General features: G+C 37.7%; 7 protein-coding genes across 15 annotated transcripts in view; 4 read left to right on the forward strand and 3 right to left on the reverse strand.

The window, feature by feature from the left end:
- Positions 1-7,656: 7,656 nt before the first annotated feature.
- LOC103422296 (serpin-ZX-like) lies at positions 7,657-9,666 on the reverse strand. Its single transcript, XM_008360347.4, has one exon. It carries the CDS (start codon positions 9,395-9,397, stop codon positions 7,901-7,903), a length of 1,497 nt encoding a protein of 498 aa, XP_008358569.1. The 5' UTR covers positions 9,398-9,666; the 3' UTR covers positions 7,657-7,900.
- Positions 9,667-16,058: 6,392 nt separating this feature from the next.
- On the forward strand, positions 16,059-17,036 carry LOC108171908 (uncharacterized mitochondrial protein AtMg00810-like). Its single transcript, XM_017328685.1, has one exon. The coding sequence runs from the start codon at positions 16,059-16,061 to the stop codon at positions 17,034-17,036; it is 978 nt and encodes a 325-aa protein (XP_017184174.1).
- A 4,365-nt stretch (positions 17,037-21,401) lies between these two features.
- On the forward strand, positions 21,402-26,512 carry LOC103422295 (UDP-N-acetylglucosamine diphosphorylase 1-like). Its single transcript, XM_008360346.4, has 15 exons — positions 21,402-21,768; positions 22,002-22,056; positions 22,138-22,289; positions 23,380-23,419; positions 23,559-23,651; positions 23,726-23,838; positions 23,957-24,031; positions 24,283-24,322; positions 24,421-24,503; positions 24,722-24,799; positions 25,279-25,422; positions 25,591-25,658; positions 25,763-25,877; positions 25,971-26,127; positions 26,239-26,512. Exons 1-15 carry the CDS (start codon positions 21,619-21,621, stop codon positions 26,334-26,336), a joined length of 1,461 nt encoding a protein of 486 aa, XP_008358568.2. The 5' UTR covers positions 21,402-21,618; the 3' UTR covers positions 26,337-26,512.
- Positions 26,513-27,212: 700 nt separating this feature from the next.
- LOC103422293 (urease accessory protein D) lies at positions 27,213-29,912 on the reverse strand. Of its 4 annotated transcripts, XM_008360338.4 has the most exons (9): positions 29,779-29,912; positions 29,584-29,649; positions 29,393-29,467; positions 29,221-29,292; positions 29,095-29,139; positions 28,696-28,929; positions 28,187-28,269; positions 27,868-28,036; positions 27,213-27,592 (listed from the first exon to the last, which is right to left on the reverse strand). In XM_008360338.4, exons 1-9 carry the CDS (start codon positions 29,878-29,880, stop codon positions 27,479-27,481), a joined length of 960 nt encoding a protein of 319 aa, XP_008358560.1. In that variant the 5' UTR covers positions 29,881-29,912; the 3' UTR covers positions 27,213-27,478. The 4 variants fall into 4 exon arrangements, with proteins under 4 accessions (XP_008358560.1, XP_008358562.1, XP_008358561.1 ...); XM_008360340.4 differs by lacking the exon at positions 29,221-29,292; XM_008360339.4 differs by lacking the exon at positions 29,584-29,649 and having other exon boundaries at positions 29,779-29,911.
- A 26-nt stretch (positions 29,913-29,938) lies between these two features.
- On the forward strand, positions 29,939-31,693 carry LOC103422294 (uncharacterized). Of its 3 annotated transcripts, none has more exons than XM_008360343.4 (2): positions 29,939-30,150; positions 30,689-31,693. In XM_008360343.4, the coding sequence occupies exon 2, from the start codon at positions 30,799-30,801 to the stop codon at positions 31,441-31,443; it is 645 nt and encodes a 214-aa protein (XP_008358565.1). In that variant the 5' UTR covers positions 29,939-30,150; positions 30,689-30,798; the 3' UTR covers positions 31,444-31,693. The 3 variants fall into 3 exon arrangements, with proteins under 3 accessions (XP_008358565.1, XP_008358566.1, XP_008358567.1); XM_008360344.4 differs by having other exon boundaries at positions 30,700-31,693; XM_008360345.4 differs by having other exon boundaries at positions 30,060-30,145; positions 30,700-31,693.
- A 14,307-nt stretch (positions 31,694-46,000) lies between these two features.
- LOC103446012 (protein CHROMATIN REMODELING 4-like) lies at positions 46,001-57,281 on the reverse strand. Of its 3 annotated transcripts, none has more exons than XM_008385073.4 (12): positions 56,942-57,281; positions 56,243-56,355; positions 55,850-56,077; positions 55,001-55,102; positions 54,073-54,882; positions 53,746-53,853; positions 50,746-53,616; positions 50,037-50,185; positions 49,730-49,844; positions 49,282-49,361; positions 48,283-48,901; positions 46,001-48,170 (listed from the first exon to the last, which is right to left on the reverse strand). In XM_008385073.4, the coding sequence occupies exons 3-12, from the start codon at positions 56,066-56,068 to the stop codon at positions 46,173-46,175; spliced, it is 7,071 nt and encodes a 2,356-aa protein (XP_008383295.1). In that variant the 5' UTR covers positions 56,069-56,077; positions 56,243-56,355; positions 56,942-57,281; the 3' UTR covers positions 46,001-46,172. The 3 variants fall into 3 exon arrangements, with proteins under 3 accessions (XP_008383295.1, XP_008383293.1, XP_008383294.1); XM_008385071.4 differs by having other exon boundaries at positions 55,850-56,083; positions 56,942-57,140; XM_008385072.4 differs by having other exon boundaries at positions 55,850-56,154; positions 56,942-57,132.
- Positions 57,282-63,008: 5,727 nt separating this feature from the next.
- Positions 63,009-70,267, forward strand: part of LOC103446011 (uncharacterized) — a 7,644-nt gene continuing 385 nt past the window's right edge. Inside the window, exons 1-10 of one of the 2 annotated variants that reach the window (XM_070805670.1) lie at positions 63,161-63,345; positions 63,790-63,937; positions 64,422-67,559; positions 67,654-67,734; positions 68,530-68,682; positions 69,045-69,208; positions 69,298-69,445; positions 69,611-69,733; positions 69,865-69,952; positions 70,140-70,267. The exon at positions 70,140-70,267 is cut by the window's right edge and continues 385 nt beyond it. In XM_070805670.1, the coding sequence (XP_070661771.1) occupies positions 64,497-67,559; positions 67,654-67,734; positions 68,530-68,682; positions 69,045-69,208; positions 69,298-69,445; positions 69,611-69,733; positions 69,865-69,952; positions 70,140-70,267 (3,948 nt within the window). In that variant the 5' untranslated portion in view covers positions 63,161-63,345; positions 63,790-63,937; positions 64,422-64,496. Of the gene's footprint in view, positions 63,346-63,789; positions 63,938-64,421; positions 67,560-67,653; positions 67,735-68,529; positions 68,683-69,044; positions 69,209-69,297; positions 69,446-69,610; positions 69,734-69,864; positions 69,953-70,139 lie in introns of both variants that reach the window. The other variant, XM_008385070.4, reaches the window with a different exon arrangement.

The raw sequence follows: 70,267 nt of genomic DNA on the forward strand, positions 1-70,267 counted from the left end.
TTTATTTACTTTGTTGTATATTAATTCATGTTATTACTTTTCCTACAAAAAAAAGCCTTATTTTTCTTTTTAATATCAAAAAGAGTTTTAAGAGCATCTCCAAGGTACGGGAGATATAGGACTCTCCAAGGTAAGGGAGATTTAGGACTCACATCTTATTTTGTTGTTTTGGGGGGGGGGGGGGGGGGGGGGGGGCAAAGCCTTATTTTTCTTTTTTATATCAAAAAGAGTTTTAAGAGCATCTCCAAGGTATGGGAGATATAGGACTCTCCAAGGTAAGGGAGATTTAGGACTCTCCAAGGTAAGGGAGATTTAGGACTCATATCTTATTTGTTTTTTTTTTGGTGGGGGGGGAGGCTACAATTTAACGTATGGGCCAAAATATAAGAATAACATAAAAAATAGAAACAAATCTCAACTAATGTCTTTTTTTTATGTACACTGTGGGAGTGTGCTAATTATATGATTTTGTACCTATTTTATAAATCCTAGAAGATTATGTATAGAAATTCTTCGAGATATAGAAGATCTTTACTTGTACAACTTAGAGAGTAAGTTTTTTTTCTCCCTTAATAGTATAAATAAGGAAACCAATTTCTTTAAGGACAAGGAAACCTAAATCTCAACAAAATAAAATCCTTATCAGATCAATCTAATTTTCTTTTCTTTTTCTGTTTTTCCAACATCTCCTCAAAGTCATAGGATTGGCGCTATATAATGCTTACATATAAATCCTAGTAGATTATGTATAGAAATTCTTCGAGATATAGAAGATCTTTACTTGTACAACTTGGAGAGTAAGTTTTTTTTCTCCCTTAATAGTATAAATAAGGAAACCAATTTCTTTAAGGACAAGGAAACCTAAATCTCAACAAAATAAAATCCTTATCAGATCAATCTAATTTTCTTTTCTTTTTCTGTTTTTCCAACATCTCCTCAAAGTCATAGGATTGGCGCTATATAATGCCTACATATATTTTAATACAATCATCATTTCAACAGTTATTGGGTCATGGACAGCATGGGCAAATGGACAAGATAAGATTCTTCATCACGAACCTGCCCATTTTCTGAAAACCAATTGTCGACCACCAACTTCTGAATCATGCATGTTCCTCTTTTCTGAAAAAAGAAAAGCAAAAGTAAGGAATAAACACCACCAGAATGATGTAATTTATTTTTTATTTTTTCAAAGACATCTGTATAAACCCCATCAGAGGGTAAAAACAATAAAAAAATAAAAAAAAGCGGCAAAGCCCAAAATAAATAGGTTGGAATGTTGTGTAGAGATCGAAGGCCCATAAGCCCAAAACAGCACCAACCAAGTGACCACAAGTATGTCCAGTACTACAAAAAAAATTATTCGGCACCCCACCACTATTATCACCAACCAGGTGGCCAAAAGTACGCCCAGTGCTACAAAAAATTATTCGATAGCCTGCCGCTATTACCACCAACCAGGTGATTAAAAGTACGCCCAGTACTCCAAAATTATTCGGCAACCTGGCGCTATTACCACCAACCAGGTGATCAAAAGTACACCCAGTACTTCAAATTATACATGAGCATTACTTATATCAATCATACATAAACATTCATAAGCATCACTCATTCAATCATACATAAACATTCATGAGCATCACTCATGTCAACATCCATGAGCATCACTCATGTCAATCAACATAAACATTCATGAGCATCGCTCATGTCAATCAACTTCAAAAGCTTCATTTACAAAAGCTCTAGCTTCAAAAGCTTCATTTACAGAGCTCCAGCCTCAAAGCTTCACTTGCAAAGCTTCACCTACAAAGCTTCAGTGCAGGGTATACAAATACCGCCTCCGAACAACCGCCACTTCGGCCCATACATGGATTCAATTTGAAGTCTCCAGCCAACAGACTCTATTGACCGAAAACTTGGGGGAATACATTATACACCATATATTGGGCCTCAACTGTGCCTCATGAAAAATACTTGGGGGACTTAGCCCATTATTTATGTACTGAGGAGCGAGCCCTTATTCTATAAAAGGGACTCCCACACTTTCATTAGAGAGCACCCATTATTCATATATTGAAGAGCAAGCCCTTGTTCTATAAAATGGACTCCCTCACCTTCATTAGAGAACATCGCCACATGTTGAGCAACCGCCTCGCCGCGAGCATCAACTTTAGCCTATCATTTTTGTATTGATGAGCAAACCTTTATTCTATAAAAGGGACTCCCTCACCTTCAACGCCACAAGCCGAGCCAACCAAGGCAACATAAGCCACAAGCAGAGCAACCTCGTAACATGTACTACTTGAGCATCATTTCTCTTTAAGCACCACCTCATATCAAGTATTAGTTCAAGATGACATCTAGTTACTTCGGGCCACACATGGACTGAATTTCAAGTCTCCAGCCAAAAGACTCTCTTGACTGAAAACTTGGGGGACTACTGTTTATACCATACTTAGGGCCTTCGTATTTAGATCTCGTATAAATACTCAAAGGACTTAAAAGTAATTATGTAATAAAGGAAGGGGCAAATATGTAATAAGTGAGGAGCCATTATTCTATAAAAGGACCCCTCACCCTCACAATTAGAGAGGGCCTCACTCTCACCCTCGAAGGCCAATTCCTAGGCCCTCTCACCCTCAGAAGCTCTCTCTCTCTCCCTCAGAAATACAATAATTAGTGTGGACGTAGCTCAAACATTGGGGTGAACCACGATACATCTTGTGTTATTTACTTTCTTGCAGATTCATGGTCGAATTTACGTTGTTCCAAGACCCTTCCGGTTTTGTGCATCAATAAATGTCAAAGAATATGATGTTTCCCATGAACATTCAAAACGATGTTGCAAAGTGTCTCAATATATGTTACAAATACACATCCTGGCTTTGGCATCTTTGTTTTGGGCATCTTAACTTTGGGGGACTGGAGTTATTATCCAAGAATGAGATGGTGAGAGGCTTACCGTGCATCAGTCGCCCTGATCAAGCTTGTGGAGGATGTTTACTTGGGAAACAGTTTAGGAAAAGCTTTCCAAATGAGTCGACCACAAGAGCCCAGAAGCCACTCGAGCTCATTCACACCGATGTGTGCGATCTAATAAAACCAAGCTCTTTGGGTAAAAAGAATTATTTCCTTCTCTTCATTGATGATTTTTCAAGGAAAACCTGGGTATATTTCTTGAAGCAAAATCAAAAGTCTTTGGAGCATTCAAGAAATTCAAAGCCGCTATAGAAAATGAGAGTAGTTGCAAGATCAAAGCCATGAGATCTGATCGAGGAGGAGAATTCACTTCAAAAGAATTTCAAGAATTCTGTGAAGCTAATGGAATTTGTCGACCTTTGACAATTCCAAGATCCCCTCAACAAAATGGTGTGGCGGAAAGAAAAAATCGAACCATCGTAGACATAGCTCGAAGCATGCTCAAAAGTAAGAGATTGCCTAAAGAGTTATGGGCAGAAGCTGTAGCATGTGTTATCTACCTATCAAATCAGTCTCCAACAAGAAGTGTGTGGGGAAAGACTTCGCAAGAAGCATGGAGTGGAAGAAAACCAGGTACCTCTCATCTAAGAGTTTTTGGAAGCATTGCCTATGTACATGTACCAGACGAGAGGAAGACGAATCTCGATGACAAAAGTGAGAAGTTCATCTTCATCGGTTATGACTCAAATTCAAAAGGCTATAAGTTGTATAATCCGAACAATGGGAAGACGGTGATCAGTCGAGACGTGACGTTTGATGAAGAAGGAGAATGGGATTTTGGCCCGCATGCATGTGATCTTCACTTCTTTCCTCATTTTGAAGAAGATAATGAACAAAGGATGATGGAGCAAGCAAGAGATGTTCAACAAGAATCCACTACTCCACTTGCTTCACCAACATCAACCAATCATGGTAATTAACCAGCATCAGCATCGTCAAGTGGGAGTCTAAATGAAAGAGAAGTACCACACACAAGAAGTTTACGAGATCTCTATGAGGTAGCTGAAAGACTCGATAATCCTACATTTTTCAGTCTCTTTGCTGATTGTGAACTAGTTGACTTCCAAGAAGCAGTGCAAGATACTAAGTGGAGGAAAGCAATGGATGAAGAAATTGAAGTAATCCATAAGAATGATACATGGGAACTCGCTATTCTTCCGAAAGGACACAAAGCCATCGGAGTCAAGTGGGTGTATAAGACAAAGAAGAATGCCAACGGAGAGGTTGAAAGATGCAAGGCGAGACTAGTGGCGAAAGGCTATAGTCAAACAGCCGGAATCGACTATGATGAGGTATTTGCACCCGTTGCTCGGTTGGAAACTATATGATTACTAATTTCTTTGGCAGCTTAAAATAAATGAAAGATTCAACAAATGGATGTGAAGTCCGTTTTCCTAAATGAAGTCCTTGAAGAAGAAGTCTACATTCAGCAACCGTCAGGCTATGAAATCGAAGGGCATGAAGACAAAGTTCTGAAGTTGAAGAAAGCCCTCTATGGGTTAAAACAAGCGCCACTTCCAAGAAAACAACTTCATCAAGTGCCCTCATGAACATACTCTCTACGTCAAAGTCAAGGATGAAGATATTTTGATTGTGTGCTTATATATGGATGATCTAATCTTCACCTGAAGTAATCCAAGCATGTATGAAGAGTTCAAGAGAGTGATGACCAAAGAATTAGAGATGATCGACATCGGGCTAATGGCATACTACCTAGGCATTGAAGTAAAGCAGAACGAATAAGGCATTTTCATCTCCCAAGAAAGCTACACAAAGGAGATACTGAAAAAGTTCAAAATGGACGACTGCAAGCCCATAAGCATGCCAGTGGAGTGCGGAGTCAAACTAACCAAGCAAGACAAAGTTGAAAACGTAGATCCAACATTTTTCAAAAGTCTAGTTGGAAGCTTGCGCTACTTGACTTGCACAAGACCAGACATTCTCTATGTCGTTGGATTAGTCAGTCACTACATGGAGAATCCCACAACTACACATTTGAAGACATCCAAAAGAATTCTTCGATACCTTAAAGGTACTATTAACTTTGGCTTGTTCTATTCAAGTTCTAGTAACTAAAACTTGTTGGATATAGCGACAGTGATTGGGCAGGAGATTCCGATGACAGAAAAAAGCACTACTGGATTTGTGTTCTTCATGGGAGACACTGCATTCACATGGATGTCGAAGAAACAACCGATTGTCACCCTCTCTACCTGCGAAGCTGAATACGTAGCTACTACCTCAAGTGTCTGTCATGCAATCTGGCTGAGAAACTTGCTGAAAGAATTAAGCATGCCACAAGAAGAGCTAATAGAGATCTATGCCGACAACAAGTCTGCAATAGCTCTAGCAAAGAATCCAGTATTCCATAACAGAAGCAAACACATAGATACCCGCTATCATTACATAAGAGAGTGTATTGCAAGAAAGGATGTGCAAGTGGAATACGTGAAGTCTCAAGACCAAGTCGCCGACATATTCACCAAGCCACTCAAACAAGAAGACTTTGTCAGATTAAGAAACTCAATCGGTGTCACAAGACAAGATTAAGGGGGGATGTTGAATTCTAATCTAGTCTTGGGCCGAGTCCAGCCCATGTTGAAAAGGCAATACAAGATTCATACAAATGCTAGATAATTCTAGCAAGAAGCATGTCGGTGAATACACAGGAAATGCTAGAAAATTCTAGCACCAAAGTCGGTGCATCATGCATGCATATTAATATGCTAGACAATTCTAGCATTTTAGCTTATTAAGTCGGCAAGGATGTTTGATGAATTGTTATAGAAAACTCTAGAATAATTAAAACCTGTGGCTAGGAGGAACTTAGTCCAATTGCACCGACTTGTGAGTCGGTTATTGCTTGCCTATAAATATAGTGTGTGTGTTGCTACGTAGCAAGAAGAAGTGAGAGCAAGTAAGAGAGCAAGAAGTGCGAGAGTATTTGAGTATTTCCTCTTGTATTAAGTTTGTGAGTGAATAAAAATCTTGTGTAATACATTGAGTGTTTTTTCTCTTGCCTATCAATTACGCTGCATTACATTCTTCTTTGTGAGATAAACGTCTCCAAACTAATGAAGTCTTTTTAAGCCCCAGCAATGCCATGCCATAATCTTTCTGTCAATTGTCATAACATGTTAATTTAAAAGTTTTTTTAAACAAAATTTTGCGTAGTGTTAGTAGAGCGATAGCGATAGCGTTGTATGTTAGATAATTTGTTATTAAAAACAACTGTACTTAGTTATCTGAGTTCAAATGTTATTGGGTTCCAAAAATACTTGAAGTATGGAGCTTCTTACAGGAAGCACTTCAAGTACATTTTCAAAATTCACTTGCATTTTTATCAAGGATTGGTTTCAAAAACATTCAACAAAAGCATTTCCAACGGTTTAAAAACACTTCCCAACGAGCCCAAAATTATTGGTGTATGAACACATATAAGAGTTAGTGTATCAATCGCGCCATTGAGATTCAAAAGGGGTTGCTTGTAAAAGATATTATATCCATTTGAAATGGCAACCAGGTTCATAACAAACTTAACACCAAGCTCATGCCCCGACCCCCTTTCTCCTCCCTGGACTCCCCTACTGACCCTTATCACAAGGTCAACGTTGATGGTTCTTGGAAGGGTTCTGTTGCAGGAGTAGGGTTTATAATCCGCAATTCAAGAATTTCTTTAATTTGTAGCCAGACCAAGTGCTTGACTCGTCAGACGCCGGAAGAAATGGAGGCAGAGGTTGTTTTAACTGGTATGGAATTAGCTTAGGAGCATAATTTGGAACATGTTGTTATTGAGGATGATTCTAAGTTGGTGATGGATGCTATCAACGATAGAGGAATTACGGGGTCTTGGAGAATTTATCCCATTGTTATTCTATTCATCGGATTGCGAGTTTGTTTCGTTCAATCACTTGGAAGTGGTCTTCGAGATCTGCCAATCGAGCAGCCCATGCTGGTGCAACTTTAGCCAATTCGAGGGGTGCACTTTATGAGTTGGGCAACTATGCCTCCTCCCTTGCTGGTGATGGTCCTCTCTCGTGACAGAGTACTCTATCCTCCAAATTTGTAATCTTTTAGGGGCTTCTCCCCTCATTTTTTGGGTATGCCTATGGGGTATTTGGTGATGTTTGCTTCTTCTTTCTAGGTTCTTTGATGCTCCTGGTGTGATTAGGCAACACTTTTCTTCCCCATTGCGGGAGTGCAACTCCTGCTTGTATTTCGCTTTGCTGGTTTCAATATGTTACTCTTTTTCCTCAAGAAGAAAAAGAAAAAAGAAAAAAACTAAAAAAAACTTTTAACACCATAAGATGTTGATATCGTTCACAACATTTAGAATGCAGTTTTTACACATTCATCTTTTGTGGAATTTAAATAGAAAATTTTTTAAATTAAGGGATCCCTCTCGCTTGCCCGATTTCTTGTGCTCGAATCAAGTGAATCTTGCTTATATCAAACGAAATAAAACGAGGGATATAATGGAAGCCAAATTTCCATTCATCAACTTTACATACCTTTGCTTTTAACATGATATATGTAGCCAACGAACTGCGCAAGGTTGGTATACAAGCTTCTGTATAAAATGTTTAGTCCAGTTAATACCAAACTCTGTAGTTTTGGTATTTTATTCAGCAACTCTTTTAATTTGTTTGCACAATTAATTGAAAATGAAAAAAATAATTAAAAAACAATAAAAAAACTAGATATGATTCGATCAACTTGTCTTGGAAATCTGTCTTCATGTGCTATCAAAAGCGAACAAAGATGAACGCAAAGAACCAAGCGAAACCTCAACTTCTGTTTGTTACAAGAAATATGAATCACCCCCAAACGCAATAATCAACAGTGCAGTAGTTATGAAAGAAAACATGCTACTCTAGCATGCAGAGAAGCAAACCAAGAAGAGCGTTGCCCTAATGATAAATCATTCTTCGAGCGGATTGAGAACTTGACCAATGAACATAACCGTTTCAGTCTTTTCCTCTCTGATAAAAAACATGAACGGGTGGTCAGCCACAAAGTCTATCTTTTTGCGAGGACTTAGAGGACCATAAGAGAAATACATATCTACATAACTAGAAACAGCCGCTGCTTCTGTCCCTTCTTCATTAACTTCAATGAAGGATTTATGAAACATGGTGGCCCCATCTGGAGATGATTCCACCATCTCTGTTAAATCACCTTCACCATTGAAAGGCAACACCAATCCTAAATCCTTGAGGATATCAGATGCTTTAAAGGAAGAGGAAAACTTAAACCTTGGGACTTTGAAGTCACCAACTTCCACTTGTGTTTCGGGGCAATATCGATCTAAGAAATTGGGCTCCGTACAAACTCTCTCAACCAAACTTGGGAGCCCATCTCTTGTATTTGGAAGCAACAAGTACATTGAAAATTTCCGCCTCCTGTCTTTGCCTCGTGCGTAATGAAGCTTCAAGACTTTGAAGCCGTCAAAGGCTTTTACAAACTGGTCCTCGTCACTCGTCATGAACTGTGCCTTAACAGAAGTACCGTTGATAAGGTGGAAGTCGTACTCTTTTGTTTTCGATGCTTTGAACTTGTCCTTCCAAAGGCCTTTGAAGTATAAGGCATTTGAAATTACAAGCATGGTCTTCTTGTCAATCGACTCAGGAGGAAGAGCCTCAGTGATCGTCGCCTTTTCAGCCCATAAGTTCACTTCACGTCTCACTTCTTCAGGATTCTTGAAACTAACTTGTTTTATAGTTGCCTTGTAAGCACTGTCCACAACCTGTTTGAAAGCAGGTTTGATGAGGAGAGACTTCTTAACCCAAAGGCCATTGGCAAAACATAGGCAAGGACCGCCTCTGGCAGATCCGTTTGCGAAGACCAGAGGGACAAGATGGGAGGCCAGGGAGTTCAGTTGGTCGACGGAGTTCGACTTGAGGAAAGAGAGCATCTGGTCTTGGGTAGGACCCTTTGACCCGGCCGTTATTAGCCACAACATAACCTGGATGGATAACGGCGAGTAAACAATGTTCTTCGACTTGCCTTCTGTTACGAGCAGATGAGTAGTAATTTTGAGACTGACATCGGTTAGGTTGCTGGCTTCTTTGGGATCCATGGTGAAACTGTCGGGATCACAATCCGAGAAGGGAAATGACTCGTTGGCTTCGTCGTCTGCCCCAGCTGTAGCAGGAGCAGCGATACCACCGAAGCCGTCACCAGTTTTATCAACTGCAATAGCATCACCACAACCAGATGGTACGGAGGAGGCCAACTTTTCCCGTCCAGACGCAATAAGCTCTGTGATGTCTTTACTCTCGACTTCGGAAAGAAGAAGTTGAATCCTGTCATCATCAGCCTCAGCGCCGACAGAGCCAAGGATGTCCTTGAGATCTTCGGCAGAAGGGGAGGTCTTGCCCCCCAAAACGGCCAACAAGTATGCAGCTTCCACCTTCATCTCTGCTTGAGAGGCTCTTGATTTGCGGAGTCTGGAGAAATATGCAGCCGATCGAATTCGAAGTGGAATACTACAAATGAAAACTAGGGTTTATATTGCCACCAGGTTGGGTTCCCAGTTCTTCGGGTCAGCCCATTGGGTATAGAAGGCCCATTATCCTTATATCCATTACGTTTCAGTTGTTTAGCTGGCTAGGTTTCCGTTTCAGTATTTGGCATGAGTTGTATTTAACCTTATATTTTCCGAGTAATACTAGAGAGATTAAATTTTTTAAACCAAATATGCAAACTAAATAATGTGGTTGTAGATTATTGAATTATTAATTAAGTGTCAGTTAACGTGTTTGTTTCCTTTTGGTTACACATCATTTGGTTTGTAATTTAGTTTAAAAAATTTAATCATTCTAGCATCACTTTATTCCCATTTGCGAGGTTTATCAATGAATACTTTAGTTTTGTTTAATTTCCTCTCTATTTTTCTTCCTCAATTCTTCTGTCAACGGACAGACCTCATCACACCATGAAATATAAAAGGTAAGTCCTTTATGCATAAAGGAAACAAAAATACCCATATCCACGATCAAACCCTAAAATGCTCACTGCTGTATTCTGACGTACGTACCTATAGGAGCCGTTTGGTACATAGGATGGGACGGAACGGACTAGGACGAGATGTTCCATCTCACATTTAGTGCCCCTAAAATGGGTGGAATGCACTGTTCCACGGGACAAGTTTTGGGTAAATTTTCGTTACGCCTCACCCCCTTGGAACGACTCGTTCCACATCCGTGGAACACAAAATTATAACATTTTAAGACAAAAATACCCATCTCCCATTGTCTCTTTCCTCAGATCTCAACCTCTTCGTCTCTTTCTTCTTCCTCCTCGCTTCCATCCGAGCCCTAGTTTTCCACGGCATCTTTCAATATTTAGAAAATGGGGAAGCCATCCAAAAGGCAAGAAATCTAAGAATTTGGGGAAGGGAATGGTCACCCCCATCCAAATCGCCTTCATCGTCGACCGATACCTCTGCGACAACAACTACTTGGTAACCCTCTCTCTTTTCAAAACCGAAGCTTCGTCCCTCATTGCCAAATCACCTATTCAAGAGGTACCCACTTGGTTTTACGCGACGATTTATTCGAAATTGGTCTGAAAGATTTCTTATTTGTTTGATTTGGGATTTTCTTTTTTTTGCAGGCGCCGAAGAGTTTGCTGAGCGTGATGAACACTTACAATGCTAGCGGAAGCCCCGCAGTTTCTGCACCTGCCGCTGTGGCTCCACAATCATTCAATCTTTTGGTTTCGTTCTATCCAACGCGTTCCAAACGCTGAACGGAACAACCGTCTTGTTCCGTCTGATGCGTACCAAACATACACGGAACCTCCGTTTCATCCCGTCCCGTCTGTGTACCATGAAACATAAAAGGTAAGTCCTTTATGCATAAGGGAAACAAAAATACCCATATCCACGATCAAACCTTAAAATGCTCAAAGCTGTATTCTGACGTACGTACCTATAGAGAACATGGTTTAGGGTTTTTCTTTCTCTCTCTCCTTGTCTCTGGAGTTGATGCCACCGCAGGGCGTTTCTTGGCCCTCTTCCTCCGACCTGCTGCCGTCTGAGATTTCATATCAACCAGAAGATCCACCAATTGCAACGCGACGGATGTGGGCAATATTTTTTTTTTTTTGCCAGAATATTATAATTTCTTACAAAGTAATCTAGAGTTATTGATTCATAAATTTAGCACGAGTTTTCATTCAAGGGTGGAGTAATTGTTTTAGTGACGGAGCTTTAACTGGAAGCCATCAAGAACATGTTAATGTCCTCACTCCTCAGGCTGTTAGAATTGTGATGTAAATATAGCAACTGATGATTGTTCTGGTGACGGGGTTTTAACTGTGGAGATAACAAAGTGCGAAGAAAATTTACTCAAACTTTCTTTTTAGCATCTCAACTCAACAGATATTTGTCTCGACTCTCGAACAATAACTTTCGTGAATTTTGATGACTTCACTATGGCTACTTCGCCTGGTATCTAAATATATACTTCAATCTACTTGTAGACCATTAAAGCAAAAATCAAAAACAAAACTAGCCACCACTTTATATAGAACTGTATTATCCAAATACCTGGAGCCCTAACCATTGGTTCTCGCCAAGAATCGCTATTTAGTTTTATACAATAATATATTTACACTATGCATCCACAAGATTCATATTAACAAATGTATGGTGGAGATCGGTTTATAATTGAATGATGAAGATTGGTCTAGAAAGAGTTTGTTAGTGATAGTGTATATGGGTAGACAGGATATTGACAAGTGTCATTATGTTAGTAGTAATGTCTTAAGGAAGTTATGTGGGTGTAAAAGTATATATACTGAGTTGTAATTATTCTCATTCATTAATTCAATAGAGGAAAAACAGTTATTACAATTCTCTCTCTAGTTTTCTCTGTCTAATATCTCTCTCTCAGTTTTTAAGAGTTACTTACACATTAAGCTTCCTCTGATCGTTATCATGGTATCTTCGCCGGTGGCTACCGCCGTTGAGTGACGATCTTGGTGCTTCTGCTTGCTTTCTCAATGTCGGTTGTGGATTCTGGTTGTTGTTGCTGCGTTGTGATGTCGGTCGTCGTCGATTGTTGCGCTTCTTCATTCCTTTGATTTGGGAATTTCTAGTACACTCTATCCAATTGTTGTGGGTTGATTTGTTTTTAGTCTGTGCTGTGTGATCTTTCTTTGCCTCGGTTGCATTCTTGGTCTTCGTTAAGAATCTGGTAGTTGATTTCTGCATCTGTGGCGTTTTTTGGATCTAAAACCCTAATTTTGGGAAATTGTGTTTTGTTTTGGAGTATTGAGGTTCAGTTTCTTGTAACGTTGTCTTCTTGATTACTGAAGTATTGTGATTGGTGTTCATATTGAAGTTATTTTCTTGTTCGATTCATCATGGTGACTTCTTTGCAATTAACTCTCACACAATCTCCAATTTCATCTCTGATTCCGAGTGTTGGTAACACGGTCACTGTTAAACTCGATGATTCTAATTACGTGACATGGAATTTTCAAATGGATCTACTTTTAAATGGTAATGGAATTCTGGGGGTTTGTTGATGGTTCCATTGCTTGTCCAGCGAAGTTTGATAGTATTGCTACTGAAGGTGGTACGGTTGTGCATGATACTATCATTTCTGATGCCTACAAAGTTTGAAAGATACATGACAAGGCTTTAATGACTCTTATCACAGCCACTTTGTCACCATCTGCTTTGTCTTGCATCATTGGTTGTATTAGCTCTTGTCATATGTGGGAAACTCTGCGTGAATGATTTGCAAGTATAACCATAACTAATATTGTTCAATTAAAGATTGATATTCAGATATTAAAAAAGGACCAGAAACTATTGATCAATATTTGCAACGCATTAATGACTCTCGGGATCAATTGGCCACTGTTGGAGTTACAATTTCGGATGAGGATATTTTTATTGTTGCTTTGAGGGGTCTTCCTTTTGAATATAATACTATCAAAACTGTTATCAGGGGTAGAGAAAGTTTGGTTAACCTGAAAGAGTTTCGCTCTCAACTTAAAGCTGAGGAATCCACCTTGAATGAAGCTGCTCAACAGCTACCAATTATGTCTGCTATGCTTGCTCACAGATCTAGTTCTACGTCATTTTATGATCATGGTTCTACCTCTGGTGGTCAGTCTTCTTTCTTTCCAGAGTCATCATCTGTATCACTACAGGGTTTCTCTCTATCAATGCCTCAGATGTCTTCGATGCTCCAAATGTCTCATATGTCTCCAATGTCCATGCCAGGTTATTCTCAACCTCTGTTTTCTCCTATATCTGCTGCATATGCTTCTCAATCCACCCAGCAGTTCGGCAACTCTGGTTCATACAATAATTTCCGGAACAACAATTACAAAAGCAAAGGAAAATGGAAGAAATTTTACTCTGGTTCTCCATCTGTCCAACAATTTGGCAACTCTGGACCTCAGTCCTTCTATCCTTCATCTGGTCAACAACAGCCTTATCCCACTGCTTATAATCCATTGCAAATTTGCCAGATTTGTGATAAAAATGGACATTCGGTACTCAATTGTTTTCAGCATGGATGTCAAATCTGCCACAGGGTTGGACATGTTGCGGCTACTTGTTTTGATAGAAATAATGGTCAATCTCAGGCACATCCATATTATTCCTCATCTGGCATGATTGCTCCGCAACAGTATCATTCTCCTTAACCGTATCCGTCTCCCCAACAGTTTTCATCTCTAAACCAGTACCCGTATTCATCCCAGGTTATGATGTATCATGTCTCTTCACAGTCTTCTCCTATTGCTATGCCTGCAAGGATCAATCTGTTTCCCTATACACCTCAACAAGAATATTGGTTAGTGGATTATGAAGCCACTAATCATATGACTTCAGATATCTCCAATCTTCAAGAAGCTACACCTTATCCTTCTTCTGAAACTGTTACTGGAGCTAGTGGTGAAGGTTTAGCTATTGCTCACATTGGCAACACTTCTTTAACTACTCCATCTCATCAGTTTCAACTTAAATCTGTGTTACATGTTCCTCAATTGTCTCATCATTTGTTATCTATGAATCAGTTATGTCGAGATAACAAGTGTCGGTGCATTGTTGATGAATTTTCCATTTGTATACAGGACAAGGCCACAGGACAAATGCTTTACCAAGGACTGAGTAACAATGTCGTGTATCCTCTTCCAGTTTTAAAACCTCCCAAGTCTCTTCATTTTCATACTGCAAGCTTTCTGGGACAAAAAGTATCTATTGAGCTTTGGCATTGCAGGTTAGGACATCCTACTAATCCAGTGGTTAAAGCAGCATTAAGTAGGTCTAAGATTCCTTTCTCTTGTAATTCAAACCCCAAACCTTGTACTGCTTGCTTGCAAGGCAAGTTTACCAAATTACCTTTCCCTGTTGTTGCTTCCAAATATGTTGTTCCGTTTGAAGTAATTAATACCGATGTATGGGGTCCATCTCCTCATGTGTCTTTAGAGGGATTTAGGTATTATGTGTCTTTCATAGACGAGTGTACAAGGTATACATGGATTTTCCCATTAATGAATAAAGCTGGTGTGTTCACTGTGTTTGTTTAATTCTTAGCTTTTGTATCTACTTATTTTGATGCTAAAGTTAAAATTGTACAGAGTGATAGGGGAGTGAGTATATTAGTTCCCAGTTTCAACTGTTTCTTCAAGAAAAGGGTATTGTTCATCAAAAGTCTTGTCCCTATACTCCCAAACAAAATAGGTTAGCTGAGAGGAAGAATAGGCATATAGTTGAGACTGTTATTACTTTACTTCAACAAGCTTCCCTTTCTGCCATCTTTTGGTATCATGCTTACGCCACTGCAACCTACCTTATAAATAGGATGCCTACACCCATTTTGCATATGCAATCACCTTTTGAAGTTTTACATCACTCACCACCTACACTGAATCATTTGCGGATTTTTGGAAGTGCTTGTTATCCATCTATGAAACCTTATAGATCTAATAAATTAAACTCTAAGACCACTGAATGTTTCTTTCTCGGATATGCTGCTCATTATAAGGGATACATTTGTTTTGTTCCAACAAAAAACAAGATCATTTTATCCCGCCATGTTTTTTTTTTATGAAACCAAATTTCCAAGTGTTCATTGGTCTCTTCCCTTACATTCTCCGTCTTCTATCTCTTCGCCCCATTCACAGTCCTATGTGGTGCACCCTAATACATTTACTCACAACAACCTTATTTCCATTCCCATCCCCTGTCCTATTGTTCCTAGGGTCTCCAATGTTACTCAGTCTTGTCCTTCACCATCTCCTATAAGTGGTGGCCTTGTCTCCTCTAGTCCTGCAGCTGGTAGTTCATTATGTATTCCAGAAAATAATACTCTGGATCGTTCCGTGTGTTTTTCAGAAGACAATCCTGATACTTCAATCTCTCAGGTTCCTGACCTTCAACCTGTCACAGTTAACTCTCATTCTATGCAAACTCGGTCTAAGTCTGGTATTTTCAAAAAAAGAGCTTTTCATACTCATGTTACTTCAGAGTCTCATTCTCTGATTGAACCTCAATCCTTTAAAGTAGCTTCTAAGCTCTCTCACTGGCAAATTGCCATAGATGAGGAGATGAATGCTCTTCTACAACAACATACTTGGAGTTTGGTTCCTTTGCCTCCTCACAAGAATCTTGTGGGTTATAAGTGGGTTTACAAGATCAAGAAACATCCTGATGGATCTGTTGCCCGATATAAGGCTCGATTAGTGGCCAAAGGGTTCTCTTAAGAAACTGGTTTGGACTATTATGAGACATTTAGTCCGATTGTGAAACCCACCACTGTTCGATTGGTTTTGTCCTTGGCTGCTACTCATGGTTGGAAGTTAAAACAATTAGATGTCAAGAATGCCTTTCTTCATGGCTTTCTTGATGAAGAAGTATATATGTCCCAACCTTAAGGTTTTGTGGATCCTGATCATCCAGATTATGTTTGCAAATTGGAACGATCTTTGATGGTTTGAAACAGGCTCCTCGTGCCTAGAATGACAGGTTTACCAAGTTTCTTATTCAGTTGGGTTTCACTACTTCTTAAGCTGATCCTTCCTTATTTGTCAAGACCATTGATCGTTCGGTTATGATTCTTTTGCTATACGTGGATGATATCATTCTTACTGGTACTAGTGATGATGTTATTCAATCAATGATTTCTCAACTTACTACTGAGTTTGACATGAAGGATTTGGGCATTCTCCATTTTTTTCTCGGGTTGCAGATTGAGTATCAACCTCAAGGCTTATTTGTTCATCAATCCACATATGTGAAGGCATTGTTGCACAAAGCAAATATGTTGGATTGCAAGCCATGTCTTACTCCCTGTCATCCATATCAGAAATTACTTTCACATGGTAGTTCTTCGGTTGTTGATCCTGGTTCCTATCGAAGTCTTGTAGGAGCTTTGCAGTATCTTACTTTTACTCGCCCTGATATTGCTTTCTCAGTCAATCAGGTTTGCCAATTCATGCACTCTCATCTTGAGTCGCATTTAGCTGCAGTAAAACGCATCTTAAGATATCTGAAAGGTTCTATACACTTGGGGCTCTGCTTTCGTCCTGGTTCCTTTCACTTACGAGCCTATACAGATGCTGATTGGGCCGATGACCCTAATGATCGTCGTTCTACTACTGGTTTTGTGATTTTTCTCGGGTCTAATCCAATTTCCTGGAGCTCCAAGATGCAGCATACTGTGAGCCGGTCCTCTACTGAGGTTGAATATAGGGCCATGGCCACTACTACTGCTGAGATCGTTTGGATTCAACAGTTGTTACAGAATCTTCATATGCCGGTTCTCGACACTCTTTTGCTTCACTGTGATAACATCTCTGCAATGGCTCTTGCTACGAATCCTGTGTTTCACTCCAAGTCCAAGCATATTGAAATAGATTGTCACTTTGTGCGTGAAAGAGTTCAACGTGGTACTATTTTGTTACAGTTTGTTAATTCTGCAGATCAATATGCTGATGTTTTTACTAAAGGCCTTTGTTCTCCTCAGTTTCGTTTTAACTGTTCCAATCTCATGCTTGGTTGTTCTCAGCAAAAGTTTGAGGGAAGATGATAGTGTATATGGGTAGACAGGATGTTGACAAGTGTCATTATGTTAGTAGTAGTGTCTTAAGGAAGTTATGTGGGTGTAAAAGTATATATACTGAGTTGTAATTATTCTCATTCATTAATTCAATAGAGGAAAAACAGTTATTACAATTCTCTCTCTAGTTTTCTCTGTCTAATATCTATCTCTCAGTTACTTACACATTAAGCTTCCTCTTATCGTTATCAATTACAAGGTTAGAGTTAGTTACCTTGTAAGCTAGTATAAATTGTAAAAGCTTTTTCATTTTCTGTAATTAGTTCAACTTAGAAGATATCAATACAAGCTTTCATTTTCTTCCAAAGCCTCATCTTCTTCTCCAGTCCATTGTGATGGATAATCTTCATACTTTTTCGACGTAGTTAACAATTCGAATCTAAAATTGCTCATTTACCACTAACCTTTATTATTAAATGGCCATAATAGTTCAACACAAATATGGCAAAATTTCAAGAGGGATCAGAGAGGCCACACAAGATAAAGTAAAGGTGATAAAATTGAACTGTTATTTGTAATTCGTTTTTTATCATCTTCATACTTAAGAATTTGTATGAGTCGACTATAAGATTACTTTCCATCAAACAATTATTATTAAACTAAAAACTAGTTGGTAAGAGATCCTCTCTGGATCTCTCCCACTAAATCTACCTAATCCATTAATTCAGATCTTTGAATTTGATCCAACGGCTACAAATAAGGGGCCTCATAAAAGTTATAATAATTTTAGTTGTTCGATCACATTTCAAGAGCTCGGATTAATGGATTGGGATGGCTTTGGTGGGAGAGATCCGGAGGGATCTCTTCCCCACACTTAGTGCCAATGAAAATTGAAGATTTGTGAATGATGGTATAAGGTCAATTTGAAAGGGCGTATATTCTTGACTTTAAATGAATAAAGTTGAGATTAGATTGGACTAGGCTAATGTCCTTGATTGAAATTTGTTATGATGTCATTTCGTTACATTGCGTGTGTAACCCTTGAGAAGAACCTTGGCCAGTTAAAACTAATGATTGTATTTAAAACTAATGAAAATGATTTGAAAACTTTAAGGATAAAGTGAATAGTATTATTATTGACTTTTTAGTGTAAAAATATGATTTTTCGTTAAAATAAATAGTACCGGAAGTTTTTCGTTAAAGTTCTCATGATTTTATCACTTAAAAAATACTTAAGGATAGGGCAGTACTACAATATCTTTGAGTTGATTGGTAATAATGTGTTATTATTAAGGTAGGCATTGATGTTCAGTCGCATGTTATTTTCCCAACCACCTACTCACCTTATACTAAACTAGCAAGCAACCTTTGTTGTTGCAGTTGGTTTAGAACTCGATGGAAACTGTTTTTAAAATGATTAAATGCATTTTTGGTGATATTATTTTTAAATTTCAAAAGTACTTGAAGCGTTTTTTGCAAAAAATACTAGTTACTAAAAATTGGTTTCAAAAACACTTTCAGCAAAAGTATTTTTAGTAATTTTAAAAACACTTCCAAACGAGCCATAAGTAAAGTGAGTAACCAGATAGTATATCTATGTGATTATTATGGCAATCATCTATTACTAGTTGTAGATCTATTGCAAAAATAAGGTCTCCTCATCTCTTAGTGTATTTTAGAATAGTAAAATTGATGTTTATTAAAAAAATAAAAAAATAAAATAAAAAACTGTTTATTGCTGTTTTTATTTATTAGTTATTACTATTTAAACTATTTTAATTATTGCTACTATTATTATTATATGATGTATGATTACGTAATAAGAGCCAACGGAGGCAGGATAATCATATTTTTGGTGTATTTTCTTTTTGGGTTGAAAAGTATACGTACTATATTGATTAGTAGTAGAGGTGGATCAAATTATGGCCTATCAAGATGATCCTATTTCTTATCCATTTTTTATTCTTTATGTTATTAAAATTAATAACTCACAACTTAATGTAGTATTACGGTTTTTATTTGTTAGTAACAAATCATAAATTCTAATTTTATAAATGACGAATTCGATATGAATTTATTTTTTTATTATCCTAATAATATATTCTTGTAAAAAGGAAAATTACAAGCTTGTACAAATAATACCGAACCCGAATAGTTTATAGTAGTCAAAGAAAAGGTTGTCAAAATACAAAAAGAGAAACGAAATCAGTACACTTGGGGCCTAGGGCATTGGCCACCCCAACAATTATTTGATTGTTACCTCGCATGAAATGTCAACCACAGCTCAACACGATAGGGACAATGGAGATATTTAAATCACAATGTTTGAAAACAAAGGAAGTAATGTGCATGTGTCCAACCTTTCATTACGATCTTGCTAGTAACACTTGATTTGGTTAAACTTTTATGGTATGACGAGTGTACCATCACTTATAGTTACTATTGTACACAACAAGCACTTTTTAATATAGGTGCATCTTGATTGCAGATCTACTGTTTTTAATTTGGTGTCTCGTTTTTATGTAGTTTGACACTTGTTCTTTCATTTCATTTTAGAGTTAACATTGTTAGTTTTTCAAAAGATAAAACATGAAGAAAACACTAAATTGAGGACAACAAATCCACTAGACTTCGAGAGCTAAGGAAGATGGTAATATGTTGCGTGAGTCCTACCATTATATATATGATCTATATATATAACTACGATAAATGCTACGGAGACTTTGAAAAGTGTGACTCTTTATGAACTCTTTGTCATCTCATATTTTTTGCACAGTATTTTAATTATAATGTTGACACGATAATTAAAGTTAAAATGTGAGGTCACAGAGACTTCATAAAGAGTCTCATTTTGAGAAAGTTTCCTTAGCATAAGTATATCAACAAATGTGATAAAATGACATTATATTAAGGGATTGAAGACTCACCCATATCGTAGAATTCAACCACCTTTCTTTTTCAACATTGAAATTGAGAATGATCCTTCCTACCAAATTAGAGAATAACTAATGTTAGAGGACTCTCCACTCTAGTGTTCCCATTTAGTGCCTAATTCAATGCTACCATGTTGCGAAAGCCAAATTTTCCCATGTCATTTTCTTTACAAAACTTTTGCAAGATGGCTATGAATGAAATTTTATGCCTATCCCCCTAATTTTTCCACCAGAGTTTGGAAGGTTGGTATGTAAGCATCTTCTATAAATGTTTGGTCTATGTAATACTAGACTCTCAAGTTAATAGGGTTCCATGAGTCTTATCCACATGCACCTCAAACTTTCTTAATCGACTTGAGATGAGAGGGTTGCATATGTACAAGGGGGTGTGATATCCACACATCATTTTTTACTTCTCACACACCTTTCTAATTTTTAGTCGTCGGATCGGATGAATTGAAGAAGATCAACGAACATAAATTAATAAAGGGTGTGTAAAAAGTAAAATAGGGTATGTGGATAACACATCCATTTACAAATTACGCTTAAATTTGTTGCGTCAATCTTCTTGCTGCTTATACTTTAGTTTAGTTTAGTGCATCGCTTGTTTATATGAAGAATAGACACATTTAGTCTCAGAAACCCTTTTGCACAATTAAAAATAAGAAAAATGAAAACAATATGAGATTGGATCAACATGTGTCTTGGAGATCGGGAGATTTTCAGTATATCCGAAACACGATGTGGTACATCACTTGTCCTTATATAAGTGGTGGGATATTTGTATTGAAAAATTAACAATTTAAAAAATAAAACTTCACTCCACTTACATATGGTGCATCACTCGTATTCTGGATACAATGAAAATTTTCTGTCAAAAATCGACAATTTTCGCCAATGACTCCTAATTGAATAATGAAATTATTGTTTAGATTACAATCCATCCACCATCATCCCGCATTCATTGGCTTATAAAAAACCAAAAATTTCTTTTATAATCCTTGGAAAGACAAATCTCTATTTCATAATTTTAATTTCCATTGGTTATACCAAGAGATTCTTTCTTTCCATAGACCCAACCCATTTCCGGAACGGTTTGGTTCGGATCGCACCCACCCGGTCACAGGGGTAAAATCGGTAGAGGGACCATAGTTGAAGCTCTATCTCTAGGTCCCAGAGTACAAGAAATTTTTAGTTATGACAGAAATACGGATGATACATCATATATTTTTATGCAAGTGATGGAAAATTTTAATCTATTAACCTTTTAGCACACATAATCTACTATTTATATAAAGACACATGATGTATCATCTTGTGTGACGACCACGCTGAAAAATCTTACATGAATTTCCAACGTAAGAGTGTAAAACTAAACATCAACCAATGGGACCCACCCATCCGGGCCCCACAGCTTAAATCTTGGCAGAGTCGCAAGTACCCAATGGACCATGACCCAACTGGTACTTCCGGAATCGAGGGTATTTTCGTCATTCCGATAGAGCGGGTGGTTACTCTGCCCACTGGTAAATGATTCTTGTCTTCCTCGCCACTACTACCGTTAGCTGTCTTCTGACGCTCACTCCCTCGTTTTCTCTGTTAAGCTTGCAGAGAGGGGAGAGAGAGATAGAGAGATCTAGAGAGAGAGAGAGAGAGACTCAGAATTCTAGAGAGAGAAAATGAGTGAGCCATCGAACGATGCGTTGTTGGCGCCACCCCCGCCTCAGGCGTTGCTGGAGAGGCTCAAGGATTACGGCCAAGAAGACGCCTTTGCCCTCTGGGACGAGCTCTCCCCCGACGAACGCCAGCTTCTCGTCAATGAAATCGAGGTCCTCTATTTCTTTCACCTCCTCTGGTTTTAATTTTCTCGGCAGCCAAACAGTTAAGATTCTTAAAACAGAACTCGGCAGTGATCGAATTTGGGACCACTAACGATAATTCATCTGATTTTTCATAAATTTATTGGATTTCAATGCCAATCTGGGACAGTTGAATTGATTGCATTGTTGCTTTTGCTTCTGAATCAAGAGATTGATGCATTTTGTTTTGCATTTTTGTTTAGAGTTTGGATCTTTCGAGAATCGATCGGATCATACGGTGTTCGCTTCGATCTCACGGTCAGTACCTTGCCAATTACACGCAGAAAATATAATCAAAGTATGATTAGTAGTTCTGATGGATTTTGATTGGTTTGACAGGGCTGCCGACGGCGGCGATTGAGCCGGTGCCGGAGAGCAGTGTGTCGGCGGTGGAGGAGCGAACGCTAGAAGACAGAGAGAGGTGGTGGAAGATGGGACTGAAAGCCATCCATGAGGGAAAGTTGGCTGTCCTACTTTTGTCCGGTGGACAGGTGAGGTCCAATTTTTTTCAATCATGTTTTGTAGCTTTTAATAGATATGTTTGCTTAATGTGGCATTGCTTGGCACTCATTGCTTTTGCTCAATGTTTAACTTTATACTGCATCAAAAAGAGAATTATTAGTTTAGTAGTGCTTCTTTATTTGTATGTGGGGTGTTACATTTGGTGCCCCTCTTTCTCTGTCCTTCAAACCATGACTTTCGGGATCGATTCGCTTTTTGGGGTTTTGTGTATATAAAGACAACTTGATTACAGATGGGTTTGTACGCTTAATGTTTAAAGCAAACTTTTTTAGTCCATAATGTATTTAATCATCCTCTCCTTCTCTCTCTCTCCCTCTCTAACTATTATTTTGCTATGATGTTGCTTTATGGATTTGTAGATAGTTTTACGAATAATGTGTTTCTCCCTCTCTCTGGTTGGTAGGATGTTATTTTCTAAATGTTCATTTGGGACAATGTTGATGGCACTTAGTGATGGAAAAAGCATTGGAATATGGTTTTCCCCTTGTTTAAGCATCATGTACAGCAAAATTGCTTTGTAGGATTCCAAAATCTTTATTCTTTCTTTCTTTTATTTTTCTGGTTTTTGTTTTTTGGGGTTATGGGGGATGTATGATACAGAGTGAAAATGTTTTACACTGTATTTCAATCTCTTGTCACATTTGGAACGTGAAATACCGACATGTTCGGGTTCCACGTCTAGGTGAATGCTTTTAAAGAATTTGATGCTCGTGTCAGGGGTCCATCTTTCTCAGCTTCCTGGCTCACTTAATCTCATTTGAAGTGTTGTGTGCACAAGTCATAGTAACAGTAAACTACTCAAGCCTAGTAATTTTCTGGATAATAAATGTTGTGGTAATGCAAGCCACTAGAAATTTTTGTCATGAATAAAATGATTATACCCGTTTGAGAATGTTTGTGTTTTGAGGCTATCAAGATGTGATGTGAGGGGATGTAGTCATGAATGAATCTGTTACACTGCTTCTGGCTGAGTTTCTTTCAGGACATTTTCTCCATACTTGAGTTGTTTCAGTTCTGCTCTATCATTTTTTTCAAGTGTAAGCTTGGCTAATTTTGTAGGGAACTCGGCTTGGAAGTTCAGATCCGAAGGGATGCTTCAGTGAGTAGTAGTCATTTCCTTTTTTCTTTTTTTTTTCTTCATATATTCACCTGATTGTGAAGCATTGTGTGTATCATACCTTGATGTTTACATTTACCAGAAAAGTTTACCCTTGTGTGTATTTATACTTATATTTTAGACATTGGGCTTCCATCTGGAAAGTCACTCTTTCAACTCCAAGCTGAGCGGATTTTGTGTGTCCAAAGACTAGCTGCTCAAGCTACAAATGAGGGTATGTTTCATTGCAAGAGGTTCTTTATGGTCTCAAGTAATTTGGGTTTTCATATTAATTGCTATGTTATTCAGGTAACGCTGCTCCACTGCAAATACATTGGTATATCATGACCAGCCCATTTACTGATGAATCCACACGGAAATTTTTTGAAACTCATAAATACTTTGGTCTCGACGCTGACCAGGTAAGAAATTTTATATTCTATTTTCTAATATTTTGTGGATAGCCAAGGTGTTTTTGTTTATTCTGAAGAAAACAGATTTTTTGCTTACTTTTCTTAAGTTCAAACTCCCTTGATGCAGATAACCTTCTTTCAGCAAGGAACCATACCTTGTGTTTCAAAGGATGGAAGATTTATCATGGAAACTCCATATAGAGTAAGGCTTCTATTTGAACTGTAACTTATTCAGAAACCTCACTTTGTTTTACCTCCTTCTTTTAAGCCTTTATAAATCTCTTACTTACCTTAGATGTACTTAGAATATAACAAAAGGATAATTTTGTTTTACGATATTATATGCATGTGTGTAGCACACAGCCACTGTATTTCCCATTCCATAAAGATTGTGATATACTGCCTCCAACAAAAAAGGCCTATGATTAATGCCAGTTTATTCTTCTAAACCAGGTAGCTAAGGCACCAGATGGGAATGGAGGAGTATATTCAGGTATTTTCCCATTAGATTTGGCTGAGCTTAATTTCCTCAATTTTCCTTAACTGCTGATAAGACATTCCTTAATAAATTGGGCCCATATATTTTATCAGCTTTAAAATCATCAAGATTATTAGAAGATATGGCTACAAGAGGAATTAAATATGTGGATTGCTATGGAGTTGACAATGCACTGGTGAGATTTCTTCCTTTCTGATTTCGTGTGTAGTCTGCAAGCAGGGGAAAAAGAAGGGCAGACATTGAAATTCCTTCTCTTCCATTATTTGGTTGGTCAAGGAAGAAAATACTCATCTTTTTCTCCTCTCATATCTGCCTAAATCAACTGGAGTCTAAATGTTCTTTTTTAGAAAGAGTTGAAAGTTTTTCTTATAATGATTAGGTTGTTGAAAGCAGGTTCGTGTAGCTGATCCAACGTTCTTGGGATATTTCATTGATAAAGGTGTTTCAGCTGCTGCAAAAGTTGTTCGTAAGGTAATTGACAAGAATTTAACTCTCTCTCTCTCTCTCTCTCTCTCTCTGTGACACACACACACATACATTTGCTCCTGCTCTTGTATCTGAAGTGTATGGATTGTGATAGGCTGATAGAACTCAAATGATTTGATACGAGCTATGGTGCTTGCTCGGGTAAAGATATATTACCGTTTTATAGTGGATTTTAATGTATGTGTCAGAGTCTTTCATAGTTCAAAATATCTGTTGTGCGGCCTATGCATCTGTAGGGGAGAACTCATCAGAACTGGCTCATCTTCATCCATATGGGTATGAGTATATTGGTAAAGCCAGAAAAAAGATGGACGATATTTTGGACGAAACTATTTTACTGATATCAGTTTTTCACCTGTGTTTGTTACACATGAGTTCCGAAAGTTTGTATCGTTCCATACATAGAGTTTTTAGAACTATTCTGATATATCACATTTTTAGTTACTTCGGGTTTTTGGTTACAGGCATACCCACAAGAAAAGGTTGGTGTGTTTGTACGTCGAGGAAAAGGAGGACCTCTTACTGTGGTTGAATACAGTGAGATGGACTCATCTCTGGCATCTGCAATCAATCAAGAAACTGGACGTCTTCGTTTTTGTTGGAGTAATGTAATGTCTATTGTTACCTCTGATCTCATCATCTACTATTTCTTTCTTTTGAAATAACTACTTTGTCTTCTAAGTTCTACGCTTTTTTCTTTAGTGGATTGAATTATGAGTTATGGCAGCTTCGTGCTTTCTAAGTTATGGCAACTCTTGCGACATTGTGTTTTTCAGGTGTGTTTGCACATGTTCACCCTGGATTTTCTAAACCAAGTGGCTAATGGCCTTGAGAAGGATAGCATGTCTCTCTCTCTCTCTCTCTCTTATGGCCTTACGTTTGGAATTTCCAATCTTTAGTTTTCGATATTGTAACAATATTATTGTAAACATGCTTTTTTGAATGCAGTTACCATCTCGCTGAGAAGAAAATTCCTTCTATCCATGGACAGTCGATGGGATTCAAACTAGAGCAATTCATATTCGATGCGTTTCCTTATGCACCCTCAACTGCACTTTTTGAGGTGACTTCATTACCCCGTGTTTGCTCTAATCCCAACAATTTCCTTTCTTGACTTTGCAGTGCTAAGGATAGCATTTGTTTGCCAAATATTCAGGTATTGCGTGAAGAAGAGTTTGCACCGGTAAAAAATGCAAACGGGTCAAATTATGACACTCCGGATAGTGCCAGGCTTCTTGTTCTCCGACTCCACGCTCGTTGGGTAGTTGCCGCTGGTGGATTCTTAACACATTCAGTGCCTTTATATGCAACTGGTAACTCACGCACGCACTGTTTCTTATTTGCGTTCTAGTATGTGCATAAACGCAGGGGAAGGAAACAAAAATAAGGGAAAGTTGCACTGACACAGTTGATGTTGAGTGCAGGTGTGGAGGTGTCACCTCTTTGTTCGTATGCCGGAGAAAACCTCGAAGCTATTTGCCGTGGACGAACCTTCCATGCCCCTTGCGAGATTACATTCTAATCTGTTTACAGAATCGTGGTTTTTTTTACCCTTAATTTGTGCGGCTGTATTTTACTAAAACCTAGAGTGTGAGTTAGCTCCGCCTATATCTTTAACGTTTGTGATTGATTAGTGGATGATTTGCTGTGTATAATATGAAGGTCTTTGAGATATACATGTATTTTTGTCATGCTTCAGTTCTATGTCTCGGCGGCCACCTTTGTTTGCTTTGTCAAGGTGTGAATTGCTACCCACCTATAGGTGGTGGGGTTTCCCTACCAACTAGAGGGCTTAAGGCGTGCTTAATTTGACATTTTTGTGAGGATAATGAATCATTCACCCACTTCTACTCTCTTGTACATCTAATCATTTCCATGTCTTGCATAGTTACAAGTCTACGCAATTAGGCTTAGCAAAGTCAGTTAATCAACTTTTTCCCATGTGGGACTCTCTGGCCTCTTAATATTTTTCCGATGAATCATGACGCATGAAAATAGTCATCGACAGTGCAAATTTCTCTCGTTGAGTTTGGAAAGCTTAGTTAAGACACGTTGAATAAATCAAAAGAAAACCAAGAACAAAATTAAAAACGAAGAGTGTGGAAGGTAGAACGGACAGCGCAAAATTTACTCCCCTTTTATTATTTGGTTGTTTTTGTTTTATTTTTGAAAAGCTTGATTGGCCTCAATTGGAAATGATTTTCTAGATAATCCGAATAAGTAGGGTTTTATGAGTTTTAGATCTACGTGGATGCCCTACTAACCGAGGGCTTATGACGTGCTTAATTTGACCTCAACACAACATGATGAGCCCGTCAACTTTAGCTATTCTTGCGTTGCGTAGTTACAAGCGTTCCAATGTGGGATATCTAGCATAACAAATGTTTAGCAAAAAGAGTCAAGGATAATCAGCCAATATTCACTCTAACGCGCAACGATTGTAACTAGGAATGTAATTTAATCATGGATTGGAAGAACCATCCAGGTTACAATGCATTTTTCTCCAGCTACTCCGAGAAGCTTATCGTCCAGTTAAACCATCTCCGTCGAGCCGCTGAGTCGTTGAAAAGGATGGGCAAGGAAAGCAAGAGCTAGATTCCGACAAAGGTCGCAGGGTGTCAGACCAAAACCAAGTGTTTGAAGTTTCGTATTCTCCACGCAGGTTCAGTGATATGGCGATACCCCAAGTAGTGGCTCCATGCCGGCCAATTGATGCTGCAGGAACTTATAAACTGATTCAGTTGTTGTAGCAGCTACACGAACAACCACCCCGATTCCCTGCAGAAAAAATAACCATTAACTCGCATTTACCTCAGATGGTTGCGAAATTCAGTAGAGAATCATGCAGCATCGTATGATCACTCCAATGTTCTAAAAATGGAAAACATATTTGAAGCAAGAACATGAAAAGAGAGTTAGATGTGGGTCTTGAACCGTGTCATAGAAATTACTAGATTTATCTTATTGAGGAAATATGAAATGCGCAATATGTGGCAAGCATTGGTTTTACACCAGAACATGAACAGGCCCTTAGCAGCACCGGACCAATATACCTTAGGACCAAAAACACTTGAAGAAGCAATAAAGCTTGGTTTGGCGAAGCGATTATCAGAATTTGTTTTTATTTGGTGACCTGACGCGGTGGAAGGAATGTGTAATTGGTCAGACATGATCCTCTTCACGTTTTCTTGAACTAGGTTCTGAATGTGCTTGATCTTTGGCCTATAATGAAGCAACCGCAAGGTGTAACATTGATTTATTCACGTAATTACTGCCATTCCATATCAAGATGAGTAAATTAAAACCACTGTAAAACATTTGATAAAGGTTTAGGAGAAGATGCAAATGGTCTATGAATCATGAAATACTCACCCCAAGAGTACAACCATTGCAATTACTTGGTAGTCCTGCATTCGTTCAGCAATTGAAGAGATATTTCCACGCTCGAGGTGCACCTGTCCTAAAAACATTGAACCATCTGAGAAAAAGAGGAAGGGAAGACAACAGGACTCACACAAGCATTCATTTCTCAAAATCCTAGTGCAAGCATAAAAACAAGTTTGATTATTGAACTGGACCAGGAGATACATTTGCATATATGTACATGGGGATGAAACGAAAGACAAGCAATACATATTACATCAATGGGCATATTCAGGCGTTTAAATTTAGCAAGTTGATAAAGTTAGAAATATTGTGCTTAGAGGTTGAAACAGGGCATCCCATCTTTAAATCTAGTCCTCAAACATATAGGGAACCTGAAATATGCAGCTCCCAAATTCCAAGAAAACTTATTGGTAGAATTACCATCCCTAAGAACTAAGCGTTTGGATGTTTAGACTGGAAACAAATAAAAAATGAAATGAAAAGAAAAAGATTACCGCGTCCAGAAACAGAGGTTCATCATTTTCCATAAATATGTGGTTGATGCTCTTGTAAAGATCGAAATCCCATTTTTCTCCACTTTCGTGACGCCCACTGGTAATCCAATCCACAATGACCAAACTTGAGTCGGAAACTACCCTAAAGACTTGTTTCTGAGAGTATCTTGCCGTGGAAAAACATGTCACAGGATCAGGAATGACCGCCAAAAGGGCATTGCTCCCAACCCTTGCCTACTGCACAGAAACGTGATTTCCAGGATTCACATGTAATGTAGCCATTGACAGAAAGCATGAACTAATCCGAACAACACATATTTAGCTTCAACTGCGTATTAAAAACGTCCCTAAAATGTGCGGCATCAAACTACTATATGTTTGATTAGGCTAAATTCTTACCTCCAAGACTTGTTCACAGCACTTGAATCCCACAGACTTGTAAACCTATGCAACAACCAAAATCCATTTGAGAAATCCATATATTCCAGACACAGTACATTTCATTGAAGTCAATCTTCCACATACGAATAAGGGAATGAAGATAATGAATCCGCGAGATGTTATTGGCACTCCAAAATCGTTATCTTGCACTCCTCCCTAGAGAAAAAAAAGTAAGAACGACGCGCAAAATGACTATTCTGAAGTGCTAATTACGGTTCCCTAAAATCCGAGGAAGAGATTTCGTTTTTTAAGTAACCTTAGTGGAAGCTTGGGTTGTTAAGACAGTGGTGCAGCCATCTCCAATGTTAAACTCACATGAAATAGAATCTCCCTAAAACAAGAGAACAAGTTCAAAAAAATAAAATAAGAATAATAATAATAACCCAGAAAACAAAACGGATTACAATTCACAAGCAAATACAGATTGATGAACAAAAAAGCACATACAGAAACAATACCACCACCATAGGTGAGGTTGTAAACCCAAACAGCATCAGTTTTGGAGGGACCCACCTTAGGAAACATCAAAATTAACACCCCAATTGGATCATTTCACATTATTTTCATCAAAACATGAAATTTGATCTGAAAATTTTGACAAAAACAGAAGAAGAATAATGAAGTGGAGAAAAAAGATGAGACCTTTCTGGGGATGATGAACTTGAGAGGATACTTTGAGAAGCATCTTGTCACTGTTGACCTTCCTCCCACTTTTTCCACCTCCACCCTTCCCTCTCTCTCCATCTCTCTCTCTTTCTCTCTCTCTCTAGAGCTGTAACCTGTGTACAAAACAACCAAAGGCTGAATAGTGATTAGTGAATAGGAAGCACGTGTTCACAAATTGGGTCGGGTCTTTCGTTCCGGTTTAAACCGGTGGTAAATTGGTTTTTTCCCATTTTCTTTGTTCTTTTAAAAATCATAAAACAAAAACCCTTCTTTTGAGTTCTTTCTCGCTAAGTCGCTCAGTCTCTCTAGGGTTCTACCTCAAGCTTCCACAAGCTCAGAACTCGTAAGGTACTCTCTCTCTCTCTCTCTCTCCTCTCTCTGTCTAATGATTGATTTTGGACTTGTGAATCAGAAATGTTGTATATTTGTTTGCCTAATTGAATTTCCATCGAGTTCCGAAATATGGCTCTTCTTTGTTTGTTAGTTTTGTTTACCTTCTGTTTGGTTGCTGAGAAAATGGGATCGGAAAATATCAAACTTTAATGATTTCTTGCTTCCTGTCTGTTCTGCTTTTGATTGTTGACAAAGTCTGAATCTTGTGAATAAACATACCCCTGAAACACAAAACCAATCTCGGAATCATTTGGATGGAATTCGGGGATTCAAATTTCGCTCAACCCTCAGAAACCGAGAAAATTTGGATATTGTTACCTCCCAATGATAGAAATTTACAATGAGTAGGCGGAGATATATTTTTTCGATAGGAAATGATGTGCAAGTAGAGGGATGATGGTTCTTATTTGTTACCGAAAGTGTATTGATTCAAGCCTTCTTGTTTGGCTAGCTTTAACGTTCCTCTATTTACATTAACAAATGCATATGATAGGTTTTGTGCAGATTCCGGATCCAGATAAGCGATTGTGAGAAGTGAAATGGGTTCGTCATAGGTTGATTTCCATTTGTTGGGGAACCGGCTCTTGTGCAAACCTTGAAAAGATGAGTTTGATCTTAAGATTACGGAATCATTTGCCTAATGGGTTCTGCAGAAGACCCCTTATTTCTTCCCTTGGAGCACTGAATTCTGGTAGATTAAATGGGTTTTGTCGAAACTTTGGTCAACCTGCAAGGCAAGAAGAGGAAGAGGAGGAAGAAGTGGAGATTGACCAGAGGAGACTCCCTGCTGATTATGATCCTGCTACATTTGATCCCACAGAGCATCGTAGTCCTCCAACTGATCGGGTTTTTAGGCTCGTAGATGAAATATCATCACTCACATTGGTTGAAGTTGCTGAGCTGGGTTCCATTTTGATGAGAAAAAAGGGAATGACGGAGCCGCCAGTTGTGGGAGTTATGAAGCCAGGAGCTGCTGGACTAGGATTGGCAATGAAGGGACCGTCAGCAGCTAAGGAGGAGAAGAAACCAGAAAAGACTGTATTTGAATTGAAATTGGAGTCATTTGAGGCAGCGTCTAAAATAAAACTGATCAAGGAGGTAAGGAGCTTCACCGACTTAGGACTCAAGGAAGCAAAGGATTTAGTGGAGAAGGCGCCAGCGGTGCTAAAGACAGGAGTGTCAAAGGAAGATGGAGAACAACTGGTAGAGAAGCTGAAAGCTCTTGGCGCAAAGGTTTCTCTTGAATGAAATAAAAAAGACGATCCAGATGTACTCCTCTTCGAGATATTGCGAGATTAGTCAATGTTTCCTTGGGAATACCAGGTAACCAGCTTTTCGGAGTTTTATCAATCCTTATGAATCACATCTCAGATTTCCTCCAACTGTTTTATGTTCAGAAATTTGCTCGCGATTGATTTCTTTACTGTATTGATATCTATTCTGGTAAAGCTGAGATTTTGATTAAGAATGGTCCGCAGATGAAGGCCGATTTCCATAATTCTTGGACCTTTGTTTAGTTTCTTCATTATTAATCATTTATATGTTAGCATGTGCGTGCGATTCATAGCGTTTATAATAATGGGAAATTATTTCCCTTGTTCCGTTTTTTTCTTTATGCGCGGCTTGCTCAATCCTCCTTTGATTTGTTCAATTCAACAACTAGATAAAAAGATAGGAGTGCATTGGAAGAAAAGTGGAGTGCGGAAATCACTTCCCTCAACTCCTGATAGCGCTTACTCACGTGTTTTGAATATGGATGTACTGGTTTGCTACACATTGCCAAGCTGAAATCAGCAACCTTTGGCTCTTCTAAGTTTCTAATGCTTGATTTATGTTAATGCTTAGAGATTGAAAACTAATTATTGACCAAAAACAAGATAATTAGAAATCTAAATTATTAAATGGAATTGAGATATACACAAGAAAATGATGAACTAAAAAAAATTGTACTTTGTCTTTCACAAGGGGGAGATAATCACCCATACAGAATAGCTGTAGCTAAAAAGTAAGAGAAGAACTGGGTAATATTAGTTCTTGGACTTCAGAGATTTTCACATCTCAACTGGGACAAATACCAACGATGTTTCTGTCTTCATGATCAAGGTCGGATCTCTCACTGTTCTCCGAAAGAATTAACGTTGTTGAGTCCTTCCATTTGGATTTTACCGTTGCTGCAGAGTACGTTGCTTCGTCTCCAGATTCTTTACCTGTGAAATGATAGATTTGCTTTACATTATAATCTTGGTCTGCTCTACGAACTGATGTTGGTATACAATTAAACAATGATGGAATATAGGCCAAGGAAGGTTGGTTTTGAAACGTTTGCGACCAGGCAGCAAATCCCCTGTAACTCACCTTTGGTAGACAGGAGCTAATGCTTCACTAGTCACTACGATGAGACGGGTGCTTTGAATGCAAATGTTAAATAGTTAAATGTTATAAAAAGAGAATCGGTGGAGACATTTTTTTTCGCCACTGCGGTAAACCAAAATACTATATCTTTATTCACCTCACTTATAAACTATAAAAAAATTGTTGAGAGAGTATGAGATATTTCAGATCTTTTAGCTATTCAATTTTAATTTTTTTATTTAAAACAATCTAGCAATTAAAACACTTAAAATATCTCAAAACTATAAGCCCTTATAAACTTTAATATAATATGTTAACTTTTTTTTTTTTGGGTCAGACGATAGATTAACTATAAACCCTTATAAACTTTAATAAAATATGTTAACTATTTTTTTTTTTGGTCAGACGATAGATTTATTATATTAGATGTTATCTGAAGGAGCCGACATGGTTCAAATCCACACTGTGGTATAAGAGCAACACTCATCTCCACCATTGTAGTAGAAGATCACTTGTTACTATGTTAACTATCTTATGTTTACTTATTGGAACGAGCAAATTTAAACCTTTCCCGAAATTTCTTTTTCACATAATAAGGACTCAAATTAAATTATTTAGCTAATTTCCCTTTGTTGTCTATTCTCCACATGACACATCCCGACCCGGGATGTCCACTAGGACTCCGAATCGAGCTGTGCTGGCCGACACCTGGAAGGTGACGAAGCCATAAAGTGTGATAATGTATAAAATGTGAATAAATTAAAACCTAAAAGTCCCTAAGTACACGAGTGCGCGGTGAGCGGATCTGGACCCATTTCACACGTGATACAAAGCATAGGTATAGTGCAGTAAGGTGATACAATGATCATACCATCACAAGAAAACATTTGTACCGAAAAGTGCCACGAATCCCTGTCGATACGGAACTCTGCTGCTAGAACCTGGAGGGGTACAAAAATAGAAAATGTAAGTGAGTGAAACAAAACTTTTCAAACCAATTCCAACTACCAAAGGTAGTAGCCCCTCAACGTAATACCTGCATAATTTCCCGGAAAATAAAAGGCGTGACTATAAATCAATACCATAACCAAAATAATAGTCTCACAGTTATACCGTGTCAAATATCTCAAAAAAAAATAAGTACTCAGGTGAAATAAATCAATATGAAATGGCATATTAGCCGGGTCCACCTATAGTGGCCTGTACGGCTGAATTAATAGCTCATCAACATGCTAGCCGGAGCCACCTCACGTGACCTGTACGACTTATCCATATCTCATCATATATGCTAGCTCATCACGTATCTCATCATATATGCTAGTTCATCATATATCTCATCATATATGCTAGCTCATAAGTCGGAGTCACCTTTAGTGACCTGTACGACTTATCCATAGCTTAATAAGTATACATGCACACGAGTCGGAACCACTTAAAGTGGTCTATACGACAAGACTGGGTATAAATAAATACGCTCAAGTACTACGATCACGTGAATACGGTGCGAATAATCACGAGTCACCTACGAGTCAGAACCACCTATAGTGGTTTGTACTACAAGATTGTGCACCTACCTTAGATCCAAGGTAAGCGCAAGGTGCGGGAGGTGAACATCACGTGAAGGACTGTACCCTGGCCACAGGCGAGAGCACTAACACCAAGGTGCAAGTTTATGAGCTCTAACTGTATCTATTGTCACATATACGATTCATGAGCAACCTGTAAGACAGTGTCGGAGTTGCCTATCATTGCAACCTACATGACAAGGTCGGAGTTTCCTAAACATACATGTAGTCATACCATAACCTCATCATTTCAACTAATACCATAAACTCACCTGAACTTACCTGGGTATCCTGCGTTCACCTTTGTACTTCAAAGCGTTCATAATAATTGTGTGCAGGTAATATACATATAGATAAACCACGATGAAATTTAATACTCAACCACGTTATAGCATTTCCAATTATACATATATATATATATATATATATATATATATATATAAAGTGGCATAAAAATGCATAAACTAACGCCCTACTCCCGAATTATTTATTTTCGGGAATAATTATCGGTGACAAGCCCAACTAGACACTAGTTTAATTAATTATCATTACTTACGCTTCCTTACTTCAAATTCTTGATTCTTTACACATTGATTTATGACCAACATTTAACCACCAAATCATAAGGTTAAATCTCATATTTTCCACAAATGTCTGTCACGCTGCTCAATTCCCTAAACAAGGCTATTGTCTCAATTATTGTATGGCTACATCTAACGTCTCATTAGACTGCCTACGTACCCTAAACAGGGATCAAGTCATACGTAGTTCACATTAGTACTTCACAGCATTCACAGTAATTATATGCAGCAATCAATTTATAACTGTTTGTGGAATTATCAATCATATATGTATATATGTATATGATAGAAGGGAAAAGACCCACTTACCTGAGGTCCGTGCTACGACTCTCTAGCACGCATATCGAGACATCACGAACCATCGTCGCCTAGAACAATTATCAAATCACGTTTCAGAGTTCTTACCGATAAAACACATAATTTACATAAAACACATCCCTACGTAATTCAATTCAAAAGGTCTGCATCACGGATTTCTGATTCGTTACTTCCAAAGACCCACATTATACATTATACTCCTAGAACGACATCCTAAAGTCTTATTACGATCCAACGGTCGGATCTCCGCTAATAGCTAAAACCAAGTGGCGGTTAACCTTTTATTTTATGAACTTACAAATCCAATTTGGGAATATCCGTATATCGGATTCCCGATCCGTAAGTTCCTATGGTCCTCAAATATTACGAACTATAACATACTAAAGTTTGGTGACGATCCAACGGTCGAATCGTCGATTCATACAATGACCTATTAACGTAACATAGAGAATTTAGATTCTAACAATCAACCTACTTCATACAATTACCAAAACTAAACTCAAGGCATATAATTAGCCTAAGAATAACATCGATGGCCCCCTGGCCACGCACAGCCGCACCACGGCGGTCGGTCGCCCTGACTTGCTGGAAAATCCAACTATTTAAAAAAATTACCAAATTTTACAAGAATAAAGATCTCAATTAGTAGAGTAAACTTTATACCTACGGACAAGTCTAATTTGGCAGGGAAGAGCTCCAATTTTGCTCAAACCAGCCGGAACCCTAAGTGTAGGTGTGCTTCGATTCTTCCTTCTCGATGATCTGCCACCCCTACAACTGATTGGGCTTTGTTCCAGGGTTCTAGGGGAGCCTAATGGTGGTGAAGATTGACGTGATTACCTTAGAAAATGGCTGATTGCCTACGTGACCCGTTGCACCCACCGGTGCCATTCTTCATGATTTCGAGTCCAATTTCTTCGAATTTGGGGTGGAAGTGATAAGGAGAGGTTCATGGAGTACATCCCAAGTGGTGGTTCAACTTAAACCGACGTAATTTGACCAGCGGAACCCAAGGATTCCATTATTTCTGACCGGGTTGAGACAAAAAGAAACGGGTTAAGGTGGTGACCCGGTTTCTCTCTTCATTTTCTTCTCCCTCCTTTCCCTCCTTTCCCCTTCTCTGGTTGGTCACCTTCTCCTCTCTCCTATCCCCATTCGTCACTCTCACTCTCCTTCTTTCTTGATTGGGCAGCGCCCATCATTTTTTTCTCTCCATCTCCTCCACTGCCATCAGGCAGCCTTCCTTCTTTTCTTCCTTTCTTTTCTTCTATTTTCTCCCACAACCCTTTACATAAAAAATAAAAATAAGAAATGAATAAGATAATAAATAACAATCCTTACGAACGTACTTTTGGAATACGGTAAGGTAATAGTTCATACGCGTCATGAACTAACGATCAACGAAAATCAATACCCTGGCCTCTAGGGTATTCTCGTAAATTTCACATTTTAAGATTTATAAAATAATAAAATTTGGGACGGGTTGTCACACCACATTTCGTCTAAATTTTCTCCAAATATAGTCACATGCATAAAATGTGAATGCCTTGAGAGCATTTTGATAATTATCTTTCTAATTATTAAGGGTTCAATTCACTTGGAAATAGGTTAACCCTTCTACAAACATCCATGCAACTATGCAATGCATATTCATTGATCATTATATTAGTCCAATTCAGTTCAATGAATTTGATTGAATATGATCTTCAAACACAAGGCATTGCTCATGATATCAAATTATTAATCCCAATTAATCAAAGGAAAACTCATGATTCATCACCCTGTTTTACATTGTATTTCTTTGATTACCTTGAACATGGTGCTATTAATTAACTACTACATGACTCATCTCATTGTCCCCAAAACCATACAAAGTTATATATGGTTAAACATCGTCACTTGATAAAACTAATCCAAATGCTATAAGTGACGAAAGGTTTGGTATCGATATTATATTAAATAAAATAAATTCAAACCAAATGTTGAACAAGCAGTAGGAAAACGGAAGTTGGATTAAGCAAAACCGCATGATGAGTCATGAGTTTTCCTTTGATTAATTGGGATTAATATCATGATCAATGCATTGTGTTTGAAGATCATATTCAAGCAAATTCATTGAATTGGAGTTATATAATATCATGATCAATGAATATGCATTGCACAGTTGCACGGATGTTTGCAGAAGGTCTAACCTACTTCCAAGTGAATTGAACCCTAAATCATTAACTAATAGTTTTCAGTCAATTAGGGAGATGGGTTGGGGTTCGATTGTTTTGTTTTCACTTTTCAAGGTGCGACTCAAACCAAGACATGTGCATTTGCGTAGCAGCATAGGTTTCAAAGTTTTCCACCGGCATCCAATTATATTGAAGAACTTAACCGTTAATTAGGATGATTATCTTTCATAAACATGGTTTACAAACCCTAGAAATAACCCATTAACTAATATTACTGGTCTAGTGCCTAGCAAGATAGATGGCGATGTTCATGTACTGTGTCCTAAAGTGAGATTGTTTAGGTTGAAGAATATATCTCTGTCCCCACTCACATATACATATACTATTCTGCCTCTTATTGTTTTGCTGCTGGGTCTCATCAGTTTTGAACGTTTGATTGATGCATTTTCTATGGGTTTGAAACCTAATACCATGGTCTAGCTAGGCTCTTGCATGGTATTGCCTTTGGAGTGTATTCAGAGTGTTTTAACTGTTAGATTTTTGTTTAAATGATGGTGCTATCGACATGGTTATTTTTATCTCTCATACTCTTCTTAATTTTTTACCGTCAGATTGAATGAATTGAAAAATATCAAAAATTAAAATTAACAAGGATATGTGAAATGCAAAAATAAGTATGTAAATAACATTACCATGGTTTAAAAATATAAAAATCAAAATATAACGATTAAAATATTCAAAATATCCGATACTATGGAGCACAAAAAATGTCCCTATTATACCATGCTTTTCAGCAACTATCACATTTTAACCGAGATGTTTTGAACTAAGATTCTCTCCCCTCCTTTTTCTATCTCCTTCCATCCCCTCTTCTTACAGTCTCTTATTTTGTTTTTCTCTTGCTATAAAAAATTAATATATTCTTCAAAAAAAAAAAAATTTAATATAAGATGTTGACGTGGCTTAACCGTTACCATTCAAATAGGAGGGGAGGGAAAAAAGAGGAAAGATAATCCTACTCCATATGTTTTTGTTTGCATTGTATTTATTCACTTAATTAAAGTGATATAAAACAAATATTCTGTACAGCGAACTGCTCTATTGGGCAACATGATTGTGTAAAGGAGTGTGATATCCACACATTCCATTTTACTTCTCACACACCTTTTTAAATTTCAACCGTCGGATCAGATGAATTGAATAAGATCAACAGACAGAAATTATCAAGGGATATGTGAGAAGTAAAATGGAGTGTGTGGATAGCACACCCCTTGTGTAAACTATCAACTTATATAAAAAACTGATATCATTATCTTACCTAAAACTTTACTTTAAAATTAAAATGCTGCATAACCTTAAGGAAATTCAAAATTTTTAAGTACATCGATATTTTTTATACTAAAGAAAATGAAAGTTTGGCTAAATCACATAATGTCAACCTACTTTTAGTATCGACAATGAACAACCTAATTTGTTTCTTACATTATTTGAATTTCTCCTGGAAGCAATTGATGGATTGCAAAAATCTATATCGGGAAGGGTCAGTATGGCATGCACGATGCACCTATATACCCTCTCACTGAGGGTCAATATATATTACCCTACACAATAGTGGTCGGTTGGCTTGGAATGTGAATCTATGAAATTTTCCATATAGTTTATATAACTAGTATAAGCCCATTTGAATTTGGTACTACCAAATATAAATATAAATATATATATATATATATATATATATATATATGGGTGCGCGCGGCCACATAAACTTTGTGAAGCCCTAGGCATACATATAGCCACTAGAAAAAAATCCTTAGTAATAGCATATGATGTTTTACTGTAATGTCGAAAAGCAATAATATATATGTACTTTGGCACGAGTTTAATTCTTATCTATCCTTCTCCATTCTAAAATTTAATAATTTAACTTATTAATGTTAACTGTTACTGTTCAAATAGGAGGGAAGGGAAGGGGAGAAAAAAAAATGAAAAATAATCCTACTCCATATGTTTTTGTTTGCATTGTATTTATTCACTTAGTTAAAGTGATATAAAACAAATATTCTGTACGGAGACTGCTCTATTGGGCAACATGATTGTGTAAACTATCAACTTATTTACAAAACTGATATCATTATCTTACCTAAAACTTTACTTTAAAATTAAAATGCTGCATAACCTTAAGGAAATTCAAAAAAATTTAAATACATCGATATTTTTTACACTAAAGAGAATGAGAATTTGGTTAAATCAAACAATGTCAACCTAATTTTGGTATCGACAATGAGCAACCTAATTTGTTTCTTACATTATTTGAATTTCTCCTGGAAGCAGTTGATGGATTGCAAAAATCTATATCGGGAAGGGTCAGTATGGCATGCACGATGCACCTATATACCCTCTCATTAAGGGTCAATATATATTACCCTACACAATAGTGGTCGGCTGGCTTGGAATGTGAATCTATGAAATTTTCCATATAGTTTATATAACTAGTATACTCCCATTAATTTGGTCCTACCAAATACATACATACATATATATATATATATATATATATATATATCAGATTGCTTAAGGGTAGGGATCCCCATTTTTCTAAAAAAATGGGGACACGCTCCTCACCGTTGGATTTAACTTTAATGAAATTGTGTGATTGAGATTGTGTGGCCTGTGTTTTAATTTCAACCACACAATTTCATTAAAGTTAAATCTAACGGTGGGGAGCGTGTCCCAATTTTTTTGAAAAAATGGGGATCCATCCCCTTAAGCAATGTGTATATATATATGGGTGCGCACGCACGTGGCCACATAAACTTTGTGAAGCCCTACACATATATAGCCACTTGAAAAAATCCTTAGTAATAGCATATGATGTTTTACTGTAATGGCGAAAAGTAATAATGCATATGCACTTTGACGCGAGTTTAATCCTTACCGATCTTTCTCCATTCTAAAATTTAATAATTTAACCTATTAATGTTATCATTCGTCGGAAGGTAAAAAATTCAAAAGAATTGCTGTAAAAGTTAACAAAACAAGAACTTCAGCCGTTGGTAGGTTATTCTACAATAACGACGAGTACGGCCTGGACTTTTATTTCATTGATTGGTGCTTAAGTTTATATATATTGTGTATAGTATTTCTATGATCAGTTAAAATGTAGATATGTCATCGATAGATAGTAAATTTTTGTAGCAGTTGTTGATATTACAAACCTACAATTGTCAATATATTATCAATAATTAATCTTCGAAGGGTACTTAGGTCATCTCTAACCAAAGGCTGACCAGATGTCTCGTTTTAGCCCTCTGGCCTTCCAAGAAATTAATATTTTAATGAACAGTGCATGACCATATTTCTAACCATCTCCAATCGATAGCCAACGGGTCATAGGGCTCGTTTTAGCCATGTCACAAAAAACCATCTCCAACCGAAGGCCAAAAGGCTAAACATAATTTATTATTTAAATTTAAAACTACAACAACTTAACTAAAATTTAAAAAATACAACTTATACATTCCAAGTCAAATGTGAGAGGTTTTATTTAGAGTATATAAGAAGAAAAAAAAGGGAAGTGGGTGGGAGAGTCCCACATAGGCTGTGGGAGAGATTTGAGTAACCAAACATGCCTATAAAAGCCACATCCCAACGGACAGCTTTGAACAAATCACATTTAGGCCTATAATTAAATATTTAAAAAAAAAATTGTGGCCCAAAAAAAAAAAAGAATTTCAAGTATAATGGCTAGTTGACGTCAGCTAGCGGTTGCATTCAAATTTCTATCCTAGCCTGGGGCTGGTTGGGTTGGGCTAGCCGGTTGGCCCTTTGGCTCTTTTTTGTCTAATGGGGCCCACGAGCCCTTTGGCCTAGCCTTCAATTGGAGACGGTTTTTGGGCTATTTTCGGCTCTCTGACCCTTTGTACCCTTCGGTTGGAGATGACCTTAACTGCTATGCAAAATAACTATATATAAAATTTTGTAAGCCATATTTGAGAATGTAAATGTCAAGAACACAAAACTTCGAGTGCAAAAAACCCTAATAAGTTTTCCTTAGGACTTGACCTACAAACCCATTGCACAATTCACTACTCTTGCAGTATGATTCTTATTGATCTCAGAATCTTATTAGGTTAAGAAATGCTCAGGACACCACAATGCCCGGGTATTAAGGTCCATAACAGAGGTCAGAAAGTACACTTAGATTTGATACTACACAAATCTTACTGTGCCCTAGTGGCCAAGTGATCAGAGTTCTCTCTCAGATCTCAGAGAAAGGCAGGGAAATAGGGTTGCGTTAAAAAAAGAGCACAACGGCAGGCAAATGTGACCGTGCAATATATGAATGTTCGGCGGAGACCATTAGACCCATAGAAACACACACAGAGTCAGAGGACATATATTATATATATCGTGGTATTATGATTTGGAGATACGTTTTTTTTACACACATTTTTTATAAAGTTTATTTTGAAACCATATAACCATTTGATTAAATTTGGTGTTTTTTTGTAGAACCGTATTTGTCTATTTTTTCACCACAAATGAATGTCTTATGGTTTTGAATTTGTTTAACTTTTTGTAAGGATGATCTATAAATGGTGTACTAAAATATAAATAGTTCAGATCATTAAAATATATTACGAAATAGACCTTACAAATTAAATATCAAAATATGTGTTAAGAGCGTCATCCTACCTCTATATATATCAATGTTCTAAAAAGAGCTAGACACTAGTCGAACGGCGGGCAAAGACCTTGCACCTAGTCTTTTAAATTTTAATTAAATTTATTATCTATATATAAATAAATATCTACTTATACTTCAAAAAATAGATAATTATATTGTGATATATAAATCGTAAAATAGAATAACATATAGATTATAAAGTAAAGACATATTGAAAACATGAGAAATAAACTTATAATGAGAGTTTATGAGTATTCAACAAGTTTCTTATAATTTATTGAAAAAATAAAAAATAAAATAAAAGTTACCTATTTTATATTTAATGACAGTTGCGATTTAATTGGGCACCTAAACAAGTCTAATTGGCCTTTTTTTATTTTAAACGTTGAGGAATTAATCGAAACGGTATGAAGCAGCCCAATGCCAAAGTTGAGCCTAAACGGCCGATAATTTTGAGATATATATAATATCAAAGTACCCCATGAATAAAGGAAGAGGCCATGTGCAGCTTTTGCATGCTCTTAGACTTTTTCCTCTTTTATTTTTCTGTATAATCCGATAGCTGATCAGGGTCACCACGTGATCGACGACGCCCTGGCTCTTCTCTCTCTCTCTCTCTCTCTCTCGTAACCCATCTTCTTTGGTCTTTAGTCTTTACACACATGCACATTGACGTGCATGCCCTCTGACATGTGGATCTTGGTGTGGTACCGGATCCCCTCCGGATCTAAAGGAACTGAGCTTAAGGATCAAATGATCCGGATCATTAAAATTTGATCTAACAGCTATAATTATTATAATTTTTAGAGGATTCCCTGTTTTGTAATCGTTTGATCAAATTTCAATAGTCTGAATCATTTGATCAGTTCTTTTGGATCCGGAAGAGATCCGGTTCCTTTAGGTGTCTACCCAAAACTAAAAACTAAACACACTTGTAAATGACATGGATTTTTGAGTCATCAACTTTCAACTTCGTAGTAATATTTGAAGAGAGAGATTTGAGTTTAACATTAATTAGGCAATATAATTTGCCATAAACAAAGGTAAAATCAGAGAATCTAATGAATTGGTAACGTATTCTTTTCCATTATTCAATAACAAGAGGTCAAAAAAAGAGATAAGAGAATGACGAGAGGGCGCTCATGAGATGGGAACCACGAGAGAAAAAATTTACATGCAACATCTGTTGCTAAATGCGTATTTTACATACACATCAATAAGTTAATATCTATTTTTTTCTGGCTTTCTCCCGATGGGATTGTAGTTAACTATTGAGAAGATGTATAACAGTTTGTTCTACAAAGCCGATAAAGATGGTTCTTTTGTGTAAAATCAAACAGATATAATTCTGATAATTATAAATTATTTTTTTCTGCTAACATTATAAAATTACAGTTCAGATCTTTGATCGTTGACGGTTTCGTTGATAGGTGTGGGACATATGCAAAGAATATTATACCAACCGAGGGTGGCCACTTGGGTCTTTTCAGTCAAATTATTTCTCTGGTCTCTGACAAACATTAGATTGGGATGCCACTGCCTTACTGCGTCACTTCCTACACTTGCTTTAATCATTTTTCTCTTAATCATGTGGTTAGTGATCTAATTAAGTTAACCTTGCTTTTACGCTAAAAGAAATTTCTGATTCGTTCCGCCATCTTATTCAATGAATCAATTAGAATTCATTTTCAACAGAATTTTTATGCATTCACAAGTTCTGTCGTTCTCGTCACTGCCAAACCCTCAGTTTCAACATAGGGACGGTAGTTTCTCCTTAATCTCAAAATATAGTTAACACACGTTCTCTGCAACACATTTTATATGAGCATGTTGTAGTCATTAGATTGTCGAGTTTACTATCTTTCATGAGAATAAACGTTACTCTATATAAATAAATTTGTAATCAATAGATTTAGGCATTCTCTCAATTTAATTGTATTCGTTAAATGAATCTCATACCGGATTTACACTTACGAACTTTCCATTTATACTAAAAAAAAAATGTTAACCCTAATTCTTTATTTGAATTCATAAAACATAGAAATTTGGGACTTTCAGTTCGAAGTTTAAATTTCATGTAAATATGCATATTTCTCATTTTTTATGAGTGAGAATTTAAAAATAACAAATTCTGTATTCAAATTTCATTATTTATTTTAAATTAACAAAACAAGAAAATTTATAAATTTTAGAATAAAAATTTAATTGTGATTAATATGGTGTAGTGCTCGAGAAATACTGTTTGAAACCAAATTAAAAAGGTTCACATTGGCCTTCTGTTATGTGAATGATACATTTTTTATTAATTGAGAAGTACAAACAAAAGCATTCAAAATTTGGCATTGCGTGCAACTTTTAATCTTAATTTATCTTATTTTTTACTTTTAAAGGTGAGATAACACCTCCCTCCTTCACCCCTCCACTTCCTATATATACACATTCCAAACTGACTTCCATCGCCAGACCATTTGCTGTAATCATTTTCAATTCACTCACTTCAAATCTCTCCGGAAAAAAAAAAAAGAGAAGTTACATATATATTTCCACGATGTGGCTTATTTCTTGGCCAAAGACCACTTGCCCCACCAAGACCGGTGGTTCTGAAGATGTCACCACCACCACAACCGCCGCCAATAGGTGTATGAATGGTTTATCATCCCACTGCACTTGTCTAACCAAACTGGTGAGGAAGCTAATTAGGAAACATAGGAGAAGAGTAAGGGCTGCAGCTAGTAGGCAAAGTTCATTGCAGTCCCACTATGATCCACTGAGCTATTCTCTCAACTTTGATGCCAGTGGGTGTGGGAACTTGTTGGATGACCAAGATTACTTCAAGTTCTGTGCATTTTCCTCCAGGTTTGTGGCCAACCCGTCAGGAAACTCAGCTTCTACTCCCAGGCTAAACACCACCACTCCTCACTAGAAAAGAAAAAGCAAAAAAAAAATATATATATATATATATATATGTTGAGCTTGTAATCTTTCATTAGGATGCAATGGGTATTTTGTATAGTGGTAGTCTGATAGAGGTTGGCATCTGAGATTTCTAGAGAGAGAGTGAGAGTGAGAGGTTGTTGATATGATGGGGAAGCAAGCTTAAGCTAATACATTTTTGTACTAGTGGTTAATTATTGTGTTGTGCTGACTAATAGATAATAGTTTGACGATCAATTTTCTTCTTCATAATTTTTTTAGCTTTTTATTCAAAATGGTTTCTTAGATTAACATAACTCTTCAATTTGATTTTTGAGATTTGAAATCAATAGAAGTGGTCTTTATCTACCATCAATTATTAATTTTGATCATTCCGTTAAAAATACTTTCAATTTTTGTCAAATTATTTTGGTCTATTATTTATTAAACTAAAGGGATTCTGTCATTTTGGTATTTATTTAACAAACAAAAATTTTCGCAGAATGACCAAAATAATTGATGATGTACAAATTCAGGATTATTTCTATCGATTTTAAATTTCAAAAATTAAAATGATGAGTTATATCATTTCGTTCTATATTTTTCTTTGATTTCAGATGTATTGGTTATTTTTATGATATATTGCTGATGTCAGAGTATCATTTTACAAGGACAAAATATAGCAAGGTTCCAAATTAAATTTGTATCCTGGGACATGAAAATTTTTACCCCCAAAACAAAAATGAGATGACAAAATATGCAGAAACAACGTACCGTCCACAATTAGTCATGATAAAGAAAGAAAAATGGTAACCGCACATTGTTTTTCTCCTCACATTCCGTGGTTTTCGTTTAATTTATTTCTTTGGATGACCACAAATAAAGAAGTGTGCAAGAGACTCTGCTTTAACTTCTAGTTAGACCAAATTTCATCTGCATCAACCTTAATCACTTAAACAACCAAATCTTGAAGTAACAAAACAAACTTGCACAAAACCAGTCGAGATTTGGTTGCTCAACGCAGAACTCCTCTCAACTGTAAACAAATCAACAGTTCACAAGACCGCCACACGGAAACGGCCACCAGAAAATTCTAAGTCCAAAACCAGCCATTTTTTTCAGCAAAACCAACCGGTTCGGCGCCACAAATCGGACCTCATTGATGAGACCACAAGGAGGAAGAAAGCTTCCATGGATACACACATGGAAAAATGGGAAGGCAACAACACTATACTTTCATTCTCTTACATAAGCTTTACACAATATATCCTAACAACCCTAGTTTATCATGCACTACACGAAACCTACAAAAATTCAATCACGTCGGAGCCATGAATAACACGAAAGAATAGCTGTGTTCTAATCTTCGCTCCGCGTATTACACCTACGATTCCTGATCACTCACGGGATGATCCGAGACAGTGCCCTCAGAAGAAATTTCCTCTACATCGAGTCGTTCTGTCCTAGGGGGATCCGACTGTGTCTTGCTGGAATCCCCGCTGACAGTATCACATGTTCTAACAGGCGAGATCGTTCTTACCATAGCAGTTGCAGTTTGCGAGTCCAAGAGTTCAACTTGGTCAACGGAGTTTGGCAATGAGGGCTTTGCGTCACGGAAGCTTGAGCTTGCCATGCCAGAAGCTGCTGACAAATGTGGACCTGGAGCAACGCAGGATGCTACCAATTGAAGCACTTCAGGGGAAGGCGACAATCCCATGGTTGTTTTCTTCTGCTGATTCAGATGTGGCGCTGAGGATGATGGATTTACCATACTCAGAGGCGCACTTAGGCCGGATTCAATCCGTGAAAGGCCTGAAGTTGCAGCCATTGCTTGTGAAAGCAATGGAAATGATGGGGCCATTGGAATGGAGCTTGAAGCATTGTCGCCAGCGTGCCTGCTATGAAAGTCCTGGCCTCTTCCAGCAATGTCTAGTTTAACCCGCCTAAATAGACGTGATTTCTGCTTTCTTTTCTTCTTTAGACTTCGCCTTGGATCCTTTGGTAGCGAAGGAGGTGGACCGGGAATCACAAATGGAGGAATACTTCGCTTCTCCTCCCCATATAACAACCGGACAGATTGAGCTATTGCGGACACTGTGGGTGGCAGGTCAGGTACTGGGGGTTTAGCAGGAACACTTACAGCTTCCCGTAGCCAATGGGGTAGCGTGTCCTTCGAAGAACTACTTCCAGCAACATCTTCTCCCTTTAAAATCCCACTCTTGAGATTAGGCAGCAATCCTGAACTGGAGGGTTCACCTCTTCCCAAATTATTATTCATATCACGTAAAGCATTCAGTGACCTATCGAGCACGCAAGGCAACTTGCCGTACCTATGAGCACCCTGTTCATCTTCCTTCTTCTGTACATCATAGTTGCTAGCGGAATTCAAGCCTAACGAACCCAAGCAACTGGTACCAAAAGAAGTGACAACAAATGGCTGCTCAGCGGGAACACTGGAAGATGTCCCTGCTCTGTCAGAAGCTCCGGCAGCAGAATCTTCAGAAAAATTAGTCCTGAATTTATCATGAAACCAAGATGGAATAGGGGGATATTGCTCATTCTGCAAACCGAGTCTATCAGATGATTCAAAATGCGGAAAGCCAGATGAAAGATCAGTAAAACCCAGCTTTATATCTGTCAAATGGGATTGAAATTTTGGCGGTGTAACAAGTCTACTTCCATGCAGTGCCCGTGCCATCATCCCATCAGATATGCTTGGAAACTGTGAGGATTTGGCAGTCTTTTTTATTGACTTTGACCCTGCAAAAGCTGACCCATCTAAAATCTTGAGTTGCTCCTCCTCCCACCTAGCTGACAGATCTTCTGAAGTTTTAAACTTTGAGAACTTCAACCTCGGGTCTCTCAGCATTGCATCCCAATTGCCCCTTCCATGCCTTCGAACACCAATCCATAGAAAATCAAGTTCATCTTCCGTCCACACATCTGCCTTAAATTTCTTTTTGAATAAGTTGCTTGATCCAGGACCAGTCCTCATCATTATGTTTTCGAGCACCTTCCGGTGGTTATCAGGAAAAGATGGAAAATTAGTTGGCATATGTCCCAAACCCAAGGAGGGAGGCACATCTCTATCTTGCTGATTATATCTGGCTGCATCTGGCGGAAATTTTAAATTCGGAAACAATGACATTGTTGGAAGTTCTTGCAAGGAGCCACTAGCAGATTCGAGTCTGCTACCCAATGACAAGTTAGGTAAGAAGTCTAGATGTGGACTCAGCATGTTCTTTGCTCCAAGTGGGAATCTTGGTAGCAATTTCTCATCAAATGGTAAGTTAGGCAATGCCATCTTTTCCTGGAAATCAGAAAAGGAAGCACCGGAACTTTCTGGATGATCATGACCGCTTCCTTGCCCAGGCGGAGGATACTGCAAACAGACCAAGCATGGTGATCATGTATCAACAAAATTTTCACACGCAGATATATATATATAGAGAGAGAGAGAGAGAGAGAGAGAGAGAGAGAGAGAGAGTTTTTACCGGCCTAAATGGAAAACCACCATTTGGGATGTTAATCAACTTATTCTTGAGACGTGATACTTCAGCTGGTGCATCTGATAGCTTCATGTCATCACCATTTACTTCTGTCTCATTCACAGTCCCAGACCGAGGATCCAGACTAAATGGAAACTCTGGCCGAGCTCCTTTTTGTCTGCCGTTTGACCTTGAAAATTTCTTATTTGATGATCCTATTTGACTAGCATTGGGAGCACAGAGTCCCAGAACAGGTAATAAATTATTTGAGGGCAGTGAGCTTGTTCCCGGAACCTGGTGACTGGGAAGGAAAATATCAGGTGACATGTAGTCAAGAGAATTAACAGAAAGATCAAGGTGACTGCTTTTATGCTTCAATAGCCGGCCCAATCGTAAGGGCGAATCAGTCTTGGCCTTAGGGGGATCTAACTTATCGTCCTCCAAGTCAATTACAGAAGGCCTCTCCCTGAAAAACTGAACTAATTCAGTTGCTTGATCCCCATCTTTGGCAGTGTTGGTAGGACCCTGAGGAAGTGACTCAACAGGTAGTCCCTCACTAGGTTGAGGTTCTTCAACTGCATTCCTCTGAGCAAGTCGTTCTTTTTGTCTAGCTCGGAGCTTAGCACTGTTGAGTAAAAATACAAGTAATTAACGACATCCACAATCAAAAATTTAGACAATGCATAAAAACTTATCACTAGTACACTGGAACCATTTATTCAGGACTTCCAACCAAATCTAAATGCCTACAACTCAATAAATTTGTCACTACCTAAATATCTGAAATATTTTCTACTCCAAAATCCACCAAATTATTTATAGAGATTAGGTTCAAATTTGATAATCCATATATTAAGGCTCCAGTTCTAAAATCAATTAAACTAAAATCAGAAAATGTGAAAGGTACACACGTATATCCCTTTTACAAAACACAACTACGTATGTCGCAAAAATGCTGAACTAAAGCAATTACGGTATAACTACTTGAAGGAAATCTGAACTTACAACTTTTCTTTCAAAGCTCGTCCAGCAGGTGTGTACTCCCTCTCTGGCTCTGGTTCGGGCTCATGCTCCTCGTCAGCACCCTGCTTACATGCAACCGATTAGATTTCTGCCGATAAGCAACTTAACCAAACTAATTATGCAGTAACTTTCTGCCCAGATAGTCCAGGAGCCTAAGGAAAAAAAATTATCTGCACTATATATGAATTCATGCAAGTCAAAAGACAAGTTAGAAGCAAAAGGCCTGAAACAAGTACAGCCAACCTACAACCACATAGAATTCAGTTAAAGGAGTTAAGTAATTTTCAGGAAAGTGTATCTGCAGTTGAAAAAGAAAGCAAAAGTTTTTCTAAGCAACAATTTCAGCAGTACTGTGAAAGTGCAGATACAAAAGAAAGGTAGACTAGAAAAAGCAACATGCTTCATTCAATCATATGTCTAACTGAAGTACCTCACTCAATGTTTCAGTTGGGTGTGCAGCATATGCTTCTCTGTAAGAAACCGCTTTCCGTTGGCGCTTCCCACGACCAAGAGCTGCTTCCTCCTCGCTTTGGTATTTCTCCCACCTACAAACCCATCAAAATACAAATAAGTCCTTAATAAATCAGGATAACGGGAGACGGAAAGCGAAAGGTACACAGGAAAACCTCATCAGAACACTAATGTTTGAATGTAGATAATATGAATTAGCAGATTAGAAGAGCAGCGGTAATAACACATGGAACACTGAACAAGGGTGATGTAGAAGAATTTGTTACCTAAGGCGCAAAAGTCTGTCCCATTCATTTTCTTCAGTAACCATGTTATCCTCTTTCCCTTCAGTATTTTGTACACCAGTATCATCACTTGCACCTGGAGGTGATTCAGCTCCCTGTTCTTCAGCTGGTTCCTCATTCCATTCGGTGGCCTGATTAAAATTTAAGTTAGAAACTTTATGAGATAAAGAACGAAACAGGCGAATTTGGAATTTTGACTTTGTTGACTATCAGTCCTTATTGGGCAATTTGCATGCAAGATAAAAGCAGCATAAAGTAGGATAACAAGATCAATATGCATGGAACAAAAGATGAAAAGAATGAATGCTTTCTTTTACAACTATGAGAAGCATCAAACCAAAATAGGGTCTCCAAAAAAGGTTCAACAGGACACATAGCATATTGAGAGAAACGAAAAAATTTCGCGGACTAGAGTGATCACATCCAATCTAATCAATTACAAAACTGACACAAAAACTATCAAAAACAAGTCAACTAATTATTAATTTATTACTGACCCGATGAAGGAAGGAAAAATGGACAAATAATATCAATCTGGGTCGAAAAACTGTAGTTTTAGTTTTAATCCGAAAGTGAGCGAGAGGGAGGCTTAACAGTCATGCTTTCAAGTGGCATCAGATATAAAATCACCATAAAGACTTCTAATCGGGAAAAAAAAAACTCAATGCATTAGATAAGTTTAATAGTTTACCTTTACTGAGCCAAGCATGTCATTTTCCATTTCTCCTTCAGCAATATCAGTTGAACTAGACTGAAGGTCTGAACGGTCAAGCAACTTTGAAATTGCACTTTCATCCCATACAATCTTGTTGCTGCTATCAGTGCACTTATCCGTATAAACGTCTCCCAAGCCACCAGTCCGCTTCCTATGCTTATGTTCTACATCTGGCACTGCCTCATCTTTGTTACTGTTATTTTCATCGGTATCTTTTCCATCAGTGCTAGGAGAATCATTAAAAAGCTCCTCTGTTCCCCATTTTATAATATCCTCCACTTCTTTTTGGGATCCCGACTTATTCACAAAAAGCTGATCAAGCATAAGTTTCTTTTTTGCAAGCTGCAAGATGCGCTCTTCAACACTAGCACGAACTACAAGCCGATATACCAGAAGTCGTTTTGACTGTCCAATTCGATGTGCTCGGTTCATAGCTTGAATATCAGCATGCGGGTTGAAATCAGAATCATAGATAATGACAGTGTCAGCTGTTGCCAAATTGATACCAAGGCCGCAAGAGCGTGTTGATAACAAAAAGACAAATCGACTTTGATCTTGGTTAAAACGTGCAATTGCAGATTGACGATCAGTCACCGAAACAGAGCCGTCTACTCTCTCATATGTTTTAGGTCCAAATTCTATGGCCAAATAATCCTCGAGGATATCTAGCAGCTTGGTCATCTGTGAAAAGATGAGGACTCTGTGACCCTCTTTGTGCAAAATCTTAAGCATAGAATGCAACAGAGTCAACTTGGCCGAAGCCTTTATCCGCATTTCATGAAGGAACTCTGCAGACCCAGAGTCAGGCTCAGTGCCAGGTATAAGATACGGATGATTGCAGACTTTCCTTAACTGCATTACGATGTTTAGCATGGATTGTTGTGCCACCCCTTTTCCAATATTCCGCAATATCTGATAATTCTTTGTCAGCATTGCACGGTAGTATTCAGCTTGGATAGAGGACAGCTCAACAGGAACCATCCGTTCAGTCTTGGGGGGGATATTTTGCATAGCATCCTTTTTAAGCCTCCGAAGCATATGTGGAGCAACAAGTTTTTTCAATTCATCCACCTTTTCTGCAGTTGTAAGATCATTAAACCTTTCCTCAAATGCAGAAAGGGAAGGGAATGATGCCGGCTGCAAGAAGTTAAGCAAGTTATACATTTCACCAATGTTGTTCTGAAGAGGGGTACCAGTCAACAGTACGCGATGCTGGAAAGACAAGGAGTTGAGCAAGCTGAAAAGCTTACTTCCTGAATTTTTCAAACGATGACCTTCATCAACTATGAGAACTTCCCAAGGAACCCCGCGGAGATGTGAGGAATCAGCAAGAACCATTTCATACGTAGTTAAAAGAACATTAAATTTATACGCAGATGTTTTCTTATTCAACGTATTTGGATCACTAGCATGCCATTCTTGCTGGCGAATTATGGTCCGTGCTTTAGCACACCCATGATATTCCACAACATTCAATTCAGGAGCCCATAATGAAAACTCAGCAAGCCAATTAGGCATTGTGGAAAGTGGAACCAAGACTAAACAAGGCAGAGTGGCTTTGAACTCAACGTATAACGATGAAATAAAAGCACAAGCTGACACAGTTTTACCAAGCCCCATCTCATCCGCTAGTATTACATTCTTGGATTTATGCCAGCATTTACGCAACCAATTAAGTGCTTCAAGCTGATGAGGAAACAATATACCCTTCAGTTCCTTAGGCTGCTCTGTCAGAGTAACTATTTCACTTTGCTGACAACTAACCTTCCCCTTTGATGAATCATCCTTAGAAGCATTGTTTTCCAGTGTTTGGCGCTCAAACTGATTAAATTGATCGATCAGATTCTGAGAATTTTTAATGACAGGCTTGTCCAATCTTTCCCAAGTGCATTCAACGTATGGGAGACCAGTCCACTTTATCAGAGCTTCACCTGAACCATTTTCAACACCGCGTAGACCAATCACCCGCTGTGGTTGCTTCCACCGTTCCTCACAGATATTTATAACAGCAGTTCCATACTTAGCCTTGTAATTTTCTAATTTTCTCTTGGCCAAGACTTTTAGCTCAGATTCAGAGATCCAACTATTATGAATATGAGACTTACCCACCCACTTAACTAAAAATTCATACGATACAGTCCCATCACTTCCACCTGCAAGATCAGCCAGTGAGGGCCCCTGAATTTTGGTTTGAGGGCTGCTACTGAGTCCAGTTTCTGTATCTGCATCTTTTTTGTCTTCGGTGTCAAGGGATACATGCATTTCAATTTCACGAACCTCATCATTATCAAGACTTTTCAGACTAACTTCGGTATTCTCCGCAGTCACAATTTTTTTGGGGGGTTTTACTGAATCATCTGCAGCTACAGCAGATTCCTCTTGATCTCTACAAATTCTGTTAGCAGGACTCAAATCCTTAGCACCCATCCTCAACACTTCCATGGAATTAGCTTTTTTACCTTCTTTGTTCACAGATCTTCTGTACACATGTATTTTGTCCACTCTAACATCATCCTTTGTGCTTTCATCCCCATCAACACCATTGACAACATTTTCGCAACCCTCCACAAGATTATCATCCTTCATGCTTTCATCCCTATCAGCACCACTGACAACATTTTCACAACCCTCGATAAGATTTTCATCCCCATCACCACCATTGACAATTTTGTCAGCAGCTCCGACATCCATGTCGTTATCACAAGCAGAATTTCCATCTGCGAGTCTGTTTTGAGTCTCAGAAACTTGCAAATCATCAGGACACAGGTCAGAAGCAGCTGTCATACGTATATGACGAGAAGATTCAGCATTGTCACCCTGAACTCGACATCCCAAAACCCTATCAACCTGTGACATGGGCATACAAGAAACAAATTAATCTGTATAGCAACGTCAAGTAACCAAAACAAGAGCATATTTTCTATATATCCACATCCAGCAATAAAAACATTCTGACACTCTAGAAGACTCATTTACCTGCAGAGGTTGAGCAGTAAAACTATCTCTACAAATTGGTGTTTCAACTGCATGACTTCCAGCTTTATCTGCATTATGTGATGAGTCGTTTGCTCCCTCAGGAAGCTCCTGAAACAAATAAACATAAGTAAGGACTTATCCCTATAACACCAGCCTATCAACATTAAGAACAAGAAATTATTTGATGGAAATAACAGTGATAACTGATAACAGTATAAAAAACCAGCAAGATTCGGAAAACTATTAAGAAGTCATTAAAAGCCTATTGATGGTTCCTGCATATGAACATGGGTCCAATTTAAAATTAAAAAAAAAAATTAATGATACCTTGTCTTTGCTTTGAATATCTGACTTCTTGGTTCCAATTTCTTCTCTTGGCAAAGATGCAGAAACCCCATGGTTAATAGATTTATGCTTACGAGGTGCTTTACCAATCCTCAGTTTTGCAGTATTTGCCTTAGATCCAGATTGTTCAGAAATACTAACAGACTTCCCCTTATCGTTCCTGCGCTTCTTTTTACTCTTATCATTATTTCCTTTGTGTTTTCTCTTTTTAGCCTTGTCAGTTGTAGCACTGATCGCAAGAACAATGGTCTTGCGTGGAGATCCATCAGTACAAGACATATCAGGCTTCACATCAGGAGAGGCAGATAACTCAGGAGCTTCTTCCTTCGTCTCTGATGCTATAACTTTAGAATGAGATGAAACTTCTTTAGCAGGAGAGCTCGACTTTCTGTCTGTGGAATTCTCTTCTGGGACAATGCTGGATCTCTTTTCATCATCAACATTCACACAAGATGAAATACCGTCTGCAGAACCACCAACTGTTGAATGAGTCGGCTTGGTGCTACATATATCTATCTGGGAGTTCTTCTCTAAGGATTTGACTCCATGGGTTAAAACAGCTTTTCCTTTGCTTGAGGATCTTTTCTTTGCAACAATGGAGTTTCCAAAGTTATGTGATACTTTCTCCCTGTCAGATGACTTCATTCCAGTTTTGGACTTCGTAGTGACAAGTTTTGTTCTTGCTCGTTTTGAAATGGTATCCGTCAAAAAGTTTCTGGGTTCAAGCAGATTACTTTTCTGATCACTTTTCTGACAGCAAGTTGGACATTGCCACTTCCCATTGGGAATGCGCTTCACGCAATGAATATAACAATTAAAGATCTTACAACAAAGGAAAAAACCATAATTGCAATAAAAAAAAGGGGATCATGAAAAACAAGCGATCATAGTACCGTCAAAATATATCTACCTTAAGAGGTGGATTAAGACACTGGAGATGATAGGTTCGGGGACAGCTATCACAACATAACAAGTTACCGCCAAGGTCACAGACCACGCACTCGTAGAAATACTGGATGAGAGAAAATTAGATTAGACAAAAAGTTGCATGAAGTAAGAGAACTAAAAAGAAACTAATATTACAGAGTAGGCACAAAACATAAGTATCTACTTATCGCTCTAAAGCTAACATCAGACTGCTAACATGCAAAATATTATGTTCCATGCAGATACGATAAACTGCAGTACAAATGCTGTTACTGTATCTGACAATATGTTGTGCCAACAAACTCAAAAGGAATACTAAACCCAAAAAAATATGAGCCCATTCTTTATGTTTTTCTAACCCTTCAGCAGACCAGGAACTGTTTCCGTCAGAATTTAACTTTGACCCTTGAGTCCATCAAATCTCATATGATTATCATCAACATACCATCTTCCCAGGAATCAATTTAACTGTAGATACCTATCTCTAGTTTTCAATTGAACAGACTCGAGTATATTGAAATTTTAAGCCTTCCACTTAAAAGCTTCGTGTGTGTAACAAGTACAGCGTTTCAAATCACAAAGAACTTAGGTAGGCTGCAGAATAACTTTTGTATGAAGAACTAGAAACCACAGGTTGAAAACGTTTGAATCAAAACATCAGCACCACCATCGCAAACAAAGCTCATGCTAGAGTGACTAAAGAATAATATAAAATGAAAAAAATAGAAAACAAATTCCACCCAATGATAAAATTATTCCAATGACGTTTTTCTTCATGAACTTTTCAGGTTAAAGAAATCAGTTGAGTAATTTCAATTATGCAAAAACTAACCCCGTCATTTCCCTTCTTCTTTGATTGAAACCGCTCAGAAATTAATTCATTTTTCAGCTTGCGCTTAGATGAAGAGGTCTTCCCTGGAGATTCTGAGGCCACTGAAGCGTCTTCTTTGCCATTAGATTGATCAGGTCCATGAGGAAGCTTTCTACGTTTTCGTTTCAAGACCCAATTCCTGTTTATCATTTTACTAGGTGACGAACTGCCTTCCTTCATCTTTTAGACCTGGGTCTTACATACGTAGTCAAGAGTGAGAGCAAGAGCACATCAGGAACCATGAATTAGTCAATACATCAGAGGTTCTACATGCAAAAACGTCATACAACTTATTTAATTAGGTGTTTGAAGCAAACGCAAAATTATCAAGGATAATGGATGCAAGTGACTTACCAGAATAATAGTTAGATTTGGTAGGGCTAAGCAAATTGGAATTCCTAAAAATGAAATCTTTATCAGCTACCACGGTCCACAGTGACGGCTCTCAAATAACTCAACCTCAGCACCTGATACAAAAGCATAAGTCACTTGAATATGATAATGGATTAACAGTTATAAGGTACATTGCCGAACACCAACTCCGTAGCAGCATGAGATAAGAAGATAATCTTAACACGCCGAGAAAACTAGCATATATACTGCAACATTACTGCAAAACCGACACACTACAGACCCGACAATCGAACAATTTAACCATCTTTTCCAATCTACCACTTTCAAATGCCCAATGCAATCTACCAAAACAATGATAAAATTAACAATCCAATCAACTAAAACTTAAACATGCAAACACATTCAGCTGCAGCTAAACGCAAAACCCCATTTCAACACCTATTAATAATTTATTACACAATCTAGATTCTACAAAAACCAAGATTCCACTAAACAAGAACACCCCGCCATTTTCCACCGCAATCAAAGCTCAAACTACACAATCTTTCAACAATCAAACAAAACCCACATCAAAACCACCAAAAAAATCGCACATGGGCTAGTTTCAACTCACACAAATTCAAAAAACCCAGAACAAACAACCAAAAAATGAGCAAAAACAGAGAAATAAAGACTGCCCAGGTAAATTAAGAAGCTTACCAATCAAGTAATGGATCAAAAACCCAAGAAACAGAGCAGCAGCATGAGGCAGCTGAATTGGGAGGAAGAGCTGGGGAGGTGGAGGGGGAAGGGGTTTAGGGCATGGAAGGCAGGCTGTGGGGAGATACGAGGAGGAGAGAGAAAGCGAATGGGAGACAGAGGAAATAAATAGGGAGAGAGGAAAGAGAGAGTTTTTGGTTTTTCCCATCTTACTCATTTATCCTTTTTTAAATATTTTTTCTAGAGAGAGAAAGCATACAAATACGGATTCGCCGGGGTCATAGGAACGGGGTTACACTCTGACATGGCAGGAGAGAGATAGAGAGAGATAGAAGTGGGTACTTTCTCTCTCCTCCTCTCAACTTGTTCTTGCTTTTTGGTTTCGTGACGTTGTTGTAGCTTATTTGATGTGGTTGAAAGCTCAACACCAATCAGAACGCGCCACGTGTCGGTCCAAGGCTCTTCAGCACTTTCTCTCACTGCCCATATTCCTCCCTTTTTCTCTCTCTTTCTCTCAATCATCTCTCTCCGCTTTTTTCCTTCTCTTCCATCCCACCTCCACAACTAACTCTCTCTTCTGTGTTATGTAACATTTTTAGAGAGAGAGAGAGGGAGAGGGAGAGGATGTGTCTGTGTTTCTTTGTCTCTCCTTCCTTTATCTTCCTCCATTTGCAGCTTTCTGCTTCATACTTTTTCTTTTTTGCTCAGCTTTTGTTTCTGTTTTTTCCAATCAACTCCATAGCATGTTTCAATTAGCTAGGATTTGGTTATGCTTGTTTGAACCAAAAGAGACAGAAGTTTTAGGGATGAATATTTATATTTATGTGCAATGGAATTGAACTTTGAAATATATTTAGGCAGGCGGTTTACTTATTTGGGTGCAAATCCAACTATAGATTCTTTCCCTTTCTGTTTTCAAATCACAGCTCACAGTTTTCAAATTACTTTTGAGATTCAGTGTGAAACTGTGGTTATGTTAGGTGTCGGGTCATATTTATGATGTGTGTCACTTGTATTTGCTTCGGAGCGCGGGAATATACTAAAAAAATGCGAATAATTCAAAATTTACAGTTAACGAGACGTAACGTTATTGTCATTTGTCGAACGTTTATCTTCTTTTTCCCTTTTATAATGACAAGAGCGACATTTATAGCGTCAAACACATCGTAATAACAAAAACTTAAATTCGTTATATTTATCATTCATTCTCATTATACTCTTTTCTTTCACGAATGGATCTGAGCGGGCCTAATGATTAATTATTAAATAAACCAAGATTTTACCATGATTGCAATTTTAGAGAGAAGTGAAAGCGAAAACCTATGGGGTCGCTTTTGTAACTGGATAACCAACATTGAAAACTGTCTTCACATTGGATAGCTTGGTGTTTTGATGATCCTTTACTAAATACGTATCACTACTTTCTTAAGCTACTATAGATGATTGGAAAGGAGAAATGGCTTCCACCACGACGCTTCCCTCATGCACGGCCAAGGGGTCGTCCACTTAAGAATATTGTTTTCACATCCATTAAGAATATTGTTTTTACATCCATTTGATATAGAAAACAAGTTAAAATGAGCTCTGTTTAGTCACCTCGGCAAATGATGTTATTGAAAAAACAATAAGGATGAGTACTCAAAATATCAAAAGCTTATTGGATGTTAAAAGTACATAATTTATTCTATCATATTTAAACACTCTCTAACAAATTACATATTTACGAATTAAATGTCACGCAATTTTTGCTATGACAAAGAAAAACAGACGAAACCAAAGGAAAACAGGTTTTGGGTTTTCTCATTTTTTTATACCCAGTTCGCGTCATTTATCTTAAACATTTGTGTCTCTCTGTTAAAACTCAAACATAGGTAGAATTCAAAGACAATTTGATTTATTAAAATTCGTCTTCACCAAACCATTGTCATTTTTATAGAAAATCACTAAACTACTTTTCCTTATTGTTCAATTAAAATTTAATTTGTTAAAATTTTGAAGGACATTATAAGGATTAGACAAGTGGTGAGGGATATATAAACTAAAAATAGACAAGTTTAGGGATGAATATTGTGTCCAATGGAATTGGACTATCAAATGTTATGCTGGTGGTTGTTTACTGATCTGGATACAAATCCAATTATAGATACTTTCCTGTTTGGTTTTCAAATCACATATCTCACAGTTAAGTGTTTGTGAGACACTTGTTTCGTTGTCTAACTATTTTTGAGATTCGGTATAGAATTGTATTTACATTATACATTGGATCGTATTTATGATGTGTTGTTTATATCTGTTTTGAAGTGTGGGAGTACATTGAAAGAGCATGAATAATACAAAAACTTAATGTGAACAAGACTCGTCGTGATTGTAGAGTTAAGTATCTTTTTTTTCTTTTTATAACGACAAGAGCAATTATTATAGCGTAACATAAACGTACAATATTACCAGAAACTAACTAAATTTGTACTCCACTATATTTTTAAAACGAATCATATCTAATTATTGTCATTATCTTTAACATGTCTATCTTTCTTTCAAACGTCAAACATAAATAGAATTTCAACAACTATTAATTTATAGAAATTCATCTTCACCAAACCATTTTCATTTTCTTAAAAATCGTTAAACTATTTTTCCTTATTTTTGAAGTTGAAATTTTTCTCATCAAACATTGGTTGGTTATAAGTCCAATTTAATTAGAAATAACTCATCTCATGTTGCCCGCTAAACGGGGCCTTAAGGATGAAATGTTGTGTCCAATAGAATTGGACTTTCAAATATGCTGTGCAGGTGTTCGCTTACTGATATGGATACAAATCTAATTATAGATATTTTTCTTTTTCATTTTTTTTATCAAACCATCTCTCATAATTAAGTGTTTGTGAAATACTTGTTACGTTGTTCAACTAATTTCGAAATTTGGTGTGAAATCACATTTAAAGTATGTGTTAGATCGTATTTATATTAAGCACGTCTTATATCTTTCATCTTATACAATAAAAGAGCGTGGATAACTTCAAACTTAATGTGAAATAAGACTTAAAGTTATTGTCACTTGTATAGACTTTGTCATCTTTTTCCTTTCTATAACGAAAAGAGTGAACATTACAGCGTAATAACAACGCATGAGAATAACAAAAACTACTTACTAAACTTTTATTCCACTGTTTTACAATTTTGGCTCTCCTTCTTTAACCTCAAAGGTAGAATTTAATGACAATTTGATATATATATATATATATATATAATTAAAAAATCTTCACTAAACCATTATCGTCTATACAGAAATCAGCAAACCATTTCTTCCATTCTTTTTTCCAATTGAAATTTAAAATTTTCACAACCTTGAATGAGCTTGTAAGGATCTAGGGGGCCATATCAACCAAAGAAAAAAAGATATCTCACCATTAAGTGTTTGTGAGACACTTGTTAGTAATACTTTTTTTCAGGTATTACTGCCTTCAAAATTTTCAATTTTGTTTACATTTGGTTTAAAGATTTGATTTTAGTCAGTTTATGAACCACCCTTTTGCTTGATGTTTGAGATTAGTGGGAGAATTCCATGTCCACATCCAGTCGTATATGGTTGCAGAGGCCGCTGTATTGGCACATCGAAGCTCGGGTTAGTTTTGGACCGTCAAGAATTTCCTAACTCAGTGAGCGTGTCTAGCTAAATTGAAACCCAGCTGTTTCTTTTACTGCTTAACATTTGGTTCAGTTTATCTCAATGTAAGTTTCGATGGTGGTGTTGTTTCTTTTCATGTTTGCATCTTTTGTTTTGTGCACTTTGTAATTTGAAGCCTCCACTTTCCCATGGTTGACGGGGACTCGAAAAAGTTTGAAGGCAAATGGAACGTTAGATGCGGGAGAGGGTGAGGATAAAAGTACTCAGTTTGTAATCTTAACATGGTTGTATTTTATCATATGAACTTAATGTGATACCAAGATTAAACTTTCCTGCCATTTTCATGGAGAGAATGATCAGATCAGATCTTCCTGTGAATCTTCGGGCCATGGCTTGTCGATTTGAAAAGAATTCTCTAGGGGATCAGAAGAATTTTAAGGTAGCGTACGAGATTACGTAGGAAAGAGGGAGCTGGCACACTCGTTTAAAACATCTGATGAAAAATAAATAGGGAGGAAGAAGCCTCTTCATGTAGCACTGGCCATGACGATGAAAGTTGTACAACGGTTGACCGGATTTCTGAATACCGATGCTCAAAGCTCATCTAGGCAGAGGCCGAGAGTCCCAGGCCTGCAGAGGGATATCGAAGTTTTGAAAGCTGAGCTCCTGAAATTTATTTCAGAGCTTGGCATCGAGAATATGCAGGAAGAGGCGGTATTTATGTTGCAACTTCTAGCAAACCCCGAGTGATCGCCAACAACATGAAATTGTTGTACATGCTACAGAACAGATTCTTTTCTCCCTTATGTGGTAATTTTTCTCTTAATTTCACGTAACTAGACAACATTTAAACGTAAAACTTACCTCAAAATCACTGCTTGTTCATACTAAACCAATTTTGTTGTAAACATTTAACAGGGCACTACCACATTGCTCGTGGATTGGAGAAGTGGGGTGGGTTTCATAATGTTTCACGTCTTATGTCGAGGTGAGGCACCCTAATACAATGCAAATACACTTCAAATACAAAAACTGTGTACTTTTGACACAAATTAAGCTTTTGATCTTTTGAGTACGCATTCTTAATGTTTTAGTAGCGTACTATATGTGTTTATTTGCTTAAGTTCCAAAGGATGTCAAGCGCACGCACATTTTATCTCATAAATGCTTAAAAAAAATGTAAATACATTCCGAATAGAAAAACTATGTACTCTTGCCACAAATTAAGCTTTTGATATTTTGAGTACGCATTCTTAAGATCTTGGTAGCGTACTATATATGTTTATTTGCTTAAGTTTCAAGAAATGTCAAACACACGCTCGATTTATCCCATTAATACTTAAAACCACTTGTTATGCAAACGTTTCTGAAAAAAGGAGAAGGGTGAGAAGGAACAATTTGACAAGATGGCAGTTGCTTGGCAATTAACTATTTACCTTATTAAAGTTTTGGGACCCCTCCAAGCATAAGTCCATGGAATTTTTAGAAACAATTATTAAAAAGTCGACAATTCAAAGTCGCCTCTAATATGTGGGTTTTAAAAATGTTTTTAAAATAGTCAAAAGTATTTTTTGTGAAAATATTTTAAAATTAATATTTAATAAAAATATAAGGGAATCATAAAAAAGCACTTAAGTACTTTTTATAAAAAACGCGCTTGTTTTGATATGCTTTTAAAATGACTGAAAGCGTTTTTGGTAAAAATGCTTTTAGAACCAATCCTTAGTAAAAATGCAAGTAAATCCTGAAAAATCATTTAAAGTGCTTTCTAGAAGAAGCACATAATTGGTGCTTCTTGCATAAATCACTTTAAATGCTTTTGAAATTCAAAAATATTTTCTCTAAAAGCACTTTTAGTCATTTTAAAAACACATCCAAATGAGCTCATAATTTATCTAAAAGCGTTGTCAGTCATTTTAAAACAAAAATCTCTCTAACTATGATAAAACCAATAATTATAAGTAGTGACTAGCATACAGCACACACAAAGTGTGTGAATTTTTTATTTTATTTTTGTTTTTGAAATAGAAGGAGAGAGGAAAAGAGTGATAGAGTATGTGAGAGTGAGAATTTTTTATTTTTTTTAATTTTTAATTTTTAATTAGAGATATGTTAGGATTACATGTAAGTGAGGTTAAAAAAAACAGCAAAATTTGGTTGTGTGAAATTACATTTATGCCTCATATTTCTTATTCATATTTTGTTTTAATTAGAGAGTTAAACTGATAATTTCATAGGATTGAAATTGACAATAATTGTTTTATTAATTATTAGAGATATTTGGTATTTACTTGAAAGTAAATCTCTCCTATTCGATTTACTTAGACGACAAATTAGGTGAAACAAAACATCTTGATTAGAATATTTGGCAAAAGAGAGAGAATCCAATTTTAATCCACCCAATTTTGGGTCATATGTGACAGATCACCTCCACCTCCAACTGGACAGTGTGAGACACGCGGCCATAAATCGCGTGGGATATCCTTTCCAATGCCTTCTAAACACAGCATTTTTTTATGTTTTTTTAATTTATTTTTAAATTTCTTAATTAATTTTTTTTCCTTTTCTGCCTTGAAAATTAAAAAATGGTTACCGTGCTGAAAAAGCCGAAAATTCAGAGACTCCCAAAATCTTCTTGAAAAAACAAACAAAAAGAAGAAAAAAAGTAAAAAAATGTTGGAGTCTTTGAGCTCACAGAGAGTTCAACTATCATCAGAGAGAGAGGTCATCACAGTGAGTGTTCATGCTCTTGATTGATCGATTGTTAGTGTTTTCGGAGGTAATCATTATGTTAATCTTTTTTATTTTTTATTTTTCGGATCGTTTATGTGTTTGTTCATCCAATTATTGTGCTGATTTCAGCTGGATCTCTGACAAGATTTTGTCTTTTTTTGTTGATTTGGGGATTAGATGTTCAATTTTGAGCTAATTTTGTGTGAGGTTGACTGGGTCGGAGTTCGTTTGCTGAATCTTGCGTTTTTGTTGTGAATTTTGGTATTTTTTTAGTGTTTATGTGTACTCGATTAGGGTTTTTTTTGGGATTGATTTTTTTGGTTTAGGATCTTGAGTCTGAGTTGTATGCCGGCACCCTTCAAGTCTATCTGAAGTCTCCTCTAGTCCTTTCTACTCCAATAATTTTCTGATTTAATCACTTTCACAAATTGTTTAATTTTTCATGGATTGTCTAATTTTATTAAGATTGTGTTACTGGCATTGATTGTAGTGAAACCGAGCTGTTTTAGCTGTGTGCTTGTTGGACATCTATATACTGTTTGGATGATGAGAAAATGACTGAAAAAGATGAGGAGACGGATACAGACCACGTTGATCATTGATGATGCAGTCTCAAGTTGATCGAAACAATGTGAATTGTAGGATGTCATTAGGGATGTTGATTTATTGCCTGTTTGGTCAATGAGAATAGGAAGGAAAATAGGACTTAAAGCTAATATTTTTGTGATTTTAAATAATTGAGCAATTCGGAAATCCTATAAGCGACTTTTTCCAACTTTTGTATTGTTTATAGAGAAGCCTGTTTCGAAGCGTATGAAGGTGCTTCAAGTATGTATGTGCATATCATTGCATTTCTGAAAAATGGATAATTATGAGAGGTTGTTAGGTTAAAATATTTGATTATGTAGTTTGCACTTTAGACTTGGATTATCTATGTATGGATTTACTCTTTTTGTTTCACAAATCATAGATGCATTTGATTTCAAATTTGTAATTTGTTTAAGGTGCTTCAAGTTTCTGACTGCTGTCTTGTTGGAGAAGGTTGTTTTTTTATATGTTGCTCATGCTTAGAAATTATCCTTACGGCCAACTGATCTAGTGATGCCTCATTTACTCCCTTAGGTTACTAGTTAAGGATTGCTTTGTTGGAAGAATGTTTGCTGTTGGCAAAGATTGCAGTTGGCTACCCATGGGAACATGCTCACGTGTCATATTTACTGTTTTTTTGCTTGGATGTTTATCCATGTGAATTTAGACTCTATGGATATAAATCTGGGTAAAGGTACAATGGATCAACATAAAAACTATGAGCGTGTACGCTACAATAATGTTGAAGCTAGAAACGACGGAAATGGGTCATCCAATCAAAGGTACTTCCAGGATCCATCAAGTAATGCCAATACTAACATGCGACCTCCAGATTACAATGTTGCTGTTGGAGCCAGGCCTGTGTTGAATTACTCCATTCAGACTGGTGAGGAATTTGCTCTTGAATTCATGAGGGAAAGGGTGAACCCAAGGCAACATTTAGCTTCTGGGGATCCTAATAGTGCTCCTAACTATATGGATCTAAAAGGCATACTGGGAATTAGCCATACAGGTTCAGAAAGTGGGTCTGATCCTTCGTTACTGAACTCGGTAGATAAGGGGCGTGCCCAGGAATCCGAAAGAAAGCCATCTTATGCACATGAAGATAAGAGTTACTATGATTCGGTACAATTACCACAAACCTCATCAAGGAATGACAGCAATCGAGGACTTCATTATGCTTCTTCAGGAATGTCTGATAGCTCAGTGAGGAAAGTAAAGTTTCTCTGCAGCTTTGGTGGTAGAATTTTGCCGCGTCCGAGTGATGGAAGGCTTAGATATGTTGGAGGTGAAACACGTATTATACGGTTAAACAAGGATATCTTTTGGCAGGATCTGATGCAGAAAATGTTGACAATTTATGACGGAACTCGTGCAATAAAGTATCAGCTTCCTGGTGAGGATCTTGATGCACTTGTTTCTGTTTCATGTGATGAAGATCTGCAAAACATGATGGATGAATGCAATGTGCAACAAGACGGGGGATCACAGAAACCTAGGATGTTCCTGTTTTCTCATGTTGATTTGGAGGACTCTCAGTATGGTGTAGAAAGCATGGACGGTGATTCTGAGGTTCAGTATGTAGTTGCTGTAAACGGTATTGACATAGGTTCAAGAAAGAATTCTATTGCTTTGGCAAGTTCTTCAGGCAACAACTTGGAAGAGTTGCTCAGTCTAAATGTTGTAAGGGAGAGCACTCGAGCAGTGCCTGATACAGCTAGTTCTGGCGCAGCACGCTCTGCACCAAATGTGCCTTCTGCAACTAATCAATCTTCTCAACCAGTACTTCCAGGTTCTTCAAGGGCTTATGAATCCAATTCACAACCATACCAGGGGCAGAAGGTGCATAGTGTGGAAGCCAGACAGCATCCAGTATCAACTTTCCACCCTGTCCCTGGGAAAGATGGTCTGACTCATGTGCCTTCATCGGTTCCATTGCAATATGATTCTGGTTCTCACCCTTCTCAATATGCAACACCTGGAGGAAATATAGATTCAGTGCCTGTATATGGTCAATCCACTCAACAGGGGGGATTGATTGAAGAGCAGCTATATGGTGGCATGCATGGGCAAGGTTCAGAATTGCCCATAAAGGAGATGAAATTGAAAAGAAACAGCTCTGCACAAAAGATAAATGAACCTGAGAAAATTCGATCCTCAGAGAAGGAGGCTCCACCAAAGGAGGCAAGAATGAAGAGAGAGAGCTCTCTCCATAAGATAAATGAAAGCGATAAGCCTAGGAATTTAGTAAATGACAACACCGTTTCTCTACCTCCATCTGACAGTTCAGTTCCCAATCATATTTCTAGGGATGAAGTTTCAGTTGCCAATTCAGCTGCAGAGACAGGGTCACCTTTGTTGGCTACAAGAAGCAGCAAAAAGCTCCAGGAACCTCGACAAAATCCAATGACCTCTGAAGATGTAAATGATGGGAAAAAGATCAATGAAGATGACCGATTCGACACAGCCAGTGGACTGTCTAATCCTGGATACGGTGGCTCTGAGGTTGATTCTAGATATGGTGGCTCTGAGGTTGATTCTATGGACTTTAGCTACCTTGACCCGCCTGTGGCTCCTCAGCGTGTCTATCATTCTGAGCGGATCCCCAGGGAACAAGCAGAATTGAACCGTTTATCAAAATCTGGTGATTCTTTTGGTTCCCAGTTTATGGTAACTCAGGCACAGTCAGATCACTCACTACCAATTGCGGACTCTTTGGATAAATTGCATGGTGAGAATGTCCCCTTGCAGTCTGTGCAGCCTGGCTTACCTTCAAAACTATTGCACGTTGAAGATGGACTGGCACAATTTGGAAAGTATAAAGAATTTGCTGAAAATATTAGTAAAATGAGTTCTGATACTTATCATGAGGGGCTTGAGTCAAAGGTACAAAAATCGGATCAGGAAATGGGCCGGCCAAAAGATAACTACAAAGACCCAAGTAACAATGATAAAGAAGCGGCAGTGCTAACTCAACAAACTGCTGATCCGGAAACATTTGGGAAGCTTACACATGATTCTGCTTCAGTTCCACCAGAATTTAAATGGTCTGAGATTGCTGGCAGTAAGGACAATGAGAATAATGCCAAAGGTCATGGACAACCATTGGCTAGGGCAGAGAACCCCAGAGGTGTTGCTCATGGGGAGTCTGCTACTGGTGCTGGCACTCCAGAGCAGGGAGACATTCTCATTGATATTAATGACCGCTTTCCGCGTGATTTCCTGTCTGATATATTTTCCAAAGCTACAATCTCAGGGGATCTTTCTGACCTTCCTCCACTTCCTGGCGATGGTACTGGCTTGAGCTTGAACATGGAGAATCCTGAGCCTAAGCATTGGTCATATTTCCGAAATTTGGCTCAGAATGAATTTGTAAGAAAAGATGTTTCCCTTATGGATCAGGACCATCTGGGTTTCTCATCCCCACCGACCGATATTGGAGCAGAGACTCCAGTAGATTACAGCTTTCCACCTTTGAAGTCTGGTGGAGTTGTTTTTGGTCACACTGACTCCCAAATAAATTTTGATGAAGATATTCAGCAAGGGTTGCCCGGTGTAGCTGGACCAAACGCCATGAATATAGGTTCAGATTACAATCATACGCCACTCAAGGGAATTGAAAGTGAGCAGCTGGATGGGGTACATCATGGAGTAAGAGAATCAGAGTATGAGGTATTTCTGCTGTATCTTTTACTGGTAAATCACACTGTTCTCAACTTATCTTATTGATTGCCTCTGACCAATTTTCGATTGCTCTTTCTTGCAGAATGCTGAGCTAAATGTTCAGAACACAGGTGTACCTCTTGTCGATCTTTCTCTGGAAGAATTTGATATTTCTACTTTGCAGGTATGATAGTTTATGATACTTTACTTATTACAATTTCTATCTGCATTACGGAGGCGTTAACTAGTGCTCTTCTCTGTAACCTATCAATAAACTATATGGATCTGTTTTTCTTTTCTTTCTGTTCTTCCAAGCATAAGATTTTTTGGTATTCTTGTTCAATTAAAGTCAAGGAATTATTTGAGTAAAACCAATAGTACTTGGGTTGCATTTGGAAGCAAAATTTTACCTTTCCATCATAGAATTCTGCCTGCACAACCTGCTTATTAGCGGTGTTGCCACTCCCACCATGTTCCTTTTCTGTAATTCTGTTTTATGGAAACCACCAATCACTCAAACATCAGAATATATGGTATTATACTTCCCTAACTACCATGGCACTGCCATTACTAACTTACAGTTTAATCTCTTCATACCATTTCTGGCATCTTGCCAACTCTTATTTTACAACTGTTAAACCTAAATGACTTCCTAATAGAATATCTTGCATCCAAACTCTGCCTTGTGTGTATGCTACAAGAATCCTGGTTATTTTTTTACTATGATTTGTTTAGTAGAAGCTTCATTGTGATGCTAATATCAAACATCCCAACTTTTGCACAGCAAAATTTGTTGATGGAACATCTTGCCGTGTTCATTATGTAGTGTCAGACATACGTTTATTCCTTATTGTTATCATCCGTACCTTGTTCAGTTGATGTTTGAATTCTGTTGATTCTCTTGTTGGCCATGTATGTATTTTGGAGATGTTTGAATTCTGCTGATTCTCTTGTTGGCCATGTATGTATTTCATTGCAGATCATTGAGAATGAAGATCTTGAAGAGCTTAAGGAATTGGGTTCTGGCACTTTTGGAACTGTTTATCATGGAAAGTGGAGGGGAACAGATGTGGCCATTAAACGAATAAAAAAGAGCTGTTTCACAGGGCGTTCATCAGAGCAAGAAAGACTGGTGAGTAGAACAGAGTTTTCTTGTTCAATAGTTCACTAAGCTAGAGGTCAGAGTGAATAATGTCAGGTGAATATGGTTTTCCAGTCAAAGGTGAAGAATATTTATATTGTGATACTATACAAATTGGAATGGAAGGCTATAAACAATCCATCGATTCAAATTTAGATGGCTGTGATCCCTCCATCTTCTAGTCTGGTAGTGATCGTTATTTCAGATATTTACGGTAACCCCTCGTTGCTGGTGGAGGGTAGCATTCACCTACAGCATTGTGCTCATTAACTTGTCATCATGTGACATATCAATAACAATAACCATTGATCCTCTTCTTCCCCCCCCCCCCCCCCCCCCTCCCCTTTGTTCAGACTAATGAGTTCTGGCGCGAAGCTGAAATTCTTTCGAAGCTTCACCATCCAAATGTGGTGGCGTTTTATGGCGTTGTTCAGAATGGACCAGGAGGAACACTAGCCACGGTGACAGAGTTCATGGTGAATGGCTCTCTGAGGCATGTTTTACTTAGCAAGGAAAGGTAACATCGCTCTCTTTAGTTATGTCAATGATGTAATCTTTAGCAGTGTACCAGGCACTCCAACTTATGTTGGTTTTATGAACTCCCAGACATCTTGATCGTCGTAAGCGGCTCATTATTGCGATGGATGCAGCATTTGGAATGGAATACCTACATTCAAAAAACATAGTGCACTTTGATTTGAAATGCGACAATTTGCTTGTAAATTTGAAAGACCCTCAACGACCCATTTGCAAGGTATTTGTATAATTCTTGTTGTCTATATAAGATTTTATAATTGAGCAGGAATTCATGTTAGAATCTTGCTTTTATAAGGGCCTTTTTTATTGTCCTTTCTTCATTGCCAAACAGTTATGTTCCAAATCAAACATCGTATTTAGCAGAGAATTATGTAATTTGCAGGTAGGAGATTTTGGCTTGTCAAAAATCAAAAGAAATACCTTGGTTACTGGTGGTGTTAGGGGAACCCTACCATGGATGGCTCCTGAGCTTCTTAATGGTAGCAGCAGTAAGGTTTCTGAAAAGGTATGATGCTACAATTCATATCTAATGCTTACCGGCAGAAAAAGAATGTTACTGCCGCACAGTTTCTGCTGATTATTTTTTTCCCCACACGTTGATGCAATGTCATAGAGCCACTTCATGCCTGTTGACAGGTTGATGTATTCTCCTTTGGTATTGTCTTATGGGAGATTCTAACTGGTGAGGAGCCTTATGCCAATATGCATTACGGAGCAATCATAGGTGCGTACTAAGCTCTCTCTTCACGATGTCTAACTGGGATTCGGTCCGATATTCAAGCACATCTAATATCTTGTTAATTAGTCCTGCTGGCTTTGCATGTGTCATTGCTCATCTGCTGACTTCTCGTGTATGGAGTCGAGAATAGAGACAGAAACCGGAAATTGTACTGACACTTTGTTGCTTGCAGGAGGCATTGTGAACAACACATTGAGGCCACATGTGCCACCCTATTGTGATCCCGAATGGGAGTTGCTAATGGAGCAATGCTGGGCCGCCGATCCTGTTGCTCGCCCATCGTTTACGGAAATAACCAAA

Source organism: Malus domestica, chromosome 10 (genome assembly GCF_042453785.1).
Source record: "Malus domestica chromosome 10, GDT2T_hap1".
Lineage (NCBI taxonomy): Eukaryota > Viridiplantae > Streptophyta > Magnoliopsida > Rosales > Rosaceae > Malus > Malus domestica.

Bases quoted from the DNA above. Each gene is read 5' to 3' on its own strand.
- LOC103422296 (XM_008360347.4), bottom strand. From the start codon at position 9,397: ATGAAGGTGGAAGCTGCATACTTGTTGGCCGTTTTGGGGGGCAAGACC.
- LOC108171908 (XM_017328685.1), top strand. From the start codon at position 16,059: ATGATTCTTTTGCTATACGTGGATGATATCATTCTTACTGGTACTAGT.
- LOC103422295 (XM_008360346.4), top strand. From the start codon at position 21,619: ATGAGTGAGCCATCGAACGATGCGTTGTTGGCGCCACCCCCGCCTCAG. The intron at 22,290-23,379 runs GTGAGGTCCAAT...CTAATTTTGTAG, and splicing joins TACTTTTGTCCGGTGGACAG to GGAACTCGGCTTGGAAGTTC. The intron at 24,504-24,721 runs GTGAGATTTCTT...TGTTGAAAGCAG, and splicing joins ATGGAGTTGACAATGCACTG to GTTCGTGTAGCTGATCCAAC.
- LOC103422293 (XM_008360338.4), bottom strand. From the start codon at position 29,880: ATGGAGAGAGAGGGAAGGGTGGAGGTGGAAAAAGTGGGAGGAAGGTCA. The intron at 28,270-28,695 runs GTAATCTTTTTC...TTTTTAGGACAG, and splicing joins AACCTCTGTTTCTGGACGCG to GTGCACCTCGAGCGTGGAAA. The intron at 27,593-27,867 runs GTATATTGGTCC...TTTTTTCTGCAG, and splicing joins CAAGTGTTTTTGGTCCTAAG to GGAATCGGGGTGGTTGTTCG.
- LOC103422294 (XM_008360343.4), top strand. From the start codon at position 30,799: ATGAGTTTGATCTTAAGATTACGGAATCATTTGCCTAATGGGTTCTGC.
- LOC103446012 (XM_008385073.4), bottom strand. From the start codon at position 56,068: ATGAAGGAAGGCAGTTCGTCACCTAGTAAAATGATAAACAGGAATTGG. The intron at 53,617-53,745 runs GTAAATGAGTCT...CCCATGTCACAG, and splicing joins TTACTGCTCAACCTCTGCAG to GTTGATAGGGTTTTGGGATG. The intron at 50,186-50,745 runs GTAAACTATTAA...AATTTTAATCAG, and splicing joins ACATGCTTGGCTCAGTAAAG to GCCACCGAATGGAATGAGGA.